This window comes from Sceloporus occidentalis, unplaced genomic scaffold, assembly GCF_023333645.1.
Source record: "Sceloporus occidentalis isolate IW3139 unplaced genomic scaffold, rSceOcc1.0.p SCAF_155, whole genome shotgun sequence".
Taxonomy (NCBI): domain Eukaryota; kingdom Metazoa; phylum Chordata; class Lepidosauria; order Squamata; family Phrynosomatidae; genus Sceloporus; species Sceloporus occidentalis.
In genome coordinates, this window is record NW_028317135.1 from 1794637 (window position 1) to 1866725 (window position 72089).

A 72089-nucleotide genomic window follows, 5' to 3' on the forward strand; every position below is an offset into this window, starting at 1 on the left:
CTTGCGCCAAATAGGTCCTTGAATCAGAGACCAGACTACAAATCCCATGATGCTTTGGCACACGAGGATCTTAGACGGTCAATGATCGGTCATGATGACTCAATACCGCGGTTCTGGTCCAGTTTCCTGCATGAGATAATCTCTCTTTGTGAATTGGTTGTGTCTCAATGAAAGCTGGTTCCATACTGCGCTAGTCTCAGCTTTCATCCCTGTAATCGTTTAAACAGCCTCGGTTTTATCTTCTCAGCTTTCACTGATCCGCTCCCTACACAAACCACAGACGTCCAAAGACAAAGGTACATCTGGACACGTGCCATGCAGCCTAAATAATTTAACCCTTTCTCTGCGTTAGAGAACAGGACCTGCAAATCCTCCTGGACAAAAACTTCTAAACAATACATTGTATCAAAATAGTTATACTTTAGTGAGTGACAGCTCTTCATCTAGAACCTCTTCTTGCTCTTTTATTTATGAAGATGATGAGGGGCGGAGATCTAATAGACCAAAAAAGGGTCCTAAGCATTTGAAGTCAGCGCCTACATGAGAAGTCTCCAAAACTTTGTCTTTCCCTTTGCTTCTTTCTCCTGACATTGTTCTCATTTGTTGAATCTGATGAATGAAAGATTCAACCCTTTGAATCCCACAGTGATAAGTGATGTATTGCGAATCATGTCCCTCCAGAAGAAAAATCTTAAAGGGTATTTGGTACACCAGGCGTAGCCGGATGACTGACATTCCCGGGATTCTGGCCCTTTAACAAAAGACGATATACTGTATATTTCTGGATCCTGACGTTCTAATCTGGAACTCTGCCGAAGAGGAAAGCTGGCAGAAATACATACAGTATCGCAGTGACTGAATGAAGCTAGCAGACTGGAATCTTATCTGGTCTGAAAGAGAATGCTATTTGTGACTCGATTAGGTCTCCTCTCCAGCTGCCGCCCCAGCCACCAACGCGCAGACAACAAAGCGTCTTGCTGCTGTCTTTAGAAATTTGTATTCCCTTATGTTACATATATAGTCTATAAATATGTTCCAATTAATCATTGTTTAAGAATATTACAACATGGCTATCAAAGTCTTGAAGTCATAATGTGAAATACTACATTGGAACCCCTTACTGGGGAATTTTACCAATTGTGGGCCATCAAATGATACCGCCCCACCTACAGATTATAGAAGGTGCCCAGTTGCATTGCCTGGTGGGTAAAGCAGAAGACACACACATTTTCGGTTGGTATCCCTCTAAATACAGCAAGGAGGTCCACGTCTGGGCAGATTTTTACACTTGGGGACAGACCCAATGGAAAAAATACATACACGAATCCCCAGCCATCAACATCATTATGGACCATAGTGTCTAAAATAAAACCACTTCTGGAAACAGGGGGAGGATTAATATCACATTTAAGTTTTGGTGGCCCCATGGGATGGAGAAATACTATGGCTCGGGGTCTTTGGGACGCTCTGGACTAAAACCATGGACAAAATAGAATTAGGCCAGGTGGCCAAATAATAAGCCAAGTGGCCCTCCCCCAACTGTCGTTCCCTTCTCCCATCTGAACCTACGTTGTATAGACCCACATAAGAGGGGGGAGAGTGCTATACCTTACACCCTAATGGAGAGCCGGGGCGACTCTGTATCCCACGGAATCATAGTTGTAACTGGACAGCCCGTCATGCATTGTTAAAGCATATATCTAGAAATAAAGAGACTGCTAGATCCCGGAGAGCTTCCAGCCGGTGGGCGAAATGCGGTCGGATACTGCGGGGGGGGTGACTCCAAACCACTTCATTCTCCACAGATAAGAGCAGCAGCTGTCCCAGTCCAGATGATCACAACCAAACAGGAAATCTGTGGCCCCCGGGGCCTTTGCTGCTTAAAAGAAGTAACAGTTGGGATCTGGTTTTTGTGTTTGTTTGTTTTTTAAACATTTTCTGAAATCAGAGGACTGTAACTTTCATCTACCTGAAGAACAATAATTAGTATTACAACTGTATAACACACTTAAAAAAATATATATTATACTCCCTTCGTCCACCAGTTGAAAGGAATAATTAAGTTCAAAAGGTTGACGTTTAAATGACACCTTGTTCTTAATGCTGTAAAAATCACAATATGGTTTATTTATCATAATACCGTTATTGGTTCAGTCACCGGTGTCAGGGGCTGGTGCATAGGTGAGGGAGGCAACTGATCTGGCACCCCTCTCCCTCTTTGCGTATAGCTTTATTGAACCGGATGCCCACTGACCCATAATTACGTTCGCACGCTAACCATTAATGGGGTGGAAGAATGAACAGTGGGTTCCCAAGGCCCCTATCACCCGCTACGCTTGGGACAAGGGCTTCGTGCTCCCTTGGGCTCTCCTCCTTTTTCTAGAGGAAACATGCATTGGGACATATATTTTATTTTTAAAATGCTTTACGGTTCTTTTAACGATTAAAGCCTATGGAATAGTTGAATTGTTTCAATATCGATCAATCGAGAGTTTTTATGGAGTAGCTACAGAGTGCGGAGTTTCTGAAGAGGTGGGAAAGACCCTCCTTTTCCTCTTACACTGAGAACACAGCCAAAGGCTTCATTGATAGCGCCGGCAGAAAGGATCCCTAATGCTGTTCCGACCACCTGTATGTAGGGGAAATTAAACTGAATGGAGTGGGGGAGAAATCACAGATCCATTGTCTCGACTTCCTTTGCAAGCCCAGCGAGTCGGTTCCACGCTGATCCAATGAGAGTATGCATTCCATTAAACTGAAGCATCCTTTAGTCAGAGCCGTAATCAGAGCCGCTAAAATGATCGGCGATTCCGGACGCATTTAACTATATAATAATTATTGCTATTGACGTTTCTTGGGAATTTTTTTATTGAGATGGTGCCAGATAAATGAAACAACCTTCCATCAGAAATGGTAGAGGCTAATACGGTAAAGGATTGTTTAAACGGGTACGAGGAGTAGACTTCTTCAATTAAACTAAACACTTTGTGAATCCCAGTTGTAATTTTGATATTGATCCCATAGAGGTCCATTTAATATCATGTGCTGAACAATGTTGACCACCGTTGGGGTAATCGGTGGCTTATCAGCGTATGTCTGAAACCAGAATACAGGAAGGATATGTTTACCTGACAACAGGTGTGTGTATCAGTCTCTATGACAGATCCACTTCTGCGGAGATGCTGTTGGGGGTAATCGCGCATGCCATCTCGATTTGGGTCTCAAGTCCCCCCCCCCCTGTCATGGAACAGCCAAATATGAGATGTTGCATACTAAGCGATAACATTCTCCATAGAATATGGAATGCTAATAGAAGGTGTATGCCGGAACTCTCACAGCCCTGGTTAGAAGGTCTTGGATAAGGACATTTAACCATGTCGCTGGTATGGAAGAGATGGTGCGCTATAGAAGCAATGGTTTTCAGAGAGGGAGGGCTTAGAAGTCTGAGGCTAGAAAAAGATGATGTCATCTCCCAAAAAGAAATTAACGGACAGGGGGGCTCACAGAAGCACAATGCTCCTGTTTTTTTCTGTTGAGTTAGTTGGAGATGCGAGGGGCCGCTCTCCAGACGAGGAGGGAGAGGCCAATGAGGACTGTTGGCATCGTTTGAGCGGTGATATCATCTCTCTCCTGTTCACCCATAGCCATGTACTTCATTAAAGTCAGATCGTCTCGGATCCGCCATAGAGAAGGCTTTGTACGTCCAGATTAGATATTGAACAGAAACACGGCCCTGAGACGTGTTAGCTCAACCGTGCGGACAGAAACACGGAAAAATCATGCTTCGATATAAAGGACTCGTTTTACTGCACCGCGTAGTACTAGTCGGTGCAAAAGGTGAACGCCGAGGCGCGATACAAGGGTCCTAGTGTGGGTTCTCTCTCCAATATGGGCAGGTAATTCAGTAAAACCCACTATTCTGTTAAAGGCTTCATTAACCCTTCGTTTGAGTGAGGATGCCGTTAATGACGATGGATTTTTTGCATGGGCTCAAGTCTAGAAAGACCCCAATATCAAAGAGGCCAACGCCCCTCTGCGGTAATGGACCGTGTCCCTCCTCATAGTCCTGGGTATCGCAGGAGAAGGGCCTGAGAGTGACCGCCGGACACACAGATCCTCCAGGCCACGAGGATCTGGTCATGTATGGGTCCCTTCACAGCTCCATTCCCAATAACCCCATACCCCAACGCAAGGGGCGTCCACGCCAGACCTCCTACGCGTTTCACTCTGTCCACAGGTCTTCTACACAGATATCAAAACGCGAGCCAATAATCAAACCTATAACCCGTTCTACAGGCCCCATTATCAATATGTAACAGATTCTGTCCTACACGGGATTCTGTGATCTTATCTTAAATAATTCCATATATACATTCGCGTATATTTTGTCTCTTCGGTTTCCCGGCTGCTTCCCAAGGTTTTCTTCACTTAACGCCAAAAAGTGTCCTAAACATCCAGCTTCCTGTATCAGATTCTGCGGAACAATTCCTCTCCTCAACCTCTGCGACGCTCGTTCCTGCGGGACCACTTTCTCTGTGTGTGTGTGTGTATATATATATACATATATATATATATACATACATATATATAAAGATATATCGATTTTGAGGGGTGTTTTGTGTGTGTGTGTTTTTTGTAACAATGTATTTATACTATATGTATGTGTATATAAATATATATATATATATACCGTATTGGCTCGAATATAGACCGCACTTTTTCCCCCCACTTTAAGTCTTTAAAGTGGGGGTGCGGCCTATATTCGGGGTCTAGCGCCGGGCAGGGTTAGGATACAGATCCCCCGCAGTGGTGCAGAGGACCCGTATCCTACTCCCCGATACGCTTAGACAGCCTCCCCTGCCAGCACTTTCCACGGGGGGGGTGCCGGCACGGGAGGTTGTCTAAGCGCATCGTGCGGATGGTCACCAGCTGCGGAGGTTGTTTACCCGCATCGCCGCAGCCAGTGACTGTCCGCACGATGCGTTTTACCCCCAAGACTTACCAGAGGAGACTCCCGGGTGTCTTGCGGGGCCGGCGGGGGACATCTACGCAATACGCGTATACAACTTCCGGTGCCGACACATCAGCTGAGTGCCGGCACCGGAAGTTGTGTACGCGTATTGCGTAGATGTCCCCCGCCTGCCCCGCAAGACACCCGGGAGTCTCCTCTGGTAAGTCTGGGGGGGCAGAGTGGCAGCATATCTCGGGGGGGGGGTGAGACAGAGTGGCAGCATATCTCGGGGGGGGGAGAGGACAGTGGCAGCATATCTCGGGGGGGGGTGAGACAGAGTGGCAACATATTTGGGGGGGGGAGAGAGAGTGGCAGCATGTTTTTTTGGTGCTTTTTTAAAGAAAAAAACTTTTTCTTTAAAAAAGCACCAAACTTTTAGGGTGCGGCCTATATACGGGGGCGGCCTATATCCGAGCCAATACGGTATATATATATATGTGTGTGTGTGTGTGTGTGTGTGTGTGTGTGTGTGTGTTATAGCTTATAATAAACAGTGGACTTGTTGCTGATATATAATAAATATTATCGCAGGGTTCCAAGCTCTTGTTTAACGAATTCATCCTGTCCGTAAAGTCACACCATGTCTAGTTCATACAAACATCGGCGTTACATGGGAACGAGTGCACAGGAAGGGGGCTGTGTACATGACCTTCAGTTTAAGATCCTAATAATAGCCGATCACTGTAGAAAGTCCCTCTGTCTGAGACACTTTTGTGTTACAGGCTCGAAACGGGCTTAAAACTTATCAGACCTGGCATGTAGGGAGGAGACGAGCATGGGGGCCAAAACGCTTCCTACCCTTTCATATTTGCTTCCCCTTAACACATTTTGCACGCTTGTAAGACCCTCAATAACCAGCTGGCCCCCCCTGCTCTATTCACACCCTTTATTGTATTAACCTATTTCTTGCTGTTTCTATACACATTATCGGGGCATTTAGGGCCGTAGAACCCTGCGATACCCTCATACCCAGCAAACATTCCGACCTCCTAGAAAAGAGGGGCATCGGGGAAGGGAGGAGGGACACAGGGCCCATAGAGGAACTGACTTCAGGGACACTTGGTTGGTATGATGATATAGGCATCAGGCCTGCACTGACACATACTTTACTCTTGGCCACAACAAAGCTGGCAGATGACAATTAGTGAGTAGACTGTAGACACATCCGACAGCTGAACGATGCAGCTGCTGCTCCTACCCCATCAATATAAGTTTATTGTGAATATATATATATAGAGAGAGAGAGAGAGAGATTGTCTTAAGACCCTCATGGACTGTTAATGCACATGTTGTTATTGGACGTGGTTTCTATCTGTCCTGGATTTTCAAGAGAAGTTTAACCAGGTGCAAGGGTTTCCTTGGTCCTTGTAAGAAGGTACATGGAAAGGTTGTATGAGGGTGGGTCGAAGCGGACATTGATAGTAGTCACATAGGGCCGTTATAGTCCCACGTTGAATAGGTGAGGACCTGGGCTCACCATAGAGAACCTCTCATTTATTCTCACTTATTCTCAGTTATATTTGAGCCTCTACTGACCACTCTTGAGATGGAACTTTCAAGAAGCAAATCATGCGTGTATTTTTTTTTTTCTAGAACACCAATGCTGCCTTTCTCTTGCCTTCAGAGCGTGAATCTGCGGTCACCGGTTGTGTGACTAACATCCTCACGCTAATCTCTTTGGACAATGGCATTTTATGAGCTATAAAAAAAACACAAAGAGAAAAAAAGAAAGAAGCTTGCACCCAACACTCTAACGGGTTGTGATAGTATTGAGAACGGGATGAATGTCCCCAGTATTTTTAGATATTCAGTTATTTTGTTTCCTCCTTGTTTCCTTAGAAGGAGCGAGGAGTTTAGTGTGAGGTCACCCAGCTGAAGTCATCCCCCTGGTTTCGCATGGTTGCCAGAGAATCGGTCAGAATCAGATCTCCGTGGGCCGCCCAAAGGAAACAAAGCACTTAATTGTTTGGACGCGCTCCAAATTCCTGCAGATATGGAGAGGCTTGTTTTCGGAACGATCCATGAATCATTTTTGAACCCTTGGGGTGCAGAGGGGGAAGACAGGCCGTGCCACCGCAAAGGGTTAATCAGCAATGCAAATGATATAAAACTTCTCTTAGTTCCTGGCAATGTTTCCTCTGAAGTAGAGAAGATGATACAATCATTTTAGGACGCAGTACAGAAGAGCTGACGATCTGTATTTGGGAGAATTGGGTGTAAAGACAAAGTCCCGGAACTGAAAACACCCCTCATCACTAGGGGTCCAGCCATTTCCATGTCAATCAGAATTCTGATGGGCAGTGTTCTCGAGACGGAAGTCAGTCTAGCTCCATTTGAGAGGAGGGCAGATCGCTAAATAACTCATCATTGGGAGGGCCCCTATGGACAGCCCAGGGCTGGGAATCAACTACTAACTATATCAGTGAAATGGTACATGTATTATAATATCCTGGAATGAATTTGCCATGTAGATATCCAGTCAAATGAACTACATACCAACAGGACAGCATAAATACCCATAAAGGAAGCACAGAAAGGTTCCAGGTACATTCTGCCTGACGCCCCCTGTGACTGTATGTGGAACTGCAAGACAAATAAAATGTTTTGGGCTTTTTTGTTGGATGGGGCAGCTTCTTCATATCAGACTGACTGCAACGCGATATAAAGCAGTCATGCGAATGTTTTTTAAAGGTCTTTGTGCCAACTCTGGCCGTGCCAAGACCCCGCCGTTTACTTTGGACTATGCCCTACCAGTGTGGATTGTTCTCCTTGGCCCGGATGATGTTAACCCATTAGGACAAAGCAACCTCCTTGTGAAACCTTGCCCTGCCCACCGCTTCTGGGACTGAAGTGGTTAATGTGCGTGCGTATAAAATGTGCCACGTTATACCAAGTGCAGAAGAGCGACTGGAAACTCAAACTGTATCTATTTCACGAACGAGTCCAAAGTCCTCGTTATGAGCTTAGCTGATATTTTCACCTTAAAAGGAAAATCTGTAACAGGCTAAGATTACCCAAAGAAATTCACGATTTCCGCGAAGTCTCCTTCGGTATTGTTATAACACAGTTGGTTCAAGTCTTATATATCAAGTGTATTTTTACACCCCACTAATTAAGGGGGCAGCTGGCCAGCTATTGATGAGAAACATGTGTCTTCTCCGCTGCTACACTGTATCTTTGTGTCACTTTGTCACTCTCTATCTTGTCTACCCCGCTTCTCGCAAGGAAGACAAACAAGACGTGTGGAGCCTTCGGTCAATCATCCAAGATGCCAAAATACCTCCCTCGCCCGTTGGGCAATTATCCAGCGTAATAATAATGTGGTGTTTCGTTTGACTTCATTTATTAAAGACATTAAGCTGAAGCATATGTTTGCTGGAATAGCATCCTTACCCCCCCCCCCCGTATTAGACGTGCCGCACTTTGCCTTATTTAGGGAGAAACGTGTCTATTTCGCTTAATGTTTTTATTTGTTTAGAAACCACAATGCCAGCTTTGGAAGTCGACGCGTTGGGTGTAGGACAAAGAAAGTAGTCAATGCAGATTGCCGCAGGAGTGACTTCTGTCTCAGCCATATCTTGTGTAGAACAATGGCTTAAACAACGATTATTGAGGAGTCCGAGGGCTGACTGCCACATCCCAACATTCCATTGTGACCGAAACTGGAACAGTCTAATGCCGTCTTGTTCATTTTGTCTCGGAAGCAGCACCAGTGTTGGTGACTTTTTATCATCAAGCCCTAATTCTAAAAATATCTACGGCATTTGTTACGTCTAAATATACTTTTTATTTACCAAGATACTTTTACGGGAAAATGTTGGGGGCAAAACCATTGGTTCTCGTAGAACCCTAGAACCCCTCCGGCAGATCAGACCCATCTAGCCTGCCCGTTTTTCCTCTCTTAAAGACTCAGACCTTGATTAGAATTTATGTGCGGATGAATCCCGGGGCGGATCGCTCAGTATAACAGATATTGTGACCGTAGAAGCAGCTGTTGAATGAGGCGAGTCTTTAAATAATCCAAAACTGCTCAGTCACGTTAGACGCTTTATAAAGAGGACCTTTCCAGCATGTGATGGGGAGACGGCACGCATTCCTTCGAGACGTTTCAAAGCCTGGAAATAAACAGTTGTTAGCTGCGCATGTGCCAGTGGGAGCCTTTGCTTTGAGACACTCCCGGGGCATGTGACATATTTTCAGAAATACAAGGGCAGACATTAGAATCACTGACCTATCCTGCGCTGACGGTTTTATACAGAATATATTGCATGGGGAGAACCTTGTTGTTAACTAATAGAATAATGGTTTGGCCCAATATGTGATACTTTTAAAGGAACTTCTTTGGACATTTTTGAAGGAGCCCTCCAGCTGTCATATTCTCTTTAATGCATATGAACAATGAGTGGTCCCTTTAAATTTTTTATGGGGGTCCTTTTGCAAATGGATGGGGGATTATGCAGACTGGCCATCTGGCACAATGAGCAAATGGCCGGTTGCTGGCCAACAGAGCCGACTCACCAGGTCAGGTGCTGTAGTCTGCGGCCAGTGGCTTGATATGCTTGGTCGTACGCTATAGCATAAAAATGTAGAATGAGGCTTTGCTTATGTCATCAGGTGGCAGCTGGCCTTAAAGTGCCAGGGTCGCCATTTGCCATGCAGGGGATGTGCTTTGCGTAACACATCTCCTGACTCGTGATATACTTATCTGCAGTCAGTAGGTAAGTTTCAGGGGTTGGGGCAAAAATAGCATTTTTTTTTATTATGAGGTGTTAAGTGTCATGATATGTTGATGACAGGTAGGATTGACTTTCAATGGTGGGGGGAGGGGTAACTGAACCTTTTATAGGTGCGCAGGCACAGTAACCTTTCATATGTGGCTGACCTCGCGGTCACTGAAATAATAAATCACGTTCGTGCCACATACCTTCAGAATACGGGTTTGTATACTGGCTTTAACAAAACGACAAATGCTTTAAACAATCTGAGAATTTCAAGGACATAGCGCGTAAAGGGTGCGTCCTGCGCAACACCATCCATACCTCCTGGTCATATCAGAATTCACACACATGACCCGAAGTATGTCCAGCTGCTGCCGGCTACGTGTCTAATGAACACCATGCGCCCCCCCCCCTCCCCGGAATACAGAAAATGTCAGCTTACATTCTATATTATGCTGAAAAAATGTCACCAATGTATCGTCAACTTATAGAGATTTATTGGGGTGTAGCTTTGAGATAAATATAACGATTCAAATGACTTCCCAGAATGATGACACTTTTCTATATCCATAGGTGTTATGCTATAGAGAGGCGTATGCACTCATGTTTCTATAATCACCCCAAACTAAATGCATCACGCAGGGCGAGGCCAGCCCTTGCAAGAGAGCTCACGAGGGTTAGACGTTCAAAATACAGAGTCGGCGGCACAAATTAACTGTTTTATTTCTCCTCAACCCGTGATTAAGTTAATAAATCGATAGATGGGACGCCTTAATGAAGGAAGGGGCAGAAATTTTTTTTTGATCCATTCCTTGTTGCCTCTTGGCCTTCTCGTGGTCTCCAGCTAATGTTGAGCTTGCATCTCCTGATTAAACATTCTTTTTAATCGCCATCAGTAGTACAGCTGCAATAATACTAATACACGGCCTTCTTCAGTGATTACCTTGTAATAATGAATTTTTATTCATGGATCCGTGATGCAAATGATTTCCGGCACTCCCAGGGTAGATTCCCGTATCTGCACCCAGTAACGTTTTTTTTGGCTTGTTAAGGAGTATGAATGTACCTACCGTGTACAGCATTTTCTTCAATACGACCCTTAAGAATCACATCCGTGCTACATTATTCCTGCTGTGAACACTCAAACTGGTCGCAGATTAGATTCAGGAGCCGTATGTCTATCCCATGCGTGTTTACATTCTCTCACTGTATTAACCTCTACCACCTCTGCTGGGAGGCTGTTCCATTTATCTCCCACCCTCTCAGTAAAGAAAAAACTTCCATTCCATTCCATCTAAGCCTCTGACTCCCTAGTTTTTGGATCATTGCCTCTTGCTTCTCCTTCTTTGAAATAAACTTCCCTCCCATGCTTTGTTAAATCGCTTTATGTATTTATCATATCCTCTCTCTCTTGTCACTCTCTCTAGTCTCTCTAGTCTTTCTCTCTCTCTCTCTCTCTCTCTCTCTCTTCCAAACCACAGTGTAAAAAACAAACAAACAATGAAAAATACAATAACAACAGAAGATAATACCTTGACAAATTTATTAAATCATAGTGAAGGCACATGAACGATTACATTTCATTTATAAGTTGTTTGCACATTTAAACATTTTCAACCCAAAAGTGAAATGTTGAGTGTGCACATTCACTGGTGCGGGCACGATCCATCTACTCGAAGATTCGCCAAAAATACATCATTTCTAGAGCTACTTTTGCTTAAAGAGCCCCGTGTGGGGTGCAGCCGTAAATATATCAATAATCTCTGAATTTAATAACAGAATTCACTCCAGATAACTAAAAAAAACAGGTTGTGAAATGGACGTTAATTTTTTTGGGAATAAAACGTTTCCCTTCAATGTGAATATCCTAATCTTATTCAGTGTGTATATATATATATATATATATATATATATATCTATAGATATATCTATATATACGGTATATATATATCTATAGATATATCTATATATACGGTATATATATCTATCTATAGATATATCTATATATACGGTGTATATATATATATATATAAGTTCTAGAAAATACATATTGTCTTATAATTATTGATGCTGCCCCTTTAAATAGAATTGATACCCATAGGTGCATAGAGTAGGATCTCTTTGGATAACTACAACAAAATGCAATTATTTTCGGAATGATGGAAAAGGTAGAACAAAACTCAAAAAGATATTTCTTAGGGCGCTTGGTCAAAGAGCCGTATTGCGGGAAAAGATTTCGGATGTCCAGTCTACGCGCCACAAACATAGTAGTGTTTTAGAATGTACATGTGCTTCTTGTACTTGTGCCTACATGAGCACTAAGCTTAAATTCCATTTATCCCAACATAGCCACTAAAAAATATTTGGCCATTTTTAAAACTGATGAAGTGTCGCGTATGGCAGTGCTTTTTTGGAACGAAAGGTGGGAGCGTTCCATCTTTTTTCACTTGCTGTCTACACAACCCAAAGGCGTGATCTCGGGTCTTTTTGCACACGGGTCGGTAGTCGAGGGAAATGCTTAATAGTCGATTCACATTTCATCGGCAAAGCTGTAAAGCTAGAACTATATATTTAGCAGAGCAATAGAATACAGATTGTAATCAGTTCTAAAATGTTTTCGTAGAAATCAGTCTCAGATTATTGGATGTTCTTATTTTTTTATTGATAATAATAAGAACGTTTCAATGCAGTTCAGTGTTCTGGTCCTCTGATGAGTTTTAAAGAATTTCCCAAATGCAAACATCATATTATAGGTATACTCGAGACATGAAAGCTCTAGAGCCGCTACTATAAAGGCAAATATATGCAGTTTTGAGGCATGATCACTAAAGGCTAAAGTGCTAATTTTGGAGCCTTTTTTTTTTTTTAGCTCCAGAATTTCTTCAGAATCAGATAAGAATTTCACTTCTGTGACGCTGATAACCTTCTAATAAATAAAATGAAAAGCAAATAAAAATGTGGCTATAGCACAAAATATGAAATGCAAACTTATGCTAGCGGCCGATCGCGGATAATACCATGTACCATGCAAGACACACAATTTAAATGCTTCAAATAAAAAAACAATCAGTTATTCAGCTTTCAATTTGGTGAATTCACAGCAAATTTTTTTAGAAAATTGGCATCAGAGTCCTTGTTCGGTATTAAAGAAACGAATAAAACCCAAAGCCATCCTACAAATCATTTCCCCCAAACATTAAGCCGCCTCCAACATGCATGGAAGCCATTATTAATGGTATCTCAATGAACTAGGTACGTTCATAGCGGTGGGGATATAAATAGTCTCTGTTTAGTCGTCCGATGACCAAGAATTTTCATTCCCGTACTGAACCTTCATATCAGAGATACCTTCATAGATTTCATGACTTTGTTGGCTGGTTTCAGCAACACTTTCACCTGTGAAAGACGAGGTTTCGGGCTGATCACTAAAACTTTTATAACTAAGAGCGGCGTCTTCCACCAGCTTGGCAAATTGGCTTTCTTCAGCAGAGAGCTCATTTATTATGCTAGAATCTTTTGGTTGTGGAGGTTCTAACAAAGACTGGAATAGTCCTTCGTCTTTCCTTTCTGGCATAGCAAATGTAATGATTGAATCATGGAGGATCGCTTGCGTATGAATGTCTTCGCTTTCTTCCAATAATATGAAGCCCTTCTTAGCGCAGAGTTCATGCTCTGACCGTTCGCCGTTTGAATGACCGTTTAATACATTTTTGGCTGAATCAAGGTTTTCGTATGCTTGTAGACCATTCCCGTTCTCGCTGTCTTTGTTCAATTCAAATCCAGCGTTATCAATATTTTCTTTAAATGCATCTAATTCAGATGTATCATTTGAATCATAAGAGGAATTGCTGCTTTCTGTTACTTCTTCCTTCTCTTCATCTGTTGATCTGGTTTCCAAATCTACAATATCATTGGGAGCAGAGGCCGATCCCTCCAGAAATATATTTTCAACTTCTTTTGTCTCCTTGTCTTCTGAATTTTCCAACCCAACATTTTCGCGTTCTTTAGAACTTGTGGTGATTTCATCCGTCTCTTCCATTTCTGGATGTGTTTCCTCAGTGATACTGGTTCTGCCGATTTCCAGTTGAGAAGTCTCGCTGACTGTTGTTGCGTTAGGTGAGTTTTCATCAAAAGATCCAGATTCCTCACTTTCTGAAACACTATAACCAAGTTCCTCCACCTCTGTCTGTTCTTCCTGATGACTTATGTTATCTAACAGAACTGTGTCTAATGCTACACATTCAGAACTGATATTTTGCTGGTCATTTTCCTTAGCAACCTCTGGCATATCTTCTGCAAACTGACCATGTCCCTCACTGTTGTCTTTATCCAAAGCTTCATCAAGCTCAATTGGATCCTTAGTTTCCTTCTCCTCTTGGAATATATTGGTTTCTGTAGCTTGAACTTCAGGGGCTTTGTGTTGTGAATCATCTAAATCAATGTGGTCTTCACTTATGTCTTCTTCAGCTACCATGTTTGTCACTGAATTATCACGAAACTCATTGTCTCTTAAATTGCTTGTGTCCCGGTCTGGGGTATCTTTCTGTTGTTCTGTGTCAACGTCCAGAGCAGGGAAGCCATCTCCATCATTATAATCTTCTTCTTTTGCACTTAATTTAGCATCCAATTCTTCACTTTCTTCAATAGAACCTATTACAAATTCATCTGTCAGCAAACTATGTTTTCCAGACTCTTCTATAAGCTGTTCTTCATCATCTTGGGTAATGTTAACTTGGCCAGTTAATGTGACTGGTTCCTCAGATACATCTTCAGATTCATTGTCTAGGTTAGGTAGTGGGGTGGTGTCTGGCAAGGTTTTTTCTAAATGATAATCTTTATTGGGTTCAAATTCAGAAACCTCTTCTTGTGAATATATGGTTTCAGAGTTCTTATTGTCAATATCTTGAAGTTCCTTCTGTTGTTCAGCAGCAAGGCTCTGGGCTTCAGCAGCATCCTCCTCATTTTGATATTCTGCATGATCTACATCAAAAATCTCAGGAACGTCCTCAGCTGAAACCTCAGAAGAACATGTGTGCTCTACATGTTCCTTCTCTTCTTCAGCAACATAACTTTTAGTATTATCTTCTCCTTTGGGGTCTACATAAAAAACCTCAGTAGGGTGATCAGCTGGCTCCTCCAATGAACTTCCCTGCTCTTTATGTTGCTCCTGTTGTTCCAAAACATAACTTTGAACTTCATGCTCTGCAAGGTCTTTTTCATTTTTAAGTTCTGTGTGATGTACATCAATGATCTCCACAGGGTTCTCAAATGATGCCTCAGAATAATCTCTCTGCTCTTCATTCCCATCAATGATATTGTTCTCACCTTCATTCTCAGGGAGATCTTCAGTGATGGACTGGGCTGGGATTCCATCTTCTGCCTTGATATCATCCGCTTCCTTCACACTGTCAAGGGAAACCTGTGTGTTATTTTCTGCAATTATTTCAGATTTCTCAGAATCAGTTTCTTCCAACTCTTGGGCATCTTGCTTGGGTTCCTCACTATCCTCATTAGCTTTTCCAAGTTCAGGGATATTATTTGACTCAACAGATTCATTCGCTGGTGTAAGCAAATCTTGATTGTTGTCTTCGCTTAAACATTCTTCTGCTTTCTCGGTTTCCTCTATTTTCTTAATTTGCTCAATATCATTCTCTTCTATACTTTCATTACTATATTCCTCTTTTACAGTAAAATCTTCATGGACCCCACCGACGATATATTGATTTTCACTGGCTTCCAGCAAGTCTTTAGACAGCTCACCCTGTTCTTGCAATTCAGACTGATCACGCAAAGTGTCGTCCTCTGTGAAGAGAACTTTAGTCTCATACGTTATCTTCTCTATAAATACATTTTCCTGTTCTCCTCCTGCTTCATATTCGTTCTCCAATGATTGTTGGTCGCCTATATCTTCTCTTGCATTCTGGTCTTCTGTGGCATCATTTAGTTTTTCCTCCACTTCTCTTTCAAAATCATCATCGTTGTGGATTGTGTTTTCCAAAAGTTCATTTCCTTGGTCATTTATACCTTCATTGGAATCGTTTTTATCCAGTAACTCGATTTCCTCATGACTTTCATGTACCTCCCTTGTTTCCTGGAGAGATGTCTCTTCTTGGCTACTTTCCATAAGGCTATTAGACTGACTTAAGTGTTGATAACTCGCCTGTTGATGACTTTCTGCGTCCTCTGTTTCCACGTTAGCTTCTTGTGCTGTTTCTTTTACATGCTGATCATCTTGTTTAGCATAACTCAGTTCCTCAGCTACACCTTCAGAGAACAGTTGACTCGAAGCCTCTGAATCAACGATTCCTTGGCTGTTATGCTCCACGTCAACAAACTGGTTAGCATCCTCCTTTTCATAATTTACATTGAGAGTTTCTTTTCTTTCATCATCTTCATTGTGTAATTCTGAATGAATGACTTCTTGGCTTGGCGGTAAATCATTTGATTCCTCGAATGATTGGCTTGGTACCTCTGTAACATCACTTAACTGTTCAACGTGTTCTTCATACTCAGTTGACTGGATGGTCTCTTCCACGTTGCTCTCCCTTTCAGTTATGTCATGACTTTCTTTTTCAATGTCAGACAATTGATCTTCGTATTCGGACGTTGGCATTGGTTCAGCGTCACTTAGTTCGAAGTGCGTTTCTGTAACCAGTTTCACCTGTATGCTATCATCTTTAATTTCACTTAACAGGTTTGTGTCCTGCTTTAAGTCATCTAGTTGGTTAACTACATCATCAATATCAAAGGGCTGCTCGGCTTGCACATCAGTTAACTTGAACTGAACGTTTTTTTCAGTATCGCTTATACTTGGACTCATCTGTCCATCTTTTAATTTCTCATCACCCAGTTCAGAACTGTCTTCTTCTTGCTGCAAACTTCCCTCTTCAATGTCAAATTTGCCTTTAGGAACCTGCTGAAGGACGCTGAAAATCTGGGATTGTTGGATTGGTTCTTCGATATTTTGAATTGACTGACCATCATCGTCTGACAGTTGATGTTCCAGTTCTTTATTTTGCAGACTGATATTTTCTTGCTCTTCGCTGGGAACAACCACCCTCGCTTGATCATATTTGACTTGAATGCTGCCTTCAGGATCCAGAACCCATTGGGAATTTCCACTGATTAGTTGGTCAAAATCATTTGTACTCTCAAACGACTGAGGTCCTTGTGTATTATCTTCTTGATAGTGAACATATTCAGTTTCGGTAACAGAAGCTATTTGGAAATTACTTCCCAAAAGGCCTCCAACTGTTTGCCTTATGATTTCAGATACATTGTCGTTGTCACTCGAGAGCAGCTCAAAGTCTTTATCTTCATATTCGGTGCTTTGGAAAATAGTGATTTCTTGCTGTCGGCCATTTTCACTTACTTCTGGTGGGCATGCGTAATCAGTGTCTTTATCAAGCTCTTTTGCTTCCTGTTCAACAGCTTCATTTCCGCCATCTATCTGTGTATCCACGTGCAATTCTGCTAATTCCTGCTGGTTATAAGATATTTTCTGGTAACTAATGGCTTCACTAAGGATCTCTCTTTCTTCGGCCACTTCTGTGTTTTCAAACACTTTCTTTTGACTAACTATGTTTGGTAAGGAGTCATCCAACATCTCATGTTTTGGAACATCTTGAGGTTTAGGCTCCTCATTGAGTTTTTCATGAAACTGTTCCTCACGGCTATCGTTTTTTATCTCCAAGCTCTTATCGTCCTCCTGGACAAAGTCAGAAGTCAAAGATGACTCCAAATTTAGCTCCTTGAACTCAGAAATGGGCGCTTCGTGCTTTGTTGAAAATATTGAATCACGCTCATCTTTATTAAGAGATTTTTCTCCCTTCAGCTCTTTGTCTTTTAGAGGGTGACCGTTCTCGCTTAAGAATGTTGAGTCTCTTGTACCATTTACAGTCTTCTTATTATCCGCTTTGGATGAGCTCACAGAGTAGGAATTGAAAGATGATTCGATTTTAGTTTTCTGTTTCGAAGTTGCTGTTTTGGCAACGGGAGCTTTGGTGGTGTTCTGAGATTGAAGAACGGAGCTTACTTTCTGGAACTCTTTGGTAACAGGACTTGCCCTTTTCTGGGAAGTTTTCACATTCAGGAAGAGGTCGGTGGATGGTCGAAACACTTCGGTTTTCTCAGCGGTCCGCATTTTACCGGAACTCGGTCTGTATTCCCTGGGCGCAAGCTTCTTGCTGGCTTCGTTCTGCCTGCTTCTGTTGAAACTCTTTTGCCCCATCACTGAATCTAACATATAAAACGAGAAGATATTTTTCAATGCTTTAAATAGTTAATAAACCTAAGTTAAGAATTTAGTAACGATATGCGGCTGTTGTTGAGACGCAACAGGTTTGCTCAATGTGGACGTGTTCTCCGCTTTATCTTCCCTAAATCACATTCATTATTTCATGTTATCTGAAGCTGTTAAGGCTAACCTGTACAAAGTATCCTTAAAGGACCTCCGCAAATTTATTTGAGCTGTTTGAATTATCAAGTCGTAAACAAAATGTAGTCTGTAAAATATTAGCGGGATATCGTACCATTAAAAGTGTTAGATAGTTTGTATTCCATTCCTGAAGGGTAAATTCTTGTGCTCTCTGCTTCTAGAAGTGATCTAAGGAAGAAAAAAAAAAGAACAAAACTATGTAATAATCACAATATTTTACTTGATTTTATAATGTATAACATCAACAAAACCAATTTATAAATTAACACGATTTACAAATTAAACAGATATTATCTTAGCGCGGCAGGCTGGTAGTTAGTTTAGCTTTTTAACCAATTACATTTCTTAGTAGGCTTTTTTCCAGATTATTTTGATATTTATTTTTAGCATTTTTTGCTATATACAAGCCAAAGTTCTACTGAAAAAAAACTTGCTTTGTTTGAGGTGTACTTAATTTGGAAGTATGTTAAACACGCTTTTGAGAACTTCAATGGAAGAACTTCTCATTACCATAGACTGTTACAATATATTGTCCATTGAAATGCACACATGCAAGTTCTTTAGTCGGTCCTCGAGATGCCTAGCATTATTTAATCTATGGAAGATTTATTCCCCTCCCCCCCCCCTTGTGACTCAACCAACCCAATGACATAATGGCATGTCTCAAGGAAGAAACCCCGAGCCTCTTCACAAAATGGCTCGTATTATCATGCTAATGAATGTCCTGCTTTTGTTGGACGCCATCTGGAAGGCCCCAGAGAAATGGGGTGGGGGGCTTGTTGGAGGAGGAATGCGGATTTATAGCAAATTCCCATGGATAAAACGGCATATGAAAGAGGTGGAGAATATCTGACATAAAATGTATTCATTTGATATTTTTAGTTTTTCAGGATCCAGCAGCTCCCACGTTTTACAAATTATTTCTTAATTCTAAATGGACGGAGTAGATTTTGTCCGGGGCCAATCTTTTGTTGCTCCCATGGCTAATCTTTATGGGGACATCGTGTGCGTCTCTCCGATGATCTCACTTTCTGACTAACCCCTGCAGAGAAGTCCCTAGTTTTCCATTGTGAAATGTACAAAGGACATCCTTGGTTCATGCACACGAAATACATTACTGCCAACGCGCTCAGCTTCACGTAACTTAACGGTATTATAAACGCATACTAAAAGGGAAACAATAGCTAAAAGATTCAATTTTCCCGAAAAAGAAAGAGATTTTACAGTTCACAGGCTTTCAAAGATTTTCATGTATTTCTACCAAAAGCTCAGGTCCATTATTGTGTTTCTAGTTAGCAAGCCTAGGGGGAAGTAGTTTTGCTTGCACACTAAACTTCCTGCTCAGTCTTCGAGCAACTTCCTGTTCAATAAGAGCGTATCGAACGAGGAAAGAGCTATTTCAGAGGGGAAATCATCCATATCTTCTAGTCTGCTAGAATCTAGAAATGTATGAAGCATGATATATATATATATATAAAAAATGGTTGACATGTTCTTGGCAGGAGCGGCAAGTTACTTTTATTTAAATAAACTAGCTTGATGTATAAAAAAGTACAGTCAGCTTTTTGGGCTTATATTGTAAGTTCCGTAAAGGGTTAAAGGAATGTATTGGGAAAGTAACCGCTTCTATAAACACCTGGACAAGTTCCTTAGACTTGTTTAAAGATCAGACATTCTGAATTCTATTATAATTCTATTTTTAGTTACGTTTGTAGCCACTCGCTGACCGCTCGGCATAAACACCAGATTTCTCGTTAAAATACTTCATGCGGTTTTTTTATTACAATCACATATTTCATTCAGTCTTAATTTACTTTATGTGAGCGTTGACGTTGCACAGCGCTGCGGGGACATTATGATTTACCTGTAGCTGCGTTTTTATTTTTAGGAAGATGGAATTCTGGTTGTTCATCAGAACAACTTGGGGATTTATACCAATCTGGGGGTAAGTGGGAAAAAAAACAAAAAAACCCATATATCTATATATATATTTCTGGCACTTACTATCAGTCCTTCCATGTCATGAACTATTGCTATGTTTATTGTTGGGTCTTTGAGTAATTATGGATTTCAACTGTTTTGGGTAGAGACCCGCAGTCCCGTATTTTCCACCTAGTCCTGCTGAAGTCCCGCTGCTTGTGTCTTCACTGCTGAGTCCTTAGTTGACACGTCTCTAGATAACCAGAGAGTGTCTGCTTGTGTCTGTATATAATCGTGTAGGAGATGCGTCTCGGGTCCCGCCAACAGTTGGTGGAGTATGGCCGAGACGCAGATAATGGTTTCCTCTGTAAGGCCGTGTAAATGATTTACAATATTTTCTATATTTGATCTTCTCTCGGAATAATGTTTTAACGAATAGCTATTGATACGTTATTGCTACATTATTGTCTATTGAAAAAAGAGGTTAACTCCACTCTAGTTTGTTTGTGGAGTCGCTTTACAAGAGGAATTTATGTCCTTGAAGATGTCTTCTTACAGATTATGTTTAATATATCTTAAATGTATTGAGCCTGCTGTACATTAATGATCCAGATTATTCTGCTCAGAATCACAGCGGGGCTTCTCCTGATTCATTCTGATCTCTATTAGTTAGATTAGATGGCCCATCATTCTGAGATGAGGTTCGCAGGTCAGCCCGTATACATTCTGTGATATGGCATTGCCAGGAGATGCCCAAATGTGACGCTCGTTACCTGTAGGTGGCCACTTCTAAGCTCAGGGACATCTTCAGGTGCATGAGCTGCTGTCTGTCCTCAAGGACCTGCGCGATCTGGGCTCTCAAATCCTGCTTCTCCTTTTCCAAAGTTTCAACTTCAAACTGCAAAAAAAAAAAATAAGAATACTGAAATATAATCTTAATGGTTATATCCCATATTCCCGACTTTATGATTCAACATTGCCTCCCAACCTTAATTTTTTTAAGTTTAAAGATATTCTGGTGCAATTTGTGTCCCTTCACAGCCCCTATCTCATGTGATATCATTAAATGAGAGTAGAATCTGAAGGTGTCACTTCCAGATATTGCCCATTTACCCCCAAGATCCTGAGATCGGAGTAAAAACCCTGAGACTCGCTGGCAAATACCGATAGCTGCCAGATCGCAAGCATTGTGAAGAAAAATAATAATTAATAAAACGGTGCAGTTTATTCTCTTATAAGGTCACGGTGATCTAACAATAGGGATAGATAGGGAAACTAGTCTAATATTTTGTAATTATTAAACAACGTATATGATCTTTTAATACCCCTCCCAAAGAAATAACTACAGACGTCTATTTATTAATATAAAAGACCCAAATAAGTTTAATTAACTGTGGCAATGCTGTGTAACCCCCATGCCACTTAGCCACCCCTGTTTAGAGGTCACTTATGTCCGATTTGGTAGCATGTGTTTTCTCGTAACCCAGGTCACATAATAAGGCTAAGTGGCCTAAATCAGGTTACAGTCACTAAAGAATCAGCCATCTGCCGGCCTGCTCCATAATTCAGGACAAATAAAACATCTGCTTCCTTTTGCTATGTAATCCAGTTAATGCATAGCCCTGCACCCGCTGGAGGTCCGCGGCCCCCTCTCCCTGCTTAGTCAATGTTCCTGCTTTTTATGATTACTGATGAGTCAGGACTCGTAACGTTGTTTCGTCCGCAGCGAGCCGTAAATGTATTTAGCAGTGAATGCGCTTTGTGTTATTTCAGGCATCGTCTCAGCTGCTTTATCATTTGCAATTCCATAAAGAAACTTGCAGTGTTTCCAATTAGACTCTCCCATTATACCACTAGACTGTAAGCTCCTTGGGACAGGGTCTGCCATTATACCGCTAGACTGTAAGCTCCTGGGACAGGGTCTGCCATTATACCGCTAGACTGTAAGCTCCTTGGGACAGGGTCTGTCATTATACCGCTAGACTGTAAGCTCCTTGGGACAGGGTCTGCCATTACACCGCTAGACTGTAAGCTCTTGGGACAGGGTCTGCCATTACACCGCTAGACTGTAAGCTCCTTGGGACAGGGTCTGCCTTTATACCGCTAGACTGCAAGCTCCTTGGGACAGGGTCTTCCATTATACCGCTAGACTGTAAGCTCCTGGGGACAGGGTCTGCCAGTATACCGCTAGACTGTAAGCTCTTGGGACAGGGTCTGCCATTAGGAGAGGATCTAGTGTCTGCAGAGCTGCCCCTGCCAAATGAATGATGCAGCAAATTCTTCCAGTCCCCAGCTGTATCCGGCACCCACGCAGCTCCTGTCCAGTCCAGTGTACAGGGCCGGTTTATGAACCGGAAGAGCCAGTTATGTATCAGCACGACCCACGATGATAATAGATTAATCATAAACCGCTGTTTTAATCACAATGATACAGACTGTGGCCCCTGGCTGTAATTATACCCTCCCCATATCAGCCCAGGGGCACCACCCTGTCATCACTGTGCCTGGTATGTCATGGGCAAATGCTGTTACCATTTATACCCCCTACAACTGGGCTGCTTTTGGAACTTTGTATATTAAACCAAATATTCCATCCAAGGGACCATGAACGATTTAAAGACACATTTACCTAGTTACAACAAGTTACCAAGAATAATACGATTTCCTTTCGCAAATCCTAAACGCCTGGCATTGGGATGACATAGTAGGCAAACAAATGCACCGACACTGCTTCCCATTATAAGTGTTTATGTGTTACGAGCCCTTATTGCCCCTTTAAACAGCCCACAGTATACCTCCTGTCTCCGCCAGCGTACATCATAGTGGGGTTAATTCCCATGACAATGCTTTTAAATGCCGAGTTACTTTCCCAGACACAGCTGGTGGTTACATATGGGATCCATATAGATTTGGGAGTATTGTGTACACCGCGGGCTAATCATCTGCAACAAATCAATAAAATCAATAAAACCCCCTTAAAAGCTTTCTAGGAATGACAAAGGAAAATATTTATCGTTAGAATTGATATCGCAACTTTGTAACCACAGATCGGTTTATGATTTACCATTCATTTCTATATGGTAGTAAACATTAAAGCGATCTTAAAAGTCTGTGTTTATAACAATTGTGATAGAAACATAGAATTTCCAGCAGATCGGCCCCATTCGGCCCATCTCGCCTGACGTAAGGACTCAAGCCTTAATCACTCGTTGGTCTCGTCTTAGATTCAGGAGCCATGTGCTTATCCCATGCGTGTTTAAATTCTCCCACTGTGTTAGCCTCTACCACTTCTGCTGGGAGGCTGTTCCATTTATCTACTAAGCTTGTAAAATGTAAACAGATATTGTTTTTGCATTTGAAAGATTAGGGCTATCTTTGAAACATTGACCAGCAATATCATTAACTTAGAGCACAATATCCCGGTGGCAAAGTATGTCATCGTAAATGAAAACAACCCAGCCTCTAACTGAGTACGGGGAGAATCAACTAAGCAGTGTGAATGATAGAAATGAATAATTATTCTGTGGAGTTCCGTACTTGATCATTTCTTCTCTACTCTTTATAGTTTAGCCTCATCCCCCATGGACCAGCGGATAAAGGGGCAATATTTAGTTAATTGTATGCTAGTAAAGTAATCATAGGACTATTTTTTGGTGTTAGGGCGCAATTTGACTATTTTGGAGAACGAAGATAACTAGGATTCTCCTTCAGAACTTGGCCAAAAAGATTGTTATTGTCGTTAGATCACCGGGAGACACTGGAATACACTTGGTGTTGCGACGTGGTTTGATTTGGAGAATTAGTGATTCTTACTCTTCGTTAACTCTGTGTGTGCCACTGGACTGGAGCATATTGTATTGGGTGTCTGCTCTGGCTTGGTGATTTGGGGTCACATGGTTTAGTTACTCACCTGTAGCCTTGTTCCTTCTTCCCGCTGTTCCTGCCACTGTTTGGAGAGGAGTTCCTCCAGCATCTCTTTCCGCATCTTCAGACTCTGCAGCTCTTTATCCAGGTTATGGAGGAGCATCTTGCTCTGTCTGTTCTCTTCCTGCACCTTTCGCAGGTTTTCGTTGGCTTTAGTCAAACTGTTCTCCAGAGCTGACACTTCGCTCTTGTACCCTTCTACTGCCCCATGCCAGATCTCTGAAAGTTTCTTGGCATAATCATCTACATCCACTGGCTGAAATGCTACAGGAGCTACCCTGAAGTTCTCCAGTCTCTGGGAGAACTGGGATATTTCTTGCTCCATCAGCTCTTTTTCTTCTTCATGGACCTTTACAATGTCCTCCAACTCTTCCTCCAGTTGGAGAAGTCTTTCTTTCAACCAGTTCTGGGCTCTCACTTCTTCCTCCAGCACCTTCTTGCTTTCAGATAACTCCTTCTTGGCGTCTTCTTGCGCTTGCCTTTCTTGTAGACACCTTTCTTTGATGAATTCTATCTCCTCGCAGATGCTGTCTCTGGCCATTTCCGCTTCGACCATCTCTGCGTAGCTCTCATCCATCGCTCTTCTCAGTTTGCGCATTTCATCGTGAAACTTCTTTTTCCAGCACCTTTCAGACTTGGTGCTCTTCAAGTGATGGATCTCTGCCCTTAGCGATTCATTCTCTTCTTCCAGAGCTTTCACCCGGGATAGATAAGCTTCTAGTCTTTTGTTGAGGGTCCACATCTGGGTAGATTCTTCTCCCAGCGATAGAGATGCAACGTAACTTTCCATCTTCTCTCTCGCAACGTGGACTGTTTCACAATGAAACTTTGCAGCCTCTGAATGACCACCAGTCAGGGGGTAGTTTGTACTGGATGAGTCTTACTGAGTGAGTGAGACAGCAGTGAAAGTGACTTAAGGAGTCCCTTCGACTTATTCATATGCATGATCTGGAATGGAAGTGGGAGGTACCCCCCCCCCCACACACACACACACACTCACTCCCACCGTTATTAACCCACTACTGTAAGGGATGTGGCTATCCAGATCAAATCAGCTGTCACAGCAACACAATTTGAAGTTCTTCAGATACACATAAACCAGCGATTTGACATTAAAATTTTATAGAATAGGCGGACAAAGTGTGCGTTTAGTTTATTTTTCTCTAGAAACCATCTCCTCTCATTCTCAACTTATAAAAATGTGAAATATCCCAGACCTGTTCTATTTACAAAAAAAGACACGCAACACTTTTAGTATATTTAATATATTTTATCTAGCAAATTTGAATTCTTTACTGTCTTCATAAGACAGGCTTTTAAGTTAAATGTATTAAATGTCACGGATTAAATTCATTACTATAACGGTCTATCCCAATTATGTATTAGCACGTTCTCAATTATAAGCGTAGGAGGATATTTTTATTTTATTATTATTGTTTTAGTATATTTGTGGTTGTTGTTATTATTATTGTTATTATTATTATTATTGTATTATAGTTTTAGTATATTTGTGGTTGTCGTTATTATTATTGTTGTTGCTTATTATTATTATTATTATTATTATTATTATTATTAAACCTTTCCCTAATCAGTATAACAATATTTTTTTATCTATAATGGGTACAATTTTTGTAAAGGAGCGGCATATATATATATATATATTATATGTATATATGTGTGTGTGTGTATATATATATATATATATATATATATATATATATATATATATATATATATATATTGCTAGCATTTATTCAAGTTTTTCGTTCTTTTAGCTCATCGGAAATAGGAATGTTATATTGATGATCTTTTTGCTCCCTCTTGTGGTCAGGGGGTTTCCTTACATGGGAGATCTGAGATTCCTTGTTAGCCAGTAGAATAGAAACATACCGTAAATCTTGAATGGAGGATAACTCAGCACTCATAGTCGCTTGTTTTCCTGCTGTAAAGACTCAAAGCTGAATCAGTCGTTGGTCGCGGATTAGATTCGGGAGCCATATGTCTATCCCATGCTTTTTTATATCTCCTCGCTGTTTTACCCAATACCACTTCTGCTGGGAGGCTGTTTCACTTATCTACTGCCAAGCAAATGAGGGAGTAGGCACTCTTTAGCTTGGTAGATCTGGGGGACATCACCCTTCATTATTTTAAAATGTATTTTGGAGAAACAGAACCTTTGTCCTGTTGGTTACTGTTAAATCTACCTTATAATTAGTAATAATATCTTGATGACCATCTTTTGGCAGGTTTCCTCCTCTCCAAGGATTAAATAGAAATTTATTTTTGCTGTCACACCTCGTACTACGAAATGTTTTGTCACTAGTGTTTTTTAAAAGAAAGATAGAAACTCATTACAGAGTCAATTAGAGGGAAGTAGATAAGTGGAACAGCCACCCAGCAGAAGTGGTAGAGGGTAATACTGTGAGGGTATTAAACATGAATGGGATAGACATATGTCTCCTGAATAAGACGAGACCGACGACTGATTAAGGTTCGAGTCTTTACAGCAGCAAAAATGGGCGACTAGACGGGGGCCGAATGTGGCCGATCTGCCGACAGACTCTGTTTCCATGTTTTAATAAATTGGTGACAACAAAATAAAAGATTTCTCCTCATCCGAATACATTTCCAAATACTTTATTAGAGGAATCTAGTTTGTGGTTAATTACAGTAATAATAATAAGTTCTGCAAAGAAAACAAAAAATCCAGATGCGATGGCCGGGAATCGAACCCGGGTCAACTGCTTGGAAGGCAGCTATGCTCACCACTATACCACCATCGCAGGTGGGAGTTGGGGGCTCCCTGGAAACATCAGCGTATCCCACGGCAACACTGAGAACCTTCTATGATCCTCTGCCTGACTTCATCGTTAGCACAGAGGATGGTAAAAATACCAGGAAAATCCCCCGATTTTTGTTAACATTTTTAAGATTCTACAATTCTCTAAACAGGCAGAAAGCTGCAGTAACAAGCTCTCTAAAACATTGGGAGGGGAGTCTGTGGGTGTCAATTAATGTCTGGGGATAAGTTTGAGATAAGCGGAACAGCCTCCCAGTAGAAGTGGTAGAGGGTAATACCGTGAAGGTATTTAAACATGCATGAGATTAAGGTTTGAGTCGTTACAACAGGAGAAATAGGCGACTAGAGGGAGAGAATGTATCTGATCTGCCGGCGGGTGCTGTGTCTGTCGGTATATCTTTGTACGTATTGGAAACATTTAAAGATGAATATCAAAATGATACAAACGGCAACAACCCAAAGTGTGATCATCAAACAGAGGCACTGTGCCTACTGCCCACTCTGTCTGCCGGCATGCTCACTCTGACACCGTGCCCACTCTGTCTGCCGGCATGCTCACTCTGACACTGTGCCCACTCTGTCTGCCGGCATGCTCACTCTGACACTGTGCCTACTCTGTCTGCTGCCATCCTCACTCTGACGCTGTGCCCACTCTGTCTGCCAGCATGCTCACTCTGACACTGTGCCTACTCTGTCTGCTGCCATCCTCACTCTGACACTGTGCCCACTCTGACTGCTGCCATCCTCACTCTGACACTGTGCCCACTCTGTCTGCCGGCATGCTCACTCTGACACTGTGCCTACTCTGTCTGCTGCCATCCTCACTCTGACACTGTGGCCACTCTGTCTGCTGCCATGCTCACTCTGACACTGTGCCTACTCTGTCTGCTGCCATCCTCACTCTGACACTGTGCCCACTCTGTCTGCTGCCATCCTCACTCTGACACTGTGCCCACTCTGTCTGCTGCCATGCTCACTCTGACACTGTGCCTACTCTGTCTGCTGCCATGCTCACTCTGACACTGTGCCCACTCTGTCTGCTGCCATCCTCACTCTGACACTGTGCCCACTCTGTCTGCTGCCATGCTCACTCTGACACTGTGCCTACTCTGTCTGCTGCCATGCTCACTCCGACACTGTGCCTACTCTGTCTGCTGCTATGCTCACTCTGACACTGTGCCCACTCTGATGCGATGCCCACTCTGATGCGATGCCCCTACAATCTTTACAAGGCTTTACTTTATGAAGTGTGGGGGATGCACACGTTACGGCCCCTGATGCCCCCACTATAGTGTAATGCATATTAAAGTAACCCCCATGCTCTGTGAGTGCTTTAATGTGCATTTGCTAACATTTTTATGGTCCAACGATTCTTGCCACTGATTGGCTGCGGGAACGTGCTGCTGGCTGTTGGTACATCACACCCACATCACTGCCAAAGACAAAAGCTGGAGAGGGGGCAAAGGGGGAAAATACATATTTGGGGGAATCAGCAGAATGCATAGGGAGGCATCTCTAGATTGTAAACTCCTGTGTGCAGGGCCCTCCTTATCATACCTGGGAACTTCTGGGCTACGCGGAGCCTTCCCTTGCGGGATGTGGCCAGGTGTACCCATTGTACACTGCTACGGATTATGATGGCACTATATGGAATAATAATAATAATTCGTAAGGGAGACATTTAAAGGGACGTCTCAGCTGTAACATCCACTGGAGTGCATATGATGGGTGGGGGGGGTTGGGGGGTTCCCTTTAAAAATGCAAACTAAATTCGGGCATACATTTAAATTTAAAAAGAATTCAGAGGAAAAGTTCCAGGATGTGAAGTTTTCACAGGATTTTCCTCCAAAGTAAATGAATATTTCATAAAATTCAGTGTCAGAGGCCAGCTCATGAATATTCAATGAGTAGAGGTAATTATGTATATGCAAATGCGAAAAGGCGGGGCAGTGAGAAGGTGAGGGACAGGAGTCTTAGAAGCGGGCGGTGTCAGTGGAGGCTTTGCCTGGCCGGCAGGCGTGGCTCTGCTTCTAGAGAGTTCTCAAGACAAGGCGGGAGATTAGAACAGCAATATTTCAGAGGAATATTTCATGAGGTGGGCGGAGCCTAATGTCTCCGCGGGGCGAGGTCAGGAAAAAGCATGTGAATTGCTGGGGAAGAGGGCGCGGCCGGGGGCGTGATTTGTGCTTGTCACTGGTGGTAGGGGAAGAGATAGGCGTGGCTGTGCTTCCAGAGAGTTCGGGGATGGCTGTGACTGACCGTGTGTCGCCGAGTGACGCGGGTTTTTGGTGACAGTGACAGGGGAGGCGAAGCCGGGCAGAGGGGTCTGGTACAGGTATGCCTACTTGTCATGTAACCTGCCTGTGGCCCTCTAGTGCCAGGGGCCTGCAGAACCCTGCGGGGTCACCTCAAGAGTTAACCCCCCCAAGTATTCCTTTAACACTTTCAGTGCCAAGTGGTTGCACACCTCTCCCTTTACCATTCTGGCACTGAAAGGGTTAGTTGAAGCACCCCGTCCCCTCTAGTTACCCTATCAGTGTCAGAGGAGAGGAAGTAGAAAATGTCTCTGAAGAGCTTGCACTCTACCATTCCATATGCTTGGTCCCTGGGAATGCTCATGAGCTCTCTTAAATACTAAAAATATAATATTAAAAATTCACATTAACACCTTGTGTGCCGGCTGAAGGTCAAAGTAAGTTATATAATATATATATATATATGTGTGTGTGTGTGTAGATTTAGATTGTAAGCTCACGCAGGGCCCTCAGAAGCCCACCATTCCTGACAGGAAATTTGTATAAAACTGTCATAAGGTTAGATGGCTGGCGGGCCGGTGCTTCTGATGTGACTGTATTAGTGTATATTGTACAGCGCCGTGGAATTTGTTGGCATTTAATACATAAAAGATAAGTAATTTATTTGTATTTATAGTAAATATGTATGTGTGTGTGTGTGTGTTTATGTATCTGTGTGTGTGTGTGTGTGTGTATATGTGTGTATGAAAGTCAGTAATGACTGAAACGTCGACTTGACTTTGAATAAAATGAAATTGTCAATTTAAAGACCTGGAGTGCTGACCATCTTTTTGAAAGTGTTTTATATGTGTGTATGTGCGTTTGTGTATATATGTGTGTATGTGTTTGTGTGTACGTGTGTGTGTATGTGTATATGTACGTGTGTGTACATTTGCTAACAATCTGTAAGTGTAACATTGTTCACGTGTGTTTGTGTACATGTCACTTTTTTACATGTTAAATACATAGCATTGGAAAGCCGCGTGGCGTTTGTATTATCCTTTAAGCTGCTTTTAAGGCTCTTGATCCGTGTCTGAACAGATTCCAAACTCTTCCTCCCCGTCTTGAAGTTTTGTTGCCAGTGGGAAAGTTTCCCTGCACCTTACGGTCAGAGTCCCTCCTCGCTCCCGGGAATATTCTGGAAGGGTGGCCAAGGACTCAACGCACCCTTTCCAGGTTAACCTAACTCTCTGCCCCTCCCCCCGCCGGCCAGTTCCGAGAAGACATTCCTGTTACTGAAAAGCTGTAAAAAAAAAAAAAAAGTCAGATTGTGTGTAAGCTCCTTAAAATGCGCTGGCTTGGCAACATGATGTATAGGGGGTATATTAATGAGAAGCCGCACACTCAATGCGTAGCCTCTGTAATGCCCCTAGTAGATTGCTAGCTCTGCAGAACAGGATGTGAATCTTCTCTGAAGAGTGTGTGGGAATTTTGTTTGCTGACAGACACAGACCTACCAGCGACTTTTGCATTCTATTTTGCTTGGCGTATCCTAACACGAGTTAGTCAGCAGACAGATGTTTTGTTTGTGTAAGTGTTTTGTTCAATAAAGTATTATTTGTTGAAATATAGGAATATAGATCTAATGGCGGAACTTCACCCTCGTTTTTGGGTTTTATCTAATCATTTGGGGATATGTCTTCTGTGTTTGCAGGACGAGTAGCAATGGGGAAGGAGACCCGGTACTACGACCTATTAGGGGTGCGACCGACCGCATCGAGCGATGAGATAAAGCGTGGCTTCCGACGCATGGCCTTGAAGTATCATCCAGACAAGAACCCCGATGCAGGCGAGAAGGTGTGGCCTAACTACAAACCGTAGCGGCGCTTTAATGAGTTCCTTGTACCAAGGTGGAGCGGTGGATGGTTGGAGGGATAAGGGATATATATATATATATATATATATATATATATATATTGTGGTAAAGTGGTGGATGGGATATATATCTCACCTGGTTTCCTCAGCCAGGCACGGTAGCAAACCCAGGAGCCCTCAGGTGAGGCTTCCTATGCTCATTACTGGGGAGGAAGCCTTAAAAGAGAGGGCTGTTGGGTTTGCAGGGTGGAGGAGGGACTGAGGCAGGGAGCAGCTACGGCCAGCGCTGCAGCCCACCAGGTATGAGGTTTTACCCATGGACAACCTGTTACTTTGCTTTGTGCCAGACCGTAGGCTTGTAGAGAGGTATCCGGATGTTTAGTTAGAGCCGGACAGGCTTAGAGTTTGTTTTATTTGCAAGGTGCTCTGTGCCTACAGCATCCAAATAAACACGCTTTGCTGCCCCATGTGTGAACTGTCCCCTACAATATATATATATATATATATATATATACACACACACACACACACATACATTAGCTGTATATCAGAGTTGTGCAGAGATATCATTGGAGCTATCATGAGAAAGCAATGGAGTTTAATGTTTGTCCTTTCCAAACACCGTGTGTAATGTCATTGGGCGGTATACTGCGGGTCTGGGAATATGGCGGGCGAGCTTCTAGACTAATATACTTCGCTCTCCCTGGTATAACGTTTTCCGTGTGAAATGTTCTTGTTTAACCAAATAGAAATTGCTATTAAAAAAAAACGTTGGCGTTTTCTTTCTTGCAGTTTAAGCAGATTTCCAAGGCGTACAAGGTGCTCTCCGATAACCAGAAACGAGCTTTGTACGACCGGGGAGGGGAATCTGCGGTGAAACCTGGCTCTGCCGGAGGAGGAGGATGCCCTAATTCAGCCATGCCTAGCGTATTCGACCTGGTCTTTGGGCGACGAGCCAGGGCGCACTCGCAAAGCGGAAGGAGAGGTTAGTGTCCTCAGTTCATAAATTGCTTTACAAAATGGTTCATTTACCTAAAACTATGGTTTTACTATTTACATTCTACATAAGTTTTTTATTTATTTATACTTATTAGTTTTGTTATAGCGTGTTAAATATATGCTCTGATTTTGTGAAATTGTGTAACTAAAGTTACGTTTGACCCAAATCTCCATCATTCTTCAGGAAAAACGGTTGCTCACCATCTCCCTGTATCTCTGGAGGATTTGTGTAACGGAACAACAAGAAAGCTTTCACTTCAAAAGAACATCATTTGCCCGAAGTGCAAAGGTATGACCCTTCTCTGTATCTCCAAGACGACAAGAAATCAAACGCTGGGTGTACTGGAGAGCTGATGTAATCAACCGCAGAATTATATCTGCTGATAATAATAGCCATTTTATGCATTAAATATCCACTCTGCTTGTCCTCTGGAATGGTTCTCGTAGGTGAGTTTGAGATCAGGGAGTTATTTAGCCTCTGGGGTTAAGAGTTACACTTAGCCCATAAAAGAAAGAAAAAACAATACATTGTTGCCACCTTTGAAACTGGGCCAGTTAATATCTTTGCAGTGGAGAAGCCGATTATAACATTAGAATGCCTCCATATTGATTGTTGCATTTTACGGATCAGGTTGTGGAACCCGGCAAGGAGCCGCTGACAAGTGTGCCAAGTGCCACGGGATTGGTATGGAGGAACAAATCTTTGAACATTTACCCGGAGTGGTTCACTCAATACGAACTATGTGTACGGAGTGCCAGGGCCAAGGCGAGTGTGTCAAACCACAGGACCACTGTCATGTGTGCAACGGCAGGAAGGTGACTAGACAGAAGAAGATCTTGACCGTGCACATAGACAAAGGTTGGTGCGGTCAACAAAACTTACACGTTAATACACAACACATTACAGCTAACTTTTGCAACTCCCACAGTCCCCATAATACATAGCCATCCAGAAGGCTGTTGGGAGAGTCCTTGGGCTAAACATTGGCAAACCACTGTTGCGTAATACAGTTCTACGGTAAAAAATGTACTACGGATGCCAGATTCCAATGAAGGGCTAGTCGTATATTTTGTGTTATGTCTCTTTGAAGACCATTGGCTAGAATGTTGTGGGCAGATGAATTAGGGTACTGCGCTGGAGGCTAGAAGATGCTCATGACCCAGCAACACTGTCCACTTGTACTGTTTTCACACGTTGAAAACCTGTTACTCCTAATTTGCTCATCTCGTCACCTTTCAACTACCAAGGGATCTATAACTGAAGGAAGAACTCAAGGCACTGCTAGCTTTGAATTACAGGATTAGACAATGGGGTGTTACTCTGCTTGGAATCTTGATGGAATTTGTAACAGATCTGTTTCTGGCCTTCTCTGCAGGTATGAAGGGTGGACAGAGAATCATATTTCATGGTGAGGGTGACCAGGCTCCTGGATTAGAACCCGGTGATGTAGTTATTGTTTTGGAGCAAAAGGCACACCCAGTCTTCCAACGTAAAGGTCACAATCTGATCATGAAACTGGAGATTGAGCTGGCGGATGCTCTCTGCGGGTGCAAACAGAGGATTCGGACCCTGGACGGCAGGACCTTGCTGGTTGCATCTCAGCCAGGTATGGTGTCTAACGTCACACCAGCGCCAGAGTTATGTTTGCATTATGGGCCAGCACATCCCGTTTTCAGGGTCACAATGCAGACCATAGGGACAGATGTTGAATGGTGTTCATCCAAGCTTTAGATCTTTAACATTTTTAAGCAAAACCCCTCTGCTTTCCCATAGGTTATGTCATCAAGCCTGGAGACGTTAAATATATTCCCAACGAGGGGATGCCCGTATACCGAAGTCCATTTGAAAAAGGAAACCTTATTATACAGTTTCAGGTAAATAGCACAGAGTATGATCAATTGGCCTAATTTATTTCTGAATGAACAGCAGCCAAATGGAAGTCATGGAGACGCATTCTCTGCATAAATAACATATAAAGCTTCAAATTATGTAACTTGTAGACACTACCTCTCCTTCCTATCAGGTATACAGTCCCTTCTTTACCATCATGCCGCAAGTATCCACCCTCTCCTTAAACGTAGCTGCTATGTTTAAGTACATGGAAGGGAAAATGTTTACAAAATGGTTACAAGCCATCATGTAGTTTAAATTGGCATGTAAATCACACGTGGATGCAATGTTCAGTAAACAGACAGGGTCGAAATTGTAACAGACTTGGAATCTTACCAATGGGGTGAAGCAGTATTAGTGAAGAGGAGCATTGACTTTGAAGGGAAATACGGGATCTTAACGCACTGAAATACATATCCGACTCAAGTGACATATAGCAGATACCTTCACAATTACTGATGTATCAGTGTTTGTTTAACTGTGTTCCGTGAAAGAAAATCACTCGGGTTTGATATATCATTTATCAGGTGAGGTTTCCAGAACCCGGCTGGATTCCCATGGAAAATCTGCAACAGTTACATACATTATTTCCATCCCCAACTGAGCCAATCACAAATAAGGTTCCAGAAGAAGTCTCTCTGTCAGACTTTGACCCGCATGAAAACCAGAAGCAGCGGTGTAGGCGAGAAGTCTACGATGAAGATGAGGAAGACCAGCCTTGGTCACAGGTCCAATGTCAAACCTCTTAATCCAAACAACTTTCATTTTATTTATTTTTTTTTTCCAGTTTTTTTTTTTTTTAAAGGAAGGAAGGAAGTTATTCAGAGATCTGGGCGGATGCTAATTTTTGTGTTACGAATAGAAGCCCCTCTTGGTGATTTTGTGGAAGCTTCAGAAAATGGAGACTGTGGCCTCTCCAGCGACACTTTGGTGGTCCTCATCAAGCAATGTATAGCAGAGCTAGTACACCATTTTGGTTCGTCGAGTGGTCCCGCTATCATGACATCCATTGGAGACATGAATGCTCAAATGGCGCTGCCTCCTCAGAGTGTTTTAGATGTAAAATTGCTAATCTTTTCGAGTGGCAAGACCATCATGGGTGCTGTGTTTCATGGAAGAAGGACCTTAAGTGTTCAATCCTTACAGATTTTTATAATTTCTTTAAAAAATTACCCAGCTTTTCACTTTAGTTAGGATGCGAGCCTCACGTGGATGGTTACAAGCTATTTACCTGGCTGCTTAAGTATCCAAAACCACGTAATTTCTCCTACTGACCAAATAAATCCAGATAATTTATGGAGACAATAAGCGTTATTGCACTAAAAACCTCGTTTTGTCTGTACTGCTCTGTGTTTTGTAACCAGGATTCTATTCCTCTGTCGTAAGAGACTCCTGGATATCGGCATAACGGGGTTCTCTGCGACTTTAATCTGGGCAACTTCTTCAGGAGCTCTTTTCTCAATGGTGCTGACCCTACCAGTGGACCCTGAAGCCCCAGTGGCTGACAATAGGCTTTCTTTATCAAAGTGAATAAAGAGTTCTTTATTAAATATGGTTCCTTTTTTTTCTCTTCTCGAGCTCTGTCGCTCTCTCTCCTTTGACGAAAAGCCTTTGTTTTTTTTACACTTGCCCTCAAAATAGGGTATTGTGAATGCTGGACGAATGTTAAAAATAGAGTAAGCGTAGCCAGAAAGAAAAATAAGGAGTTTGTGATAGTCTCTGACTCTATTCCTAGACCTCAAAATAAATAAATAACCACTTAATAGGAGACAGAAGTAACTAGTCCACCCAAATGATTGATAAACCTCCATGGTAGCTGACTAATAGTCACAGACTAATAGTTATGGTACAGAGCACAGCATTCTGATGAGGTAAATGAAGCTAAGAGACGAATGAAGTTCTTCTGGATGGACTGTTACTGATCATATGTCCTTCCAAGCCAATTCTCTCAGCTCAACCATCAAAAGCCATGAAAAACGTTTCAGGACGCCTGCAATCGGACTACAATTGAATAAATATTCCAACAGTGCGTTGTGTATTGTCTTGTAAATCTGTTGGATTCGTGGCCCACTCAACAGAATGCTGGAATATCCGGAGTCTGGTAATGCATTCTTTTCACTGTCCAGCAGTTTATTAAATTGTAAAGGTAAGTTTCAGCACATTACCCATGGCATTACGGTTGATTCGTTAACGTGAGCCCGCACTTTAGTGGGAATTGTTTAATGGATTGTAGATACCGAGGGATGGTCCTCTCCTGGTCCAGAAGAAGAGACAGTGCCTGCCTTGCAGAACTGGGTAGTGTTACTAATGTCATAAAGTAACGTTAATCTCTGAAAATGTCTTTGCCCGGCATGATGTAATTCCCATCGTTCTGCTATTTGCTTAATAGAGGTGACAGCCAGAGAGAAAGCTGTCAGACATTTGAAATCACAAGTTCACGGTTGAAAGGGTTGGTCTGCAATGTCTTGAAGGACAAAATGAAGCTTCTGAAGAGGTGAAAAGTCTGGGAAGATCTATGCTACTTTATTTAGGATATCTTATTGTATCCTCCTTGGAAATCCCTTAACTAAGGATGACCAGTTCAGACAATTCCAGAATGTCTAGTGTAGTTTCTCATATGGGCTCCATACTCCTGCTTTGAGGCATCTAGCATCACTACCATCCAATGGGTAGTTCAAAGAGACAAGTCCTGATTTTCTTTCCAATGCCCCAAAAACTGAATCTGAAGCGGTAGGATATGAAACCTAGCAAAGAGAATCAACTTGAGCGTGAGGACAATATTACTTGGCAGCCATAGGAAGTCTTCCTCTGGAACTGATAGTACGACTACGTGAAGCGACAGGAAGGCCAGACATTCTACGAGCCATTCACAGAAATTCCAGCTCGATAGATTAATTCCAGCTCCCAATTGATTAACAAGCGATGCCGAGGGATTGTCAGGGTCCTAGGACTATAATTTAGACACTAATTCTGAGATGGAGCCTTGATTAGGAGATTGTCCATGTAGGTGACCCCAATGAAGCCAAGATCATTGTGAAGATTCAGTGAGCTGTGATAGCCTGAAATTTGTAATGCCTGCCATACTAAGTACTTTATGGGTAAGGGTGAATGAAAATGTGAAGGTAACCTTCTTTCTGGTTCTTCAATGACCAGAAGACCTCTAGCGGTATGGATCACGGACTGTACAGATTACACCCTGAAAGACCGGGTGAGAATCCACTGATTTTAAGTGGAGAACCAGACAGGACCCTTTCCACTGGAAACTAGGGAGAAGTTCGAGTAATACTTCTCCAAGGAGGGAACTAGGTGATGACCAGTCCCTAAATAAGCTCTTGAATACAGCGCCAAATTGTCTAGGCCTTTGCTGGTATATGGGATGGGGCCCGAGACAAGCAATCTGGCTCTTGAGGGCAACAAAATATTGGACTCCCTGAGATCAGGCAGAGGGTAGATCCACGGGGGGCGGAAGAATGAAGTTATAGTTCTGTTCTACCTCCAGAGGTGACCAAGGATGTACCTCAACTTACTTTTAAGTCCACCTGAGAGCTACAAATCCCGTTGGCCGGAGTTTAGATAGTGACCCTCCGGGGCCATTTCAGACCCCACCAAACCTACTTTATTCATATCTCAGAGGAAGACTCCATGTCCCTTGTGAAGCTAGTATTATGTAAAACATCTGTTATTGACCTCAAGTATAGTTAAGATGAACCTACCTGAACGCTGCTCATAGTAAAAATGGGAAACAGAAGCCCTGATCTATACATTTTGTGAGGGTGATTGGAAGAAAATGTATCTGCACTGTCCCACATTTGCAACATCAATGGATGACATCATATAAAATTATTATTGATTTACGGAGTCATAAATGATTGTCAAGTTCAATAAGTAAAATTTTTCCTAATTTTTATAAATTTATATTATATTTGATATATTCTCATGGTATTTACATTGTGAATATTGTTTAGGTGACAACCCTTTAAAGAAGTGAATAATATTTTATTGTCAGTAATTCTAAGCAATTGTGTATGGATAGTTTGAATGTTAAATTGCTTTATATATTGTTTTCCAGAACCTCAACATCCTTTTGAAGACCAGCAGAACAATATCAATTTGAGAAACAAGTTGAGATATCGAGATGATTTCCTTCAAATTACATCGTGTCATATACCCTACAGCCACCAGAGGTCAGTGTAACCAAACTATGAAATCTTGCCCAGACAGATAGGGTTTAGTTTCTTATTCTCATTCTGGTCACATTCATTGACTACGGCAAATACTTTTATTGACTTATAAAGCAAAAACAAGTTGGTTCTGGGGGGACAAACAAACATCAGGAACAAAAGCCATAATTAAGAATCCGTACCCTATGTTCAATTTGGTGGACGCTTCTGATGTCACTAATTGTCTTATATGTCTACTTTTTTCAAAATAGGAACCCGACATTTCTTGAATTGCATCATCATCATCATCATACCGTCATTGGCTTGACTCGTCATTGACACGTCATACTATGATGCAGCCATGCGTGGAAACAGCCAATATCTCATGTTTGGGATGAAAATGCACAGTAAGTGACATCCAGGTTCTTTAAGCACCATTTTCGGTTCTGCGTTTACCTTGTTTGTCTTATCGTAGTCATCAAGCATTTGTGGAATCCAGGAAGAGACGTTATTTTTGAAAGGCCAGGCCCTTTTATTAATAAACATAACATTCACATGATAGCCTTTTTCATCACCGTATATTGTGCATTGAGCGATCGGCCCAACTTTAGAACTTCAATTTATAGTTGGGTTTAGGAAATGTCTTGGCACCATGGATGCCATCATTCCTGGCCATCAAATGACCCTCCCAGTTTCTTTCATGTTGTTTTAAGGATAGGAAGCAGCTTCTTGAAGTGATCCTGGGAATTAAGGTTCAGAGTGCAAATTACCAGGTGGCCTCTTCCTCAAATTATCCGCTTTGGAGATCTGTCAACAAACACACGTTCCAGACTCCGAGCCATGATCGGAATTCTCCTAATCTGGTTCCTCACCCCGGTCGGGTTAATTATGATACGTTTGTCAATGTGCTTTTATCACCCTAATACAACTCATGGAAAATAAACATGTTTGTAGAATGACTGTGGGAGCAGATTAAACCTTTCTTTGAATGGAGGGTTTAATTGTCTCTCACGTAAGTGGCCTTGTCCTTTCAGACAGGAGTACTTATGCCTTTTCACTTTGATCTGAATAAAAAAGGCATATGGCTTCTTTTACGATTACAATTGCTTCTTGCCTCCAATAATCTGTGTGCCATGGCCTAGCAGGCAAAGCACATAACCATAAGAGGTAATAGAGAATAGAGGTAATAGTCATTGAGACCCACCGTAGCCATCATCTTCTGTGATCAGGTTTAAGTTTTATACTGGAATCACCTGGATTCTGAGTGCTTGGAACTTGGATGCTTCCGTTGTATCAGAGTTATGAATGACCCCTTGTTTTAATTTGATACTTTGTAGAATTCTCCAGAAACTTGAGTGTAAGGGTTCTTAGGTCTTGTTACTCCCCACACATACAGTAGCCTCTCTTTTTAATGACCCGGAGCACCTTTCACTGTGGAATGTAAAGTATTTCCTCATCATTGGGAATGACAGCCCTCCTGTCTCGTGTGACCCTGAAAATGGGGTCAGAAGATCTGATTCCTGGAAAAACAATGAGGGAATTGATCTGTGAGCTTGTCAGACCCAGATGCCAGCTCACTGATATGTGGGGCAGTATATAGTACAGGGCTGTATCATTATACCCAAATGGACAAATGCTACACTTACTGGCTTACTGGGAATGTGGGGCAATCTCATCATCTGGTCTCATGAAATTTTGTATTTAAAATTGTAGAAGTTGCGCCTTTATTTAGCAGTCGGTCCTCGTTGTCAAGTTCTGACCAGTTGATACATTGTGACCAGTCGGTTATCATGAAATAGAATAGATCTTATCCCAGAAACCATGGCTGCCCACTAGGGGGCACCACTTTCACACTTGGGAGCAGGTATCTGCTTTCATTTAATAGTATTTAGCCAAAACATGCGCGTACATGCAAACGAGGGAAAAGGTGTGATTCTCCTATGTTCATATTGTCATAAGTATATATTATTGTGCTGGTTTTAACGTGTTCTACCCTGTTGATTAATTCCTGATCGTTTTAAAGCCCTGCCAGTTATCCTTGTCTACTCTAGGGCTTAATATATTGCCCAAAAACTCTACCTTGTTCACACACAGGCCACATTTTATGCACCTCGAGGCCCGGGGTAAAGAACGCTGTCCTGGGCATTTACCATGAACCTCTTTTATGACTCCATGTCTCTATGTGTTGAACGTCCCCGTGGCACCTTGCACTACACTGCTCCCTCCGAGCGACAGTATAAAGTTAGGGTCCCGGACCCAGACGCCTCCATAGCCCCCCACGTCCGTTAGAGAGTGTACTATAGTATGCTAGATTTGGAGAATGGATGCTCCCAGGATTCCTGATTCTCTGATTACATTCATAGCGAATGAACACGCAAACCATCAATAAAGAGCACCCTTTTAAAGGTTACAATGTCCTAGTTGATTTCCAAGAGGACAATACTGACGCTTCACACGAAGTGTTAGTTTATGCAGAATTTCCAGAATTAAATGGAACCTGAAACTCTTCTATTTGCTGTTTTCATCCGATTGTTCCATGAACTTTAGAGCAGAACAATTCGCCCTGTGATTATACAGACAGCGGTGTCGCCCCTGGCATTACCGGGAGAGAGAGCTTCATTATATAGCATGGAAATGCTAGACACCCCCTGAGTATTGTGGCTGAGAGCATCTCGCGGCTGTTATCTGTGCTCCTCTCTGCGATCTCTCAAACCCTGAACAATTCGTTCCTGGTCGCTGTCAACGCCGAGCGTTCTGAGAAACGCTTGTGGAATCGTGGGTAGGGGTCCCATGTTGGGCGAGAACAGACTCGAGTACATGTACATAGACACAGTTTACTGCCAGCCATATCCCATAGGGCAGCGCCAGACTCACGTGGAATGAATCTCCTTCAGAAAAACATTACGACCAGAAATAAAATCCTTTAATGTCAGATTTTGCCATATTATAAATCAGGGAAGGCTTATCCCAAAACGTTTCCCATAAAGGGTGTCTCCCAACAATGTAGCTTTTTTAGGGGGTCCCTAATTGAAAATTGATAGGAAATATAAAATTTGGGCGGTTAAGTATCAATGCCCTTAAGGGTCAGAGAAAATAAATCACAGTGACAGCCCAGCTACCCACAGAGTGGAAGAAACCACTTAAAATGTAATTAAGGTTACCCTCGCTAATGGGATAATACATTTAAATGCCCTCCTTTCAGGGTTTCTGAAACATTTCGGGTGGCTTTGTATACAGATCCCAGCTTGTGATTGGCAAAAGCCTAAAATAAAAGTAATGTATGTGATTTTAATTGAGTTCCCCCACGGGATTAGGCAAGATGAGGCCATGGTGGAAATCCTATAATCACCAAAACTGGACTCCCTGTTGTCCTGGAGCTGCCATACAGATCCAATGCAAATGAGCTTAATTTGTGAGTCATTAATCCTAATTGAGAATAGCTAGAGGCACACACAAGCTATTATCTCATTAATTGATAAGATGGAAGAAGAAAAGGTCAAAGGGGGTAGAAGCGGCACTTGTCAAAGGAAAACCAACAAATGTTTGGGTAAACATGAGGGATTTGGGATTCCAGGCTGAGATACCTTCAGATGGGGCCAAATTGTTTATCTGTTTGTTTTTGCCCCCCACCACTGGGTTTACTGTACATGTGAATGGACAGGGGGGACCTTGGACTCTTTGGTGGGATCTAGGAAAAGGTGTAATATTAGTTGCATAGGCCTTCGGAAACCTCAGCGGTCTCTTCTTTCGTATTAATTGTCTGATTTTGATCTATATGTTTTAGGTTTACTTGGAATCATGGATAAAATGTTTGAAAAGTGGTCTTTTTTTTTTACCATGCTGATTGGACCATTCCATTGGTCACTAAGATGCCATTTCAAACTTTGCCCCAGAATCTCTTTTTTTTTAATTTTTTTTTTAAATAACTCTCAATTTGACCCAAATGCACAGATAACGACGCATTCTGAAGCCTTCCCGTCTGATACGTTCTCATTCTTCTGTTATACGTTGCTATAGCTTTTCAGTATCATGCACCTACTTTTGGGACTGAAAGTGTTAATATTTCAAGGGCTTTCTTGCTATTTACCCCACTGTTTGGGAGCTCAATGTAAACTAACAACATCAATAGCCTCCAATAAACAGAGCAACAATGGGGAAGTTAGGCCAGCATTCAGAGGGATGAATAGCTCCCCTTGGAAGAGTAAAACAACCATCATTCCTGTTAAGGTCACATGTTAACCCTTTACTGCTCACTGACGCACGTGTTTCGGGGAAATCTGGGTGTAGATTTCCTAGATGTACGTAGATGTACGTTTCATACCAACGCTGATTGCCAAAAACTATTAAAAATATATATATATATATATAAAAAAAAAATATATATATATATATATATATATGGAGGGAAAACATATCAGATTTTACACTCATTACAAGCTGATCTATTCATATATGGACCCTTAGACTGTATACTCGTTAGGGGCAGATTAGGAAATGGCGAGTTTATTTAAGACCATGGCCAGTGTATTAAACCATGTCTGTGTCTGTCCTGCAGCATGCGCGGTTCACAGGTGTCCCGTGTTCTAGAACTGGACAATTCCAAGCATCAAATTCCAAAATCCACTGGTCTCTTAAATTCTACTTGGATCTACCCTGCCCTTCAATCTCAGACCCTCTGAATCCCCCAATCCGGGCAACTGCATGGTTGGGATTTGTAAACAAATCTATTCATTTGTTGCACAGCTCCTATGGGACTGGGTCAGGCAGATTAGAGCTGGCTGGGGATTGTGGGAGTTTTAGTTTGACCCATTGCCTGTAAGCGAGTTGAACTTTTCACTGCTGAGGAGTCTGCATTGTAAACTTCCTCCACTCACATAAAAGTTTAACTTTCAAGGTATTGCAAATGAGCCACTGGGGTTAAGACCCCCAATGCCCTTAGCACCTGCGCGCACACATTTGTATTGGTGGAAGATGTGCCACATGGCTGAGCGCCTGGTTTTATAGCTGTCGTAATACATTGTTCTCTTCCCAGTAGAGGTTTTCACACACACAGGCTATTTCCTTTGTCTTAAAGAAAATGGGGTGTCATAAACAGTGTACTATCCCCGTAATTATTTTATGATTTGTAGACACATGTGGGAGGCGCATCTGAGGCCCACACCGTCCAAAGCTTCAGCTGTCATTGGACTACAATCCCCATGATCCTCCCTTCCCCTACAGCCATACCGAAGCGCAAGTATAATTTTAAAAAGATCCTAAAAAATTTCTTTTTAATATAATATGTATACAAAGCGCATGCATATTCTGTAGTGCAGTACAAGCAATCTCCAAATATTAGACAACAAGTCATGTCCTCCTCGTCCTGAAGGGGGTCATTTCTAGAGTGTGACAAGGGCTGATGTTCAGTGACTTGGTGGTAGAAGTGAGATACAAATAGGTCTGGATAAAATATCACCCAGGTTTCCTAGCCAAATGGACAGGTACTAGTCAGGGTGGAACTTCTCACACGTTGGTTCAGCTGGAGAAGAATCAGATTAATCTCTGGAATGCCCATAATGACCTCACACAATTCATTCGTAGAAAGCAAGAACTGAGTGGCTCCAGTCGCCCGTTTCCCCTGCTGTAAAGACTCAGACCTCAATCAGACGTCGGTCTCGTCTTAGTTTCAGGATCCGTATGTCTATCCCATGCATGTTTACATTCCCTCACTGTATTACCCTCTACCACCTCTCCTTGAAGGCTGTTTAACTTGTCTACCACAACATCAGTGAAGTAAAGCATCTTTACATTACGCCAAAGCCCAGCAGTTTTAAGCTATTCCCCTTTCAAAGGCACCCACAGTATTTAAAGCCACTAGCTGGCGGGAAGTGGATTCCAGAACTTTGTTATATGGGCTGAAGTTCTAACATTTAAACAAAACTCCACTAAACAAAATGTATTGGCGGCATGAATATCTCTTCACTGCGGACGCTTGGCAAACTGTGCGAACCGAATGCCGGTACGCAGCGCTCCGGGACCCTCAGGGGGCTGTAGCGTTGAAGTCACATTGTCAGCAACATTGATGTGCTCATTAAGAAATTTGGCACGCCATCTGAATATGTTCCTCATGCCGATAGCGTGATAACTGGCCTCTGTGCCTGTCACCGGAAATTAGTAAAATCTGGCTCGGCCTCTGATCAAAGTCCGTCCACCCCGTCTGTGATCGTTGCCTAAGCTGCCATGTTCACGTCTTAATCTCCCCGACCTCTTGCAAGCTGTGTTAGCGTCCTCTGCTTTGGGTGTATGGCTCAGCCCGGGTTACGATGGATCTGGGGTCATTATGGAGAACAAGGAGCTTGTCTTATTTAGTTATAATTAGTATAGTATACATACACTGGATATTACATGAATTATCGATAAGACTACATGGAAGAGGATGTTTTAAAAATACTTTCACAATGCCGGTTAGGAACTTGTTGCACCCTCTACAGGAGCAAGCCAGATATATTTGTAAAAGTAACTAAAAGGGTTGCTCTAAAGTAAAGTAGTACATATTTTTGGTCTCTTCACTCTCTAAACAGCTACTCAAAGCCCTGGCGCTCGATAATGATTTATCTGTCGGCCTCCAGTAAATCGTAAAAAGGGGGACCATTTTAGGCGGTGTGGCTTGGGTGAAGCTTAACCAAGACCTTGTGACCCAATAATATCTATCGATGTGACAGAGTAAGACATTTAGAGTGTTCTATATGCATTGTTAGGGCTGTAGAGGTTACTGTAAACCTAAAACCAATGTTACATATATCACTATCAATCGGTAACATATTTGATATAAAGAAGACCTTTTATAACATATTTTCCCCCAGAGTTAGAGGGGAGTGCTGTGTCTGAAGGACAAACTCATCAAAATAAAAAAATCCTAACTAATGTGGATGGAGTCTTTCAGCGAAGGTCATAACTTTCATTGGGCCAACTCAGAAAATGGTGAAGGATCACGTAAACTTTTGGAACTTCAGAGGTCTCTTCTTCAGATGGAAGCAAGAGTCCTTTAAAGTCCTGAAACCCAATAAAAGGTATCTCCTCCGACTAGACGCCGTCTTCTCTTGGACCAATACGGCCATATCCATTTTCCTTATTAAGTGATGTAGAGAACGCTCGGGTGATATAGTTGGGCCAAAATAATGCTTCATTTTTGACCTTATAAGTTTCACACGCGCTACCAGTGATGGAACACAGAATACACCATGACTTAACGCTAAAAGCATGGGTGTATGCCCCACCATAAAATGACTCCGTGATGGTGGAAGTCCTGCTCCTCATCCTCTCCCTCTAATTCTTTTGGCCAAGGATAAATGTGAATTCCTTGGCATTTTACATAGTAAAACCGTTATTTACCCTAAAACAAAGAGTGTCCTTTTTTAGGGTAATACCGTCGCTTTATCATGAAGGTCACTGAGTAACGATCATTTCATAGGCAGAGTGTCAGCGAGGTGCTAAACCGGCCCTTTCACACTCACTGGGGTTACTGAGCCTTTATGAATAGCGGCTAAGGAATTTTTTTTAGGATACACACTTTTCCTTTAAGTGTTCTCCTTCTCAGTCCTGTGTCTTGCCCCCCAGGGAGCGGCTTTTCCTATGCAAAGCAGCATCCTCTGAATAGCAGCCCCAGGCCATAGGAATGGAGATAAGTGATTGAATCGGGGGTCCTTTATGCTAGTGGCAGACCCGGCAGGGGGGCCGTGAATCCAGGATGGATAAATCCCTGCTTTGATGCACTAGAATTGATTTGATAGATTAACTCTTGCGCTGCCAGTAGGATGTACAGGAATGCGGGTTCCGTGAGCAGTGAGGCTTTGGTTCCCGTGTCTGGTGTTGCACAGCGTGCACAACATGCTATGTCGGTAGGGACCGTGTCCTGCCCCCCCCTACTAACCCACATGTGAAGATTATGCCATCCTACCTCTGCCTCCTCTTCCTGCGAACCAACGTTCATAGAGTAACGTATCGCATAAGCTTTCAAACCTGAAAGCCGGTGGTGGCCGTCTGCTATCGTGGCTATCGTAGCTACGGCGGAAGATGTTGAAGTTGGCACCCAGTGTCAACCCAGTGCTTTATTGCCCAGCGGGGCAGTATGCCCTTGGCACGCTGTACTGTAGGGTAATACATCTTGGTATGGGTTTTGGGCTGAAAGCTGCATTCTCTTCCCAACTAGAGGAATTAAGAATATAGATACGTAAGATTTGTCGATGGAGAAGAACTATTGGGCCCATTGTTTGGGGCATCCCCAGTCCTATAATCACTGTAGTGGTGGTGGGTATTAATGTGTTTGGATAATATTCTACGGGGATGTCCTTTAAACCAATTTCTGCTGCAGACATTATCTCTCGCTAAATCTACGGGCTGACAGCAATGAGTTTTTGCATCATGTGGAGTCTGAAGTTTACAGACCTCACCTTTGACCTTAAAGTCCCAGCTATCCCACCAGAAGCGGGGTTGGTATTAATAAATTATTATTTTTTTATTTTTAGTAGACAGGAGAGGACAAAGAGAGCTTCTAAAAATATTAAACCAAGTATCTGGCTTTGAATTAAAAGGCTCCTTTTCACCAGATTCTAATTATAAATTGTTACTGCCTTTCAAGTTTTATTATATCAACTGGGCAAAGTCTCTCTGCAAAAATAATAATAAAAAGCTGATTTTATTTTGGATTTGATATATATTTACTCATTTTGCTAACGGTTTGCTAATTTTCATATGACTTATTCTTTTTCCTATAAAAGCTTCTCAATCTCACGAAAATGTTTGTTTTGCTTTCTTAGAGATTCGAATATTCATTTGTTAAATAAAATCTGTGTATATATATATATATATATATATATATATATATATATTGTGAGGAAGGGGAGAGAGAGCAAGATATTGATCAATAATTTTGTTAAAACACAATGGCGGCGATCAGGACAGAGGACCCGTTAAATGTAACCCTGCTCTTCACCTTAGCATTGAGCTCAGAATTGACATTAAAGGGGATCTTTTTGCACAAAGACTGACCTGCCGAGGAGAAGGTCAGAAGTTTTTGTCAGTGGCAATAAAAAGTTTTAATGCTGCCGGATAATGGAGCTGGGGAGTGTCCTATCCTTTACCTAAAGACAAGTCATTGATTCCTTAAGGACCCTTAACATCACGCTAACCATTAGCTTGCCATCGGTTTAGGGCTTGCTCTAATAGAATTTTGGAGACAAGCTATTGAAGGATTATTATTTTAAGAGCGTCTCGGAATCTTACAATGTTTTGGTAATCATTGTTACATTGTTTTAAGGTTTACAGATTCCCTACACCCTGGTAGAACTGTTTAGTGAATGTGGGGCTCGTTGAGAGTAAAATAACCAATGGTTTTGGCTCCCAGTTTTGCTGAGAAAGGGGCCAGCTTTTCATGAGGCAGTAAAGGGGAGTAGGGAGGCCAGGGGAGTGAGTCCTCCTCGGCCTCTGACCTGCGTGTCAGTGATGAAGTAAGTGTTAAAACAATTCACACATGCCTGTCATGGTCTGGAGAAATGGAGACTGATATGGGTGGCCTTTCTACATCAGAGATGAAAGGAGAGACCTCGTCTGCCAGAGCCAGGCATCCCGGCAATACAAGTTTTTTTTCTCCTGCCTACAGGTCCCAAAGTGCGCGCCGATCATGTGGTATGGCCGACGACCTGGCGGAGACATAATGTTTCTGGTAATCCAGAAGCAGGCGTGATCCTGCTAATCTCAGACAACCAAAATATGTTTTTTGGGCTATTCCTGCATAAATCCTGTCGCTCTCGAGATGTTGAACTGATTTTAGTCTGTAATCGTGGGTTTATGTGGTGTATAAAACTATAAAACACTGGATTTGGGGGAAAAAAGACAGATGCACTTACGGATACGTGTTGTTTAACGTCAGAAGGACAAAGAGAAGCTAGAAACATGGAGAAACAAATTCAGAATAGTCTTTTAAGTGGACTTCTTTATTTGCCCGTAAAGGTCAGTTTGTTGTGTTTGAGACACAAAGGTGGGAATGGAGGGAGAAAGACCCTCAAAAAAGGGGGCAACATCTGGTTCCAAGGGTGCTTTTGGAGTAAAAAAGATACTTTTGTTAACACAAAAAACAAAATCTGTTTTGTGTTGGTGAGAATGTCAGCTCTGTTTTGTGCCCCCATTTTAATATCGAACCACTATCCATCATAGAGGAACACAGGGGTGAATGGTTGTATAGATGTGATGCATGGGAGGTGTCCGTAAACTATTAATAATTAAACATTCCCATTCTCCTAGACAGGAGGCTTTCATGGTGTTTTCCTTTAGCCCATTCACTTGTTTCTGTCCTATTCTTTGGGCCCGGTCTGTTGTCTCCTCTTTGAGGAAGTCTTCTTCATTCAATAGACAAAAGAAGCCCCTGTGTTTTATTTTTAATCATTTATCCTTCCTCCACTAAATGGGCTCATGGGGTGAAGAACTTCCCAGATAGTGATAGCAGAGCTTAAAGCGAACCGTGCTGTAGTCTCAAGTCATTGGGGTTCTAGGCTAGCTTGCAATTTACCGTACGCTGAAAAAATCCAAACCTCGTGATACATTGGGGGGAAAAGGGGGCAAGTGCTGCAAGGCCACAGGCAGCTTGGCCTAAAATGGGCAGCCCTATGTGACCAGAGCATGGAAACAAATAAAGTCAAGATGGCCAAATAGTCGAGCTGAGTGAAGAAAGTAGCTAATCTGTTTTGGGATTGAGCTCCAATGAGCCATTGGAGACAGATTTTTGGTATATCTTCATTCTGTGATATACAGTATATATATATATATATACATATATATATATATATATATATATGTCAGTAATAAAAGAGAGAGCACCTAAGTGTTGAGTAAAAGAAGTAGAGGGGGCGGGTCTTAAAGATCTAAAATGGTTCCCTCCGTGCAGGGATTTTCTTATCTATAAAAGTGTATAAACACAAAAGTATATTCTGTGATTTATAAACATATACATTCTATAAAATATTGTCTTTAACCCAAAGAGTTCCAGTCATTCAGAGACTTTGTCGAAGTATGTAAGAAATTTAAGTCAAAAATATCATGTATTTCCTGAATCCCAAAAAACGAAAACTATGACATTTTCAGAATGGAAATGTGTGACATAATGTAGGATATGACTATGACATAAACAATGTAACAGCCTAGAAATATGTGCTTTAAAAAAATGTCTTTTAAGGTATTGGCAAGAGGCCAGATTTAGAACAAAGCCTGTGTATATAATATGATACTTTGAGAATGAGGAGTGAGGTATGTTGATTATGGAGGCAGGACAGAGGAGAATAGGCCAGCACAGAGTCTTACAGAAAGACAGGGGTTCAAAAGGTGAATTAAGCAGAAAATATATGATGATAACCTGAGAACGGGGGGCCCAGGTGGGCCGTGTGTGATAATGAGAGGGTGTAGTTAGGTGCAATAGGTGGGATCCCTAGGGGATTTCTTGAAAGTCTTCTCATTAATAGTTGGCCACAATGCAAAGCGAAGTCAGGGAGTTCATCTCTCCACCAAACTTACAAGTTAAGAAATACATTCTGTGGATGAAGGTTGCTGAAAAAGAGCCACCCTAGACCAAATGACACCCCAGGCAAGAAAGCTCTGCCCAACTTATTGGTTCTTATATAATGATGTAAGCATCCTACTAACGCACAGACCTCTACTGGGTGATCCAAAAGTTATGCGGCCACGCAGGGCAGTGTTGTAAAATCTGGATGGCCCTGCAAAAATTTAGAAACCCCTGCCTGCTGCCTCGGAAGGGCTGGTGCCAACACAGGTCATGCCTTTATGGGATAAGTTTGGAGAGAATGGCACAGAATGAGTCTGCTGAGTGATTAATACCCCTTATAGGGTGACGTTAGTTGTAGAATATAGCCTAGCAGCAAAATGCGCACGTTTGTATGAAGTCTTGCTCGTGTATATGTCTGTTGCCAGATCAGAATGCTAAGTACACATTCACCGATCACAATGACACAGAGGTGCAGCCGCCAAGAGTCGCACCTACTTTTGCAATAAACAAGACAATAATGGTTGTTCTAATGAAGGCTCGAGGGTTTCTGTGCTACGTGACGGCTCCAAACTGGGCGTTTTGTTGGCAAAGGCTCAAAGTGAACAGTTTCCATAATCAAAAGGAGTTACCTGTCTTCCCACCATGATCAAGCTGGCCTGGAGGCTTGTACTTCTGCCAGCGTGGAATTCCGGTGGTCAGAGGAAAGATATCATTTTCCTACCTTTCCAGCCACGGTAGATTGCTGTACCTGTCGCTCCAAACCAACTAGCCATTAGCGACGTCTACACTTGACCCACCCGCTTGAAATTGCTACAAGTTTTTGGATATGGTCAACCCCAAATCCAAGAAGAAAGAAACACACAAGTCCTCACTGACTTACAGCTGGACACAGAAGATGTGTAAGACGATCGCTTAGGAATGTAGAAGACAAGCATTTCTGTAATGCTCTCCCCCTCTGACTCATTGCATCTCTGGAGACCACCGTTTCTTCATACCCACCGAACAGCACTTTTACAGATCTACAAGTCGATTTTTAAAATAAATCATCTGAGTTCACCGGATGACCTTGGGAAGAGCGCTTTCTCCATGACATGCATTGTTTGATTCCTTGATTGAAATATGAGGAAATGTTAGATTCTCCAGAAAGGGTAGGGTACTCATAGAACAGACGCCTAGGCTGGGCGGACGGCGCTGGGAGGACTCCAGGCTAATTGGCATCGCTCCATGATGAATCCGTTTAATAGCATTTATTGTATGTGAGTGTTCAGTAGAACCAATCAGCAACAATCAGCAACTTAACAATGGAGGGTAAAAAAATTACTTAATGGGGAGGAATAATCATGCAAATCCTGAGATCAGGAAGTTAAGGTGGCTGCTCCCGTTGGTATACACAGAATTTCTACAATTTATTTGACCTATTTTAATCTGTAACACGTAGGATTTGAGATAATTGAAAGGGTCAGCTTTCAGGTGAAATTGCCTGTGTGGCACACGCTACATGTATGAAGTATGGTTTAACCCTTTATAATGACTCACTTTGTGACTCGAAACAAGTTAAAGTTGGTTTTGTAATTGTTAAATAAAGGCCTTGTCATCTACAAACACGCTCCAAGTGATGATGCAAGCAGACGGTTCCCTAATACCCAAGCAAACCTCTCTAATGATTATTTAACACGGCGACTTTTCTTTTGATTAATAATGCATGAACGACAACTCGTTTCGCTTTGAAGATGCTGTCTCAAGGTTGACTTTCCTCCGGGCCGCATTAGATGTGGCTTATAACTTAGTGCGGAGGATTATGTTTCCTTTGCATATTTTATTGAACCACTTTTGAAGTCCAGTGCTGCTCATCTAGTCGTATGCTGTAACGACTCAAACCTTAATCAGTCGTTGGTCTCGTCTTAGATTCAGGATCCATATGCCTATACCATGCGTGTTTAATTCCCCTCTACCGCTTATGCAGGGAGGCTGTTCCACTTTTCTACCGCCCTCTCGGTAAAGTAAAACTTCCTCACCTCTAAGCCTCTGACCCCCTAGTTTTAGATTATGGCCTCTTGTTGTAACATTTTTCCTTCTTTAAAAATTGCATTCTTCCCTTCTTTACCTTGTGTAGCTTGTGTATATTTAAAAAAAAAAAAATCAAACGCTGGTAAATTTAATTAAAATGAAAAGAAATAGAATACTGTCAGACACCAGCCATGTAAAAATGATTTAATGCAACCTGTAAGTAATGTGACCTCCACAGGCCTCCCTAGATATACTAATCAAAGTAAGCAAAATCAGTCTTTTCAAAAAATTTCTTTATTAAAAAAACAAACATATTGACAAATAAATACTGAACAACGCATACACTAGAGACATACAATAACAATGTTAGGTATTTCTACCACGGAAAAGAAATCTGTATCTATAGTACTACTTCCTTACATAGGGGTGTACATAAACGTATAAAAAAAAAATTAAATCCATAAACATATTTTGAAAATATCTACTATCTTTTCTTTGATGGTGATAAAAAAAATGATTGTTTAATAATTGCTGGATTTGAGGAACCTGCCAATTAAATTTGTGGTTTAAGTAGACAAGGGGGAAACACTTTTAAGTTGCACTTGCTAGTAAGGTTTGCTTCTGAGCTGAAGGAAGCTGTCCAAAACAGCAGGAAGTAAAACGTGCAACCACAAATTGCTTCCCCTTACCTACAGGAAAACCATATTGTTGAATCCTTTACATAGTCTTTTTATTGGTATTAAAATTGTAAAATGTGTGCCCAGCTATTCAAGGCACTGCTTATTGTAGACCTAACATTTAGATGAGTTCCCGAAAACACTAAAATTGGTTAATAGCCTTTAAATCATCCAATATTTTAAAACAGCTCCCATGTTTTAATGTAGGGGACAGCCATCTTCCTTCTCTGACCTCATCTGAGGCATCTTAAGTGCTATTAAATTAACTAAAATATTAATCTCTTAGTCTTCTTTATGTTGTGTCATGTGTATTTAGAAACTGGATATCTGCTTTCCTGCTTATACACACAGATCTGTACTTAAAATGCTTTCACTCATGCTACATCAACAGACGATTACCAGAAAAACAAAATGGCCTCCTTCGTCAATTAAAGTTTGGGGAATTTGCTAATTAATAAATTAAGAACTCCGTCAAAACCATGGAAAAAGAAGAGTGATGAGATGCTGCATACTGCTTTAAAAGACTATAAGTGTTCAGTTTGTCATTTTCCTTTAAGATGACCCCTCAAACAATCATGAAAATGGGGCAAGAATGGGTTTCATAAGTGAAACAGCCCACACGTTGAACATTTAGACTCTATAACAAATAAGCCAAGGAAGCAAACAAAAAAACCCATACATTTGTAGCTAACTTAGTAGAGGGCTTCTTAGTGGCCCTTTTACATAATTTTCATGGTGAACAACCCGATGATATGGACTATTTGGACCTCCTGAATTTACAAATTTAGGCCTTAATGGTTAAATGGCCCGATTCGTTGAAGAAGAATCCATCGTTTGTGATGGCTCGATTTCGTTATCTCGTGGATTTTGTGGCTTGTGATTGCATTACATTCTAAATTGGTCTGCGGAATCACAATAACAAATGACTACGAAGTCCAAGAGCAATCTACAGTTATTAACACACAATATAATACAGCCTAGCATATGAATTTGGTTTTGGTCGATACCTTCACGTTTCCATCACAAATACAGTGATGCTCAGGACGGACGTGGACATTCAGATTTAAAAAGAAATAAATGGATGTTTTGGTTCAGACAATAACGACGTAAGAATTCACGTATGGCTGGGTGAATGCTGCGTAAGGGATACTTTCTGCTTTAGAAGAAGTCATTCCTGAAGATTTAGATGTTTCTCGGAAGAAGATCAATGGATCGGTGGTCTTAGGTGTCATCAGTCCCTGATGTAAATTCGTGTGCAGACAACATCGTCGGCAGTCATAGTCTACAAGGAATATCAGGAAATTAAAGGAATAGCGTGAGGAACAGAGAAACACTCCGGAAGATGCGCGTTTGGGTTCTACTAAATGAGTGTGACTTACCAGGATGAGCTCTCCATCGTTGGTCAGTTCCCTTGACCAGGAAGTCTTGGGGCCTTCGCCTTTCAGAAGCCTTTGTTCACAGACCATTTTATTCTCTCTTTCCCATTTGGCTAAGCTCTAGAGAAAGAAAAAAAAAAAAGAGGCATTTAGAAACACATCCTTCAGACAGAGATGCTGAATACTTCCGGAATCATCAATCACTGGTAGGAGACAACGACCTTCTCCTGGAAACCCTTTCCTGAGAAATATAACACGTTTTGCTCTTTTCCTATCCAACCCCCTGATTCATCTTCCTCCTGACTACTGAAAGTGAATGAGTGCAGGAGAAACAATTAGACATGCGGCAGTTACAAGTGGTTACTCATTGAGTTGGTGTATATGGAAACAGATGATCATTAACAAATACCCAAAGTGCTTTCAGAAAGGGACAGTGAATAGATTCTAAACTGGAGGAAAACCAAGCCATGTTGCCTTTATAATCAGATCATGATCTGACTCTGGGAAGGATGCAAGTGGTCATGGCTGGGTGGCTTTGTGTTGGGTGGCACTGAGCCATATGCTAGAACCTGCCTTGTTATCAAAATGTGATGATGCTACATTCAAATCTAGCGAAAACTATGCAATGTTACACAGTTCCTCATCTGGAAAGACTGCTAGCATTCTACAGTTTAAAGATTGCCTTAATATGAAATAAGTCAATTAGCTTTCTATATGATAAACCGTCTGCTCAAAGTCTTTTTTTTATAATTTTATGCAAGTGGTGTGAGAACAGAAAGCTACACCGAGAATTAAGAAGGGTTTTGTGTATATAAAAGGGTTAATCAGTATCCCACAGAGTAAATGCTGCTGTCCCCAGAGGGGAAAGAGATGTCTCAGCATATCTTCAAGACATGTGAAATCAGTTTAAATGAGGCCAGCCGGTCTTATGAGCTAATACATCCCGGGCACAAACGTGTATCGGTGCTAAATTTCTTTATGGCAGAGATTCAACATAACCTCACTTTACCCGACCGCAGAGTGCTTCAGAGAGAAGCGGACCTCCTTGTGAAGAGTCATTTCCGTTATTTCTAAACCGGGGACTCAATTAAAATCTCAGAATTCTTTCCAAGAATACTGGAACCGTGGGGGGAAGAAGACTTGCATCTCCACTTTCCTTGGAAATGATATAATAAAAGTATAAAATGACCCTTTTTAACCCCATAAATTAGGATAAAATTCAATGGCTCGGTAGCTACAGGCAGATGAAAATGTTGAGACTTCAAAGGGGTTAATTATGTCTTTTTTTTTTTTGCCACACCAGCAGAGCAGTTGCCCCAGAATAACTCTGTGAGTCATCCCGTACAGGGGAAACGTAATCATTTGTACGTGTTGGTTATTTAATATGCATAAGTGGCTGCCCAGCACTTTATGAAACATGGGATAGATACTGTAGATGATGAACTTATTCCCACCAATCACAGGTTCAGAAACCCTACCATTTTTTGGGGATTAAAGAATGAAAGTGGAGTTCTAGACATTAATGAGAAGGACATTTGGCTTTCAAATGGTTCTAAGGATTATCGTTTGGAATATTCAGACCTTCAAAAGAAGTGAAGTTGGCTTGGCGCTTTAAGCTCGGCCCTTGGCATGATAATGGAAGACAACATGTCCACGTGATCCTTTGTAACATATACAAAAAAAAGATGGCTGCCCTCAGATACCACCTTAAATGTATGTTTCATCTTACTGGCATCTGTGTAATATAAAATTGACATAAATCTGAAGGGATGGTCGTGTCGGGGTATTCCATGCCATTACCTTGCAAGGACGGCCATCCACAGTCTGCTCCTCGAATTCCTCCCCAACTTTGAAATTTATTTCGGTGGTCCTGACCGTGGTGTAGGTTTTGATGTAGAAGGACTCTCCCTCCTGCTTTATCTCCACTGCTGGTTTGGACGCCGCAGCCACGGCAATCTTCCTCAGCATCACATTGACACCTGGGGAGACCACGGAAAAAAAAAGATAAGAGACAATACGAAAAAAAATGCTAATTAAGACAAAAGGTTGTGGAAGGCGTAAACATACTCCATCTAAGGTTTGGATGGGAGGGGGCTCAAGTGACTTCTACAAGGTACAGAAGTCAGAGGGTCTTTCAGTTTGTAGACAAGGCAAAACCCATCCTTTCAGGACAGTCTCGTCTCCATCTGTCATCGGATCTCCCGTGAGTGTGGCAGAGTGGGAATTCCATCCCACACACCACGCAGATCTCTTGTGAACTTCCCACACCTGCGGCTGATCTACTTTAAATTTTGAGGTCACTGCAGACTCGGGATTTTATTCTAGACGGTGCAGAAAACAGTGTCTCTTAGGCCAGGTGCGGTTTGCTTGAAACTTTCTTGGCAAGCTGTAGCATAAATGAATACTTGCCAAAAAATACACTGATACCCCATTACAGTAACTATACATTCACTGAATCAGATCTTTTCAGGCCCTGAGAGATTGACATAAAGGCGATGAAGACATACTTGAGGACATTGTGGAACCCTAGCGTTCCTGGTTCCAGATCCTTGTAATAACTTGTTTGTTAAACTCCAAGCTGTAAAATTCAAAAAAGCAACAACTTTGTATCCTTTTTTGTCAGGGTTTTGTTACTGTTTCCTTTTTTTATGCATCACCAACTGCACAGCATAACAAAAAATATTAAGTGAAGTGTAGTAACGCATACAACTTGAGAGGACCACGAGAAGCGGCTTTGTCTTGACTTGATGAGGAACATACTGGCCAACAGAACCCATAGGTGTCTTGTAAGACAAAGAGATTGGAAAACTCAGTTTTAGTTTTCTTACAAGGAGCAAAAAAGATAAGATGGATAGAATGGCGGTATATCTGTGTGATCCCAAGGCTCTCAGTATTTATGGTCCAATATACAATAAGTGGGCCATGATCTCAACACCAGACCAGATTGACCTTGATATTTATTACATTCTCAGCCTCGATTATGGGGACTAGGTATGGACAGCTAATTAGTAAACAATGCACAATAGCATTACATACAAGCCCTGTATGTCACATGTGGCCTGAGTAGACACGGGGTTACAGCAGACATATGATTTCCAAGAACTAGAAAAGGAGGTCATTTCAGCAAGGGGAAGGAAGAATCAAGCCTTATGCAGAGAAAAAAAAGGGAAAAGAATGCGCTTGTCATTTTCACATATAAATCCCATCCTGTCCATAATGAATGAATAAAGAATAAGATCCTTGTTAGTTCAGGAGACCGTCTGGCAATGGAATGAACGCTGGCAAACGTTACATTACAGATCCCAACATCCACACAATGCCAAATTATCAAATCTTCTGACGTGATGTCAAGAGAGGAGAGGCTGCTTGGGGTTTGGGTTTGGATCCGCCGCATTAATCCCTGAGTCATCAGTGACTATTAATTTCCTGTGGCTGGAAACTCAAAAGTTCAAGGAATTACATAAAAATAAATCTTCACAAGTCTATTAATGAATGGCTACTTTGGTTGGAAGTGTTGGGTTCATGGGTTAAACTGAGTAGAACTTCCGATCATATTACCTCAGGACACTTACTAATGGATGTATTATATATATATATATATATATATATATAGATATATATAGATAGATATATAAGGAAACCATTGGATATGTGGGTTTTAGACAGGTCAGTGTTTCCATGTATAAGAATGTTAATGATAAGCCATGTTTCTTAGCAGAGGAGGTGTGAGAAATAACACTATATATATACAAGATCTGTGCTTGGAGGCTGGACCACAAATGGAAAAAAGTTAACCAAGGGAGCCTTCAAATCTCAGCTTTGATCTCCTTAGAAGATTTTTAACACTGAAGTGATAAGTCGTAAGACCATAAAAAAGATTTACGCTGACCAATAATCAGTGGGGAGGACTCAATGGCTGTGTTTGGCTGGTGACCTAGTAATAAAACCACTGATTGACCAGCCTCCCTTTGTTTGATGTGGACCTTAACAACTCCTAGAGTAAGGGTTAAACCACGGGTGAAGTGGGGATCAAGAGGACCTGTTGTAAATTTTCCAACTCAGTGGGGGTTATTGCCAAGAAACGGTCCAATTACTTCCTTAAGAAAAAAATCTTAAAGGAAAGGATAATTTTGCAGGACTGAGTATTAAATATCCAACATGTTAAATCATAGTCACGAGCTATTAATACTTTTCTATCAACAGGAGAGGTGGGAATCTGACACCAAGAAAAGGGATTGTCGACGCAGCCTGGGAATAGGCAGCAGGGATGCGAACCATGGGGGAAAAACTAATTTAATTATACGTAGTTATATCTCGAAATTCCAATGTGGAAGGGTTCGGGATCTCCTGGCATTCTAACAGCTGGAGGTCCGAGACAGACTGATACAGTAACTGGCATTCACTCATGAGAAAATATAATACAGTATATATTAATAATATATACGTTGGGATTGACACATTTGGACGCTATGGTGGTTGAGGGGGTTACTAAAATATAATTTTTATAGATAAATATTATAGTGATGTTGAGCATAGAAGAATTAAAGGAGGGGTAAGTAGTCTTGGAAGCTTGCACTCTAATGCAAAGCACATCATGTTATCTAATTTTAAAATGCGCTGGAAGAAAATGAAAGCACGGAGAGGTAAAAGAAATAAACGAAAGAATAGGAACTTCATTTAACACAGCGGGATATTTTTCTGGAGTTATTTTTCACAGCTGGACGGCCCTGATAAAGCGGCCTCAATGTGTCCATTTACATGCTGTGTCTTGCATTCAACAATTAAATCCCATTCATTTTCCGGGGCTGCCAGGGAGCCCTGCAGTGAGAAATGTGTATTTTTTTTCTCCCCCCTGTGCCTTGTGACATGTTCGCCGCTAAAACAAATCCCCCTTTCCAGCTGGCAGCCCTCTCATTGGGCGTATGCCAAAACCATCGCCAGCTCCTGGCCTTTCCGATGTACAGTGAAACCCCTGCTGGTGAATTTGATGCCCCTGCACCTGTTGTGTGTGTGCCCTGTGTTACACGCCAAGGGGATTTACTGTGTTAACCCCATCGCGACCGACACATTGATTTGCACGCCCCACGGGCAGTGAAAGGATTAATTGTGAAACAAGGGGCTCTGTGGAGTCTCTGCACCAGTCATTGTTTGTCCGCCGCTGATTTCATTAGGACAAAATATTATCATTGGGACATTTTTCTAGTTTTTGGCATCCCTAAAGAATTACATTTAAAATGAGACACTAACTCTGATGCCAGCTAAGCCTTTCATTCAGATATGACATGTTATGGAGGAGGGAAGGCAACATCCCGAGTGCTCTTAATCTAAATGCGTCAGACTAACATTAAAGTATGAACAGAAGTGCAGATCCAACAGGGTCGGTTACTAATACCTAACTTGTGAATCTAACAGTTACCCCCAACAAAGTGGGGCAAGAAACTCCAAGAGTAACATTCTGACTCTACCCCCAAGCTACATTCACTAAAGCATCAATGTTCTTTAGGTTACCACCAGAATTCCGAATGCGGAATGAGGGTGTTGAAATGCGTGTGACACGCGGCAAAGCTTTGGTAAAATCAATGATGAGCCATCCAGAGTGCCAGGGTCGGAGAGTGTCAGATGCTTTCCAGATCTGCGTGTGGAGTTGGGTTACCGTCACACATTTTTCTAAACCATGTCTACGCCACTCAAAATATTATCTATACCTATAATATACTGGGAATAAAACGTCATGAACTGGCTTCTTTGTCCATCACTTCTAGCTGCAGTATTCCTGCCACCAGAAAGATGGCACATTTTGATACTATCCAGTAAATTACATGCACATGGCCTGAAGACAGCCTCTAACACATGATAACCTGCATCGTCCAATTTCCAGACAGTCCTCTTAAGTGAAAATCCTTTTAAAAATAAACCCATGACGCTCCGTAGCTAAATAAACCGCATCAGGCTAATATAACTCATTATGTGCCAGATATTAGTAACCAGAGCCTTGCCACAGAGGCTTGTGAATATCAAGCAACAAAAGGACGCAGGCAGATACACAGATAATGCCAACCAGATACTGTATCGAGATGGCATCCCACGCGGGGTAGGGAGAGGTCCTTGGTGACTGGAGGCAAGTCTGTACTTGCTGATGCTTTATGTATATAAAATATAAAGTATATCCTTGTACCTCCTTCCAAGTGCCAGAGACAGAATACAGATTCCCCCGGGTAATTTATCACGGCACGTGGCACCAGCTCATACACAGCTTTCCATAACAACCCCCTGGGAAGGACGGAGCAAACGTCTCCGTGTTTGTGTATTAAGAGAGAGAGGTCCGTGTCCCGGTGTCTGTGTATTAGGAAGGGTGCGTGTCCCGGTGTCTGTGTATTAGGAGGGGGTGAGAGGCGCGTGTCCCGGTGTCTGTGTATTAGGAGGGGTGCGTGTCCTGGGGTCTGTGTATTAGGCGGGGTGCGTGTCCCGGTGTCTGTGTATTAGGAGGGGGTGAGAGGCGCGTGTCCCGGTGTCTGTGTATTAGGAAGGGTGCGTGTCCCGGTGTCTGTGTATTAGGAGGGGGTGAGAGGCGCGTGTCCCGGTGTCTGTGTATTAGGAGGGGTGCGTGTCCTGGGGTCTGTGTATTAGGCGGGGTGCGTGTCCCGGTGTCTGTGTATTAGGAGGGATGAGAGGCTTGTGTCCCAGTGTCTGTGTATTAGGAAGGATGAGAGGCGCGTGTCCCGGTGTCTGTGTATTAGGAGGGGTGAGAGGCTCGTGTCCCAGTGTCTGTGTATTAGGAGGGGTGAGAGGTGCACGTCCTGGTGTCTGTGTATTGAGGGGGGGAGTGGTGTGTGTCCCGGTGTCTATGTATTGGGGGGGGGGGTTGCGTGTCCTGGTCTCTGTATTAGGGAAAGATAAGAGGTACGTGTCCTGGTCTCTGTATTGGGAAATATGAGAGGTGTGTGTCCTGGTCTGTGTATTAGGGAAAGATGAGAGGTACGTGTCCTGGTCTCTGTATTGGGAAAGATGAGAGGTACGTGTCCTGGTCTCTGTATTAGGGAAAGATGAGAGGTGTGTGTCCTGGTCTCTGTATTAGGGAAAGATGAGAGGTACGTGTCCTGGTCTCTGTATTAGGGAAAGATGAGAGGTACGTGTCCTGGTCTCTGTATTAGGGAAAGATGAGAGGTACGTGTCCTGGTCTCTGTATTAGGGAAAGATGAGAGGTACGTGTCCTGGTCTCTGTATTGGGAAAGATGAGAGGTACGTGTCCTGGTCTCTGTATTAGGGAAAGATGAGAGGTGTGTGTCCTGGTCTCTGTATTAGGGAAAGATGAGAGGTGTGTGTCCTGGTCTCTGTATTAGGGAAAGATGAGAGGTGTGTGTCCTGGTCTCTGTATTAGGGAAAGATGAGAGGTGTGTGTCCTGGTCTCTGTATTAGGGAAAGATGAGAGGTGTGTGTCCTAATGGCATAACTGTCGGCCAAGCCCTAAGGGGCAGCATAATCCCCAGAATCCAGATCCTGAGGGGCAATTAACAGATTACTCCGTAAAGCTCTCACTCACCCAAAGCTTTCAGCAGCTCCTCGAAATTCTCAGAGTGTTTCATTTTCCAGTTTCCTGACCAGCCGGGCATCTTTGCGCTTGTCTGTCTGGGATCACGGCACGCTGAAGGCTCTTTGGATAGCAGCCCTGGGTATGTTTAAGAGCCCTGTCCGTCTGGAGGGTGCAATTCCCACCGATTTCTGCCCCGGTACAGATGTGCAGCTCTCAGGCTGTGAGACTCAGTAGCAGGCACTCTCCTCTCTCAGTCTGTGCAGGTTAAACCAATGCAACCTAAAGCTTCCTCTCTCTCTATATATATACACCCCCTTCTCATTCAACGCTGAATCCCAAACCTCCCACTGCTCCATGCTACCCCCCTGCTGCTACCCCAGGGAGGGGCCACAGCACAAGACCTAATCCCACCTGTGACTTCATCTGCAAACACCCCCCCCCCCCCTTAAAAAGAAACAAACAAACCAGAGGGAAAACTATTTCACTTACAGTGACAATTATATCGTGGCCGCTAGTAACATTGTAACAAACAGATCACCCGGTTTGGAATGTAAGCCATCTGCCGGCTGCCGGTAATATTCCTGGACCAGTAAGGTGTGCGATAGATACACAGGCGGGGCATAATCATACCTTTTTTGCGAAACTACTAATATTTGGTCTTGAAAATGGTCGTTGATCTCACTTTGCGTCGTGGTATTGCGTTTAGGTGCCCCCCTTTCAAAAGAAGGACTTGTTAAATCAGGAAGGTCTCCATAAAGTGGCCGGATCCTTTTTTCTAGATGGAGTCTTAAGTCGAAGGTGATACCTTTTATTGGACCAACATCTATGGTCATGTAAGCTTTACGAACCTCAGAGGTCTCTTCTTTAGATGGCTCAGATGATTTCAGCTGAGGGAGAAACCACCGAAGCCCTTAAAGCTTATTTTTTTCTGCGTTGGCCAACGAAAGGTATCCCCTTTAATGCCATCTCCTTTTGGACCCGTAAAGCTCTATCCATTATGTACGCGCACGCGCTTATGTACGCGCACACGCTTATACGCACACACGCTTATGTACGCGCACACGCTTATGTACGCGCACACGCTTATATACGCACACACGCTTATGTACGCACACACGCTTATACGCACACACGCTAATGTACGCACACACGCTTATGTACGCACGCACGCTTATACGCACACACGCTTATGTACGCACACACGCTTATGTACGCACGCACGCTTGTACGCACGCACGCTTATGTACGCACACACGCTTATGTACGCGCACATGCTTATGTACGCACACGCTTATACGCACACACGCTTATGTATGTACACAGGCTGCACGTACTGCTTTGCTGCTGCTTCCTAAGGCAAATCCTTTGGTCGTGGTTACGTTCGTTACGGATAGAATAATATGACGATGGCTGCGGATACATGCCAATGTCATGTGTGTATGTGCACTCCCACCCACCAGGATTCTGCGATGCCCATCCCGGATTTTGGGTATTATTATGGCCGATGAAAGTCCTGGGGATTGTTTCAGCTGATGGAAATACATTATTATTTTGTCCTCTATTTCCGAGCCCGCGTGTAATTATTTACCACGCTTCTTACAATCACAGATTCAAAAGGCTGAGCTGGATTTGCATTTAACTTGCTTGGGGTATGAAGGAGATAACACGACGGTGCGACGGTGTTCACCACCCCGGAGAAGGCGTGCAGGAGGAAGGACACCTAACTGACAAAAAACAACATTTCTGGGGACAAAAATGTCACTATGCATTGTCCGGCATGGAGGACGATGGGATAACAGTCGGAAAATTCAAAGGGTGTGCTTATTCCCTATACCTTGCTTTGCTTTACAGAGAGGGTAGTAGGTCACTGGAATACCCTCCCAGCAGAAGTGGTAATACAGCAAGGGAATGTAAACATGCATGGGGTAGGAATACGGCTCCTGAATCTAAGACGAGACCAACGACCGATTAAGGTTTCAGCAGGAGAAACGGGCGACTAGACGGGGCCGAATGGGGCCGATCTGCCGGGATTCTGGGTTTCTGTGTTTACCGTGAACTTATACAAGATATTTATAAAGCCACGAAAGAGTTAAGAGCCCGGAAAAGTCGATTCTAAGTAATATCTCGCCGGTCCTCGTCGGAAAGTGAGTGTACTGTGTAAATATAGACACTTGTACACGGCAGACTGCGTGTCGTCGTCTCCAAGAGGTTTCTGCCCAAACATGTCCCTGACTGATGTCGCGAGATCCTGCACCATTGATACGATCTGTTATATTTACCCGGAAATCATTCCAGCCGCATTACCTAACCTTCTGCTTTGATGGATGTGTTTCTTTTAACGCACACAGTAGCCAAGTGTCCACGAATTAGCAGGAATGGTTGCATTTGGTCCGGTTAACCAGCTGGCCTGACGTTGCCGTTATCGGCATGTGCGTGTTGGGCACCGACGAAATTTCTTGAGTATGGACGTCTTATGAACGCAAGGCCTCCCTCCAGCGGCAGCTTGCTCTGTGACTCCACGTTTGGCTGCCTGAGTGTCACGAGAGTTAGACTGCAGCAGCTGGAGTGCGAGAAATCTCATGGTCCCAGCTGCCCGTCATATTCACACACAGCCAGACGCCTTTCGCCGAAACCCTAGGCGGCTCAGTGTTGTAATGAAGCCGTGTTTCGCACACGGTGCCAGCCTGGTGTCTCGGAGGACGCTCCGTTCCGCCAGCTGGCCCCGTCGACCACAATGTGTTAACCCTTTCCTGCGGTATTCTCCCCATAGCTAGCGTCGCAGCAGGCTTCCATCATCTGTTCCTCCGAGACGTATACAGTCTGCTCTGTAGGAACTGGCTGTATACAAATGGCTTTAGAATGCTGTCCGGTTAATTAAAACCACCAGGTTCACGTTCCAGGAAACACACCCGTTATACATTTTTGTACTCGATTTTAAATAAACGCACAACATCCACAGACTTTAAAAGGCTGCGGCGAAAGAGAAAAACAATGAAAATGCCAGATATTAACCCGGCGTCAAGAGATGGAAATTCAAAGTCTTCTAGAAAAAAAATCCCCCAGAATCACGGATTATTTCGCTGCCGTGGGTGAATGTTATAATTGCACAGAGTTTCCGAAGCAGCGATGGAAGTGGACCCCGGGTCCCTTCGGCCAGGCCAAGTCTATGAATGTGCCGGTCGGCGACTCGTCCACCACACGCTCATTCATGTCGATTCCCACTTCTAATCTTCTACGGCTGGAGACCAACATCCGCGCAGCAGTAGCTCCAATAACGTTTGCCGTCCGACTCCATTTAGTATTCATCTTTCTGGGTCTTTCCCAGTAGCCAGTTTAATAAATCACATATAAATCACATATTCGGAAGCCACGGCGGGGTAACTGAAGGGCGGTTATTCGGTTCTCCTCTGAGCACCGGAGATGATTCCTCTGATTTATTTCAGTAGTTTACACACCACGATATTTTTTTGATGTCTATTAAGTTCTGCAGTTTGATCTTCAATCAAAAGCACCAGGCATTCATATTAACTCGGCCACGACCAACTTATCTGAAACAAGAAAAGGGCTGCTAACACAGATAAAAAGGCCGGGCTAGGACATTATATTTCATTACGACCAAATAATCTCAGTGATTAATGATCTCGGCCCAAGTGGTTGGGATTAGAGTTTTATTACAGTCTAAAGACCAACTCCAAGTTTTAACAGACAAGCTTAATGACCTCTGGTGGCCAATGTAGCAATAGCGCCACCTGCTGGTGGATATGAAAAAAGCCCCTGTATACTAATATACTAATATCGCCAAGTAGAGGATGGAAGGAAATCTCAAAGAAGGGGGAAATACCAGGAGAGGAGGCAGTTATTAAAAGGCTCCAAGGCTGATGTGAGGAGGTACTGGATAGGAGGAACGGCCTTCCTTTAGAAATGGTAGAGAGAGAGCTTGTGACCTCATACGTACAATTTTTTTATGACCTCCTTTTCCATCTGGCGAAACATGTCGCCGTGCATGCGTAGCTTGGGCACTTGTGTTGTAACATTATCCGTGGGGTGCTAGCATTTTGAGAACCACCATCAGCGCAACGGTCTACATTACACCCCTGCAAGAACCCCATGAAATCCTGGCCATAACCACCCTTAAGGTGCCCGCATGAATCACTTGGAGTCACAGAATCACTTTAAATGCTTACGCCATGGAAGTAACATGCTAAGGTTGCTAGAACCCTGAGCTGTGACGGGGTTAAACCATCTGGCCGAAAACGCTCCCTTTTTCCCAGGTAATGTCAAATTTGAGAAAATCTGCTTAAATTGCCAGATTTCCGCATGATGTTTTTTTTTTTCTCTCCCGCGGCCTCCGGAGAAGACAAAGGAAGTACGCTCGCATTCCTGCAATCAAAGTCACTTACCTCTGACGCTGAGCACGCCGTATATACCCAGCTTATTTTGGCTTCGACAGCACAAAAAAAAATGCAAGATGGCTATTTTTGGAAGCAGAAAAGCTGAAATGTTTTGAATTTCACTAAACAGAGCTTTTCTTAATTCTCCCATCCATTTGACAAAACGCATATCAGCCGTCGGATTACACGAGATGTTGTGTATTTTTGTTACACAGAAGAAATTATTATAAAAACACATAGAACGTTTTAATTAAAATTTACCTGCCAGATTGCTTACTTTGACATAAAAAAAATAAAAACGGTTAGCTGCTGGATGTCCGCTCAGGGATCCTTAAGGAACAATTAGCACAAAACTTACTTTGGCAAATAGAAGATGAATTATGAGCCTGGGGCGTCAGAACAGATGCCTTAAAATGCATTGGATTTTTAAATATATATTATATATTGTATATAATATTTATAACATATATTTTATTTATTTATTTATTTTACCTATTTTGTATTTTTTTCCAAATATTTTTCTAACATTGTTTAGTACCTGATGCAAAACGCAGCTGATACTAGGCAGGCTAAATGTATGCCCTTTAATTCAAGACCTATAGCTTGTAATATATCAATCAACTGAAGCATTTTCCATTTAAATGATGCATTGATGAACTGGAAGTTGAATATATGATGTAAGTTTCTGAATATATATTATTGATAGCATTTTCCTGCTCTTGCTCCTGGCTGCGATTCGAATTAAAGGCCGTTGTTGTTGGCGTAGAAACCTCAGAGCTCCGTAAATATTTTTACTGGAAAGAATATCTTTTTCAATCATCAGAACAATGGGAGGCAGGTTACCCGATGTGTGCAGCTGGAGGATACGAGATAACAGTTTGTAACATCTGGCGTCATCCGCCCAGTCTGGCTTAGGATGATAGGCGTTGAAGTCTACAACAGGTGGACAGAAAACACCTTTGCCCCGCTGTATGGGAAAACATTCATCTCTGGATGAAAGAATTGAAAAAGTCTCTGTGAAAATGCCGCGTAACGCTTTCTGCTCATTGCAAAGGGTTAAATCGCCACGTGCTTTTGGGGCCATACATTGGCAGATTTGTGGGGTTTTTTTAGATTTTTGATTAAAGGATATTGTCATTCATTTCCAAAACCCTACATTCTGGCACTAAATAAATCAATAAATAATAAACCTATGGCATGGTGTTCATCATTTATTGATTTAAATAGCGCCATCATATTCTGCAGCGCTGTTCAATGTATATAGATTACAATAATCAACATACATTAGAAACCTGGCTTATGTGTATACCATGGGATCAGCTATCTTAACATCTCGGGATCTGCGTCATTATTCCTCCCCATTAAGGTATTTCTCCCCAGTTGTTAAGTTGCTGATTGTTGTTGATTGGTTCAGACCCCCACTGCTTTTATGGCAGCCTCACCCATAACATCATGGTCCGAAAAAGAGAGCCTAGCCGTCCACTTCTGTCCGATGCAACAACGAGTAGGCAACGGTCTACGCAGCGCTCTAATACGGAAACTGGAAAAACGAGAGAGTGCGAGGCGCAGCGGGAGAGCGCAGGGGACCGAGACATGAACCTAGCACACCCGCTCGTACGGGGAAGAATAACACTGCCCATCCCATAACCCCGCCAAGGGGAAGATTGAAAAGCTGTAGGCTATTCGTGTTCAGAAAACATACAAGCAGCTATCTCTGAGCCAAATTCCAGGGCAAGCGAGACAATCTTCAGATCCCATGCAGGAGATGCACCAGATCCTGGAAGGATCATCCAGGAAGCAGCATAGTCTTAGGGGGATTAACGTACCCCATCCACGGGATTTAACCCCGTTCTTTACAATGGAATGTTGCTTGTTGTAGATTGAAACAGATTAAGTTGAAACAGTAAACCTTATTGTACAAGAGAACCCTAACGAAGTGGAGTTTAGTGAATGCAGTGTCCGCCATGGAGGGGGTCTCAATGTAGGTGTTCCTTTTTGGTAAAATTATGCCGAGATCCTAGAGGGGCATCGAGTGAGGACAGAGGGGCATCAAGGATTTGGAGCCCAAAGAGGGACAAATCAGGGAAAATTGTCTTCTGTGGAATCCGACAAAATTTTGATTTTCACGCCAAGCAGCAGATCTGCACCTTGGATAGCAACAGCTGGTCATAGCAACCTATTCTCTATACAGGGAAAATCAGCTGGTTAAGGGGCTTTTTAGGCTGGGGGTAACGAATCCAGTAAGGAAGCATTCTGTGCAGACGTGGCCATCCCGTTTACTACGTGCATAATGACCTTCAGCGGTTTAATCGTTATTGTAATAAAGTTTCCATTTTAAGATCCGGAAATTCTTCCCTGCTCTTTAATGCTGCAAAATCTAGCAGCTGGTGTTCATTAGCATTTAGGCAGAGGCACTTGATATATTACCTGCCCCTGGTACAGAGGGCGGACGGATTCGGCCACCGCGTAGCCCCTGGCAAGCCGTGACGTGCCTGTATGTGGCAAATCATTTTAAGTGTCCTTACTTGCCGGCCTCTCTTTTTAAAAACATCAAATACCTTATTAAAATGTGTGTGAGAAAATAATAAAAATGTGTTTCTAGGGCATTATATCAATAAATGTAAAAATTGCACAGAGCCAAAATTTTGCTACTTCTGGTAATTTTACTTCTAACGATTGTTATAAAAATGTACAAAACTTACAAATCTAAAAATAATGTATACAGTGTATAACTGTATACCAGTCTAACGTCTGCTGGGGGTGAGGGTATCGCAGGGTTCTACAGCCCTAAAAGCCCCGATAATGTGTATAGAGACAGAGGTGGCTTTATAAATTAAACGGGGCAAATAAATTAAATTATTCTTCTAAATGACTTACTCATAATAATAGCTATTACTACATCACAAAGTCTCCATTAATAGTCAGTTAAGCCCCGTTCAGCCACACCTCGGACTACATTCCCTAAAACAAGGAGTCCCTCTTTGGCCATTTTAAATCTTGAGAGGTATGAGAGTGGGTTTTGGTAAGATCTCGCCATTGGAAGGAAGCATACTGCCCAAGTGTCTATGCTTAGTTTGGCCAGTCCTTTGTTTGCTCCTCCAATCTCTTTGTACCTCTTTCCAAGGGGCTCCCCAGAACTAGAGAACTGCCCATGGCTGGTGTACTGGAGGTCTCCTCCTCCTGCTCTTCATATAAACTGGGAAATGGCGGCGCTATCTGCGTATATGGGGATGGTTATGCTCTTGTATGCTGGGGCGGGGCAGAGAGTAGGTGGAGCCAGGGCGGGAACTCCCTGCACACACCCCTGAGGATCAGGCAGCGTAAGAAGCATCTATGATCTTGGATGTGACATATTTTAGATACATGTTAACAACATAGCTCTTAGTGATTTGTGTAATTCAACATTTGTTTTTACATTTTTTTTCTCTTTGGGTAATCAATTTATAGTTTAGAAATACATTTTGTTGGTATTCTGAATACATTTTATACCTCTCCCCAATTATATATTTTTATTTAAACACAACAGTTTTATAAAGTGTTGGGATTCCAGTTCTAATGAGGCAGAGAGAGCCCTGAATGCTCACCGGCCCCATTTTTTGGTTGCTGTCTCGCTGTGAAGTTTCTTAAAGCCTGCATAGGCTTTCCGACCGGCACATTTTACTCTATTCCTTGTAAATTCCGATTCTCCTTTGGGGACAATAAAATAGAATCTTGGAAGAACCGCATTGATTTTTTTTTTTTATTCTTTCTTATATTTTGATCTCCTCTCGCTTTTTACAGGAGGTCAGCCGCTTTAGTGACACACATTAAGTTAGCAAAGTCATAAAGTCAGCCTGGGATTAATGCAGGTCAGAAATCCAGTATTTCCTCTATGGGATTGAAACCCCCCCCCCTTCCTCTGACCTTATGTTGTCGCCTGGAAATATTCAGAGAAACTCTGCTCTCGACCACAATTATGAACAACTTTTTGGACTTCTAGGGGTGAATGTAACCTCTTTGGTGGTACTTGGATCTCCTCAAAAATCAGACCTCCTTAAAAATCTAAAAAAAATACTAAAATGAGATCGTTTCTTATGCTGCAATGTATCTAATAATACATAATACTTGCGATTGAATAGATGAGGAGCGTGGCTTGTCCCCATATTCCCGGTTGGGTTTTGATTACTTGTAAGTTGGAGACCCCGGTGTTCAGAAAGAGAGGGACCATAAGCAGTGCTTCTAGAATTAGGATATAATGCTAAATGGCTCTAATAAACATAAAAGAATGCAACCCTGTAACAACCTAGATGCCCCCCCCAGTAAAAACCTTTCTTGTCCCATGCAGGGACAACCAGACATACAAGGTTCTTTCCTATGCCACCACATTGGCCATAAAGCAAAAACAAGGACTAGTAAAACGAATATGTAGTCCCCAAACCGTACTGTCGTCCACCCTTAGAAACAATGTTGGGGATCAACGACGGGAAAGAAATCAATTTGTAGGGAGCAGCTCTGAACAAAAGGAGAGGAGAGAACGGTGTAAATTAAATACATCTTTCTACCAAGTTATTATATACATTTTTAAATTCATCTTAACACAATGAAGGCACTTTATAAGGTGATATTTTAATGCAAAGGTTTCACAACCTGTGGAGCTTTGGTTGGCATGGTGATAGCACCACTTTTACCACTTGGTACCAGAAGCACATTCGATCATTCATTCAGGTAAGGTATCAAACACTGAATGAATCCTCATTTGGCAGCCGACGTTTCCATAACAAAAGCCTTCCTTTGTGATCGATGATTTACATTCTGTTAAGAAAAACAGACTTCAGCTCCTAAATCGATCTGGACCCAGGGTGTTAGAAATAATCTTTTTAAGTAAAGGACATATTGAAAACAGGACATCTGGAAAGCATTTTTTGGAAGATTTTTTTCGCTCTCTTGCTCGATAAACCCCTTTTTCCTCTATGTGGGAGCCAAGAGGATTTTTCTCTAAAAGAGAAAAATATTGTTGAAACCAAGCTTTTAAATTTGGGGGGAAATTAAAAGATATTTAGAATTCGGCAGTGAGAGCTTCCATGGGATGCACTGAGAACATTTGAACAGGAAATTATTGAGGGTGAATGAAGACTCTGGAGAAAAGGTTCTAAGCACCGATGTTTAATTTTGGATGGAGTACAAATCTCCTTTTGTAAAATTGAAAAATTCCAATTTATATAACAAAAAAAAAAATATTTGATAAGAAACCCCCACTTGATTTACTTTTAATAAGGTAAAACATTGCGGCGATTAAACACTATAGAAATAAAATATAGGTAGAGATTGTATTTCTTGTTTTAATCACAGGACGTGTTTTGGGGCACACTGTCCTGAAAGAAAAAAAATAGAATGCATCAATTGTGACATCATCAGAGGCGGAGCAGACTGCATCTTTCTGTGGATCATATGTGATGATGTCACAACCGGAATGCTTCCATTGTGACGTCATGGCTAGGCAGACTGAATTATCCTGTGAAGTCTCTTCATATCTCATTCTGCTCAGGACTGGGCAGGCGATAGCATCGACTATAACCTCTCGTTATTGTTCGAGTTCAAAGCCAAACATGCTTAGTTCATGTTCTTCCATTGCTCTGCTGCTAATCCTTGTAGTGTGCGGCAGAGCGGTGGCTTTATCCTCAATTACCCCAGCAGACAACGCTTCATTTCCACCTAGTGAAGTCACCTGCGACTTACACTGCAGCTGCCACGATCGTGTGCTGTCCTGCGTGGGAAGCTCATCGTTTCACCTGCTGAAGATCCCGGTGGTCAGATCTCCTAACACCACCTTCAACGTCCTTGATTTCAGGAGCAACCGGATCTCTGCAATTGAGAAAGGCGCCTGGGTTTCGTACCCGTGGACCGAGACCTTGATACTGAGGCACAATCTGTTGGGACGAATCCACGCGGACGCATTTGAAGGACTTCAGCTATTGAGATTCCTGGATCTGTCCTGCAACAACATCAATGTGATCGAGCCGCGTGCGTTTGAGCCGGTCTCATTTCTGCGCCATCTGGATCTATCTGGCAATGGCATCAACCAGATCCAGAATGAGACCTTCCGCACATGGCACGGTCTGAAGTATCTGACTTATGTGGCGTTGGCACGGAATCCACTGGAAGAAGTGGACAGTAAATCTCTCTTCCACTTGAACTCCTTGGAACATCTGGATGCGAGTGCCACCACCATCCCATTCAAGGCTGTTGAAGATCTCATGATGATTCTGCCTCACTTGGAGAAAGCTGTGTTGCCTCTTCCGATCACGTGCTGCCTGTGCTTGGCAGAGATGGACATTGGGAAACTTAGTGAATCTCTGCAGGTACACTGTCTCAGCGTCTGCTATGCAAACACCTTCCGGTGCGGAGACGGTAAGCCACCATTTGAAGATCACGTGTTCGTGCGTTCCCTCAGAGAGCACAGGAGGCACTATACCAACACCCTGCGCATCGAGCCAGCGACGTCCTCCGGGACCTGCGAGGGCAGGGAGAGAGAGCACAGCGGAAGCCCCATAACACATCCCGCTAAACCTGGTGGGAAACTCGCTCTCGTCACAAGAGCCACCATTCTAACGATTTGTGCCTTTGTTACA

General features: G+C 42.5%; 3 protein-coding genes and 1 non-coding gene across 4 annotated transcripts; 1 reads left to right on the top strand and 3 right to left on the bottom strand.

Annotated features, from left to right (window-relative positions):
• Positions 1 to 13018: 13018 nt before the first annotated feature.
• LOC149280512 (tanabin-like) lies at positions 13019 to 24800 on the bottom strand. Its single transcript, XM_089500495.1, has 4 exons — positions 23997 to 24800; positions 20860 to 20984; positions 18261 to 18334; positions 13019 to 17967 (listed from the first exon to the last, which is right to left on the bottom strand). The coding sequence occupies exons 1-4, from the start codon at positions 24798 to 24800 to the stop codon at positions 13019 to 13021; spliced, it is 5952 nt and encodes a 1983-aa protein (XP_089356621.1).
• A 1921-nt stretch (positions 24801 to 26721) lies between these two features.
• On the bottom strand, positions 26722 to 26793 carry TRNAG-UCC (transfer RNA glycine (anticodon UCC)). The gene has a single exon. It is a non-coding gene; the product is annotated as a tRNA-Gly (tRNA).
• Positions 26794 to 30769: 3976 nt separating this feature from the next.
• LOC149280514 (dnaJ homolog subfamily A member 4-like) lies at positions 30770 to 34558 on the top strand. Its single transcript, XM_089500496.1, has 7 exons — positions 30770 to 30901; positions 31712 to 31904; positions 32103 to 32207; positions 32550 to 32777; positions 33295 to 33525; positions 33693 to 33793; positions 34337 to 34558. Exons 1-7 carry the CDS (start codon positions 30770 to 30772, stop codon positions 34556 to 34558), a joined length of 1212 nt encoding a protein of 403 aa, XP_089356622.1.
• An 18856-nt stretch (positions 34559 to 53414) lies between these two features.
• On the bottom strand, positions 53415 to 61169 carry LOC149280515 (cellular retinoic acid-binding protein 2). The gene is made up of 4 exons (XM_089500513.1): positions 61100 to 61169; positions 55360 to 55538; positions 53563 to 53679; positions 53415 to 53465 (listed from the first exon to the last, which is right to left on the bottom strand). Exons 1-4 carry the CDS (start codon positions 61167 to 61169, stop codon positions 53415 to 53417), a joined length of 417 nt encoding a protein of 138 aa, XP_089356639.1.
• Between the last annotated feature and the right edge of the window lie 10920 nt (positions 61170 to 72089).

Bases quoted from the DNA above. Each gene is read 5' to 3' on its own strand.
- LOC149280512 (XM_089500495.1), bottom strand. From the start codon at position 24,800: ATGGAAAGTTACGTTGCATCTCTATCGCTGGGAGAAGAATCTACCCAG. The intron at 20,985-23,996 runs GTGAGTAACTAA...TTTTTTTTGCAG, and splicing joins AAGAAGGAACAAGGCTACAG to TTTGAAGTTGAAACTTTGGA. The intron at 18,335-20,859 runs GTAACGAGCGTC...TTTCTTCCTTAG, and splicing joins TTAGAAGTGGCCACCTACAG to ATCACTTCTAGAAGCAGAGA.
- LOC149280514 (XM_089500496.1), top strand. From the start codon at position 30,770: ATGGGGAAGGAGACCCGGTACTACGACCTATTAGGGGTGCGACCGACC. The intron at 30,902-31,711 runs GTGTGGCCTAAC...TCTTTCTTGCAG, and splicing joins ACCCCGATGCAGGCGAGAAG to TTTAAGCAGATTTCCAAGGC. The intron at 33,526-33,692 runs GTATGGTGTCTA...GCTTTCCCATAG, and splicing joins GCTGGTTGCATCTCAGCCAG to GTTATGTCATCAAGCCTGGA.
- LOC149280515 (XM_089500513.1), bottom strand. From the start codon at position 61,169: ATGCCCGGCTGGTCAGGAAACTGGAAAATGAAACACTCTGAGAATTTC. The intron at 55,539-61,099 runs GTGAGTGAGAGC...TGGTCTCCCCAG, and splicing joins GGAGCTGCTGAAAGCTTTGG to GTGTCAATGTGATGCTGAGG. The intron at 53,680-55,359 runs GTAATGGCATGG...TTCTTTCTCTAG, and splicing joins TGGATGGCCGTCCTTGCAAG to AGCTTAGCCAAATGGGAAAG.